Here is a 51,691-nt window from a genome sequence, read left to right on the forward strand (position 1 = left end):
ACAGGCGGGTGGAAACAAGGGGAGGGACGCTCAGATAGGCGTCACCCTCTCGGCATATGGAGCTTGCGAGACGGCGTCGACAAGCAGAGCAAAGTCACGGAGCAATGGTGGCATCCATGTACGGGAAGCCGACCATTCACAGAACTTTCAGGCCCCTTTCGGGCAACGGGCATCCTCTGGAGAGCCGAATGCGGATATGTCCAGAGTGCAGTCAGTCTCGGTGCTACAGGGAGTGCGGCCAAGGAGCGAGCGACCCGCCTCACAGCGGTAGCGTGACTCAGAGGAAGCAGCCCAGACGTCCAGTGGCGCGTTCTGCGACACTGACAATCACGAAGCTCCAACAGCAAAGGGTAACAAGGTTCCCAACCTCGCTTGTCGAGAGTGTGGAGCAATGTTCTCTTCCCTACGTGGTGTGAGCCTCCATAGACGTAAGAGGCATTTTGACGAGTACAATGCTTCCATCGGGACCAGACGAGTGAAGGCACGATGGTCAGACGAGGAGGAGCACTTATTGGCGTCCTACGAGGCTTCCTTGGCACGAAGCGGAGCCAAGAACCTGAACGCTCGGCTGGCCGAGAAGTTCAAGGACAGGACTCTGGACGCCATAAAGTCCCATCGCAAAAGCGAGAGGTACCGAGCTCTGGTCTCTGAGATTCGTGCCAGACTGGAAGCCGATGCGAATCCTCCATCCACGAGGCCTAAGAGCAGAAGGCAACAGCAGGGAGCCGGAACGTCCCGCCCAGCGGAGGCCCCCGAGCCCGTGGAGTATGCAAGCTACATTCCCGAGCAGCCAGAGGACACACGGGCGGCTATAGTTAAGGAGCTGAGAAGCTTGGTCAGAAAGCCCCCTCCGCAAGGGTACGAAGCCCCCAGGCTATGGGAAATTGTAAAACGGCAACTGGAGGGACAAAACGTCGACATGGAGCTCAATAACTACATAAGGGAAGTGCTACAGAAGGGTCATAGGAGAAAGAAACGTCAATCCAGGGGTGGAAGCAGGGTCTAGCTTTTTAGAGCAGGCACGGGAGCAGCAGAAGTCTTATTTTGGAGCAGCTTTGGAGCAGCAGAAATCTAATTTTGGAGCAGGTTTGGAGCAATTTAGGGGCTATTTCGGAGCACTTTTGGAGCACACCGACGGCCTTAAATATTGCGGCTGAGTACACTTTTAATAGCAACTTATCCAAAAACTGCATGAAAAATAGAATTGGCCAGAATTATTTAAAAGGAACGCAATAAATCAAAAATTTTTTTGCTCAACTTCATGAAATAAAAGTTCAATGGCAGATCCTGGAAACAGTAGTTGCCTTGGATAGGCTATAATTTCATTTGAAAACAGATGGAAAGGACAACATAATGGGGGAAAAGCATTATGTGTACAGAACCAAGCACTTCACTGCAACACCACTTACATAGATCACTAACAATGTACAAGAGTAAACACCAGTGCCAAAAGAACCACAGGTGGCAATTGGCTTGCAGCACCTTGCCGCTAACACAAAAACACAACACAGCCACGTAATGAGATCTGCACACAAACACCACTTTAACAAGGATTCAGTTCGCCTTCATAGACTGAAGAGCCAAGTCAACTGTTTTGATTTGTTCAAGTACAGAGGGCAGTTTAAAGTTCACATCCCCCAGCAAAACATTGCCACTCTCCACTTTGTCCATGTCTTTGGCAGCCCGACCCTTGCTTTTAAGCTCTTGTGCACGTGCAAGTAGAGCTTTGAGAGACAACAGTCGGTTTTGGAGGGTCGACTTCTAGTTGATCAGCTTCTTTCGCTCAGTGTTCAGTTGGCTCCTCCTCCTCATGCTTTCGCTTCTGGGACATTGCAGTGTTTTCTCGTTCGATTCGCTCCCGGTACACCTTGTGGGACGTTTCAACACTTCTTTTGATGTCCCTGGTGAGAGGCACCTTTGTAGCATCTCCACTGTACATCTTCATGAAGGCCTTGGTTTGCCGAAGGCTAGAATTGCTTGCTATAGATAATGTGCTTCGATGGTGCACCGTCTGTTTGTTTTCACTAAACCCCCGTTCACAGTCTGCGTTACCGTGAGGTAGCGACAACACTGCTTTCACAAGCTTGGTGACCTTCGGGTACTTAGCCTGCCCAGCAGGCGTCTGTAGTGAGAACACACTCGCCCAATGGGTGACTACATTAGGTGACGATTCCCAGTCACTGGTTTCGCAGATCAGGGAGTTCCACTCGTCGGTGAGTGATGCCACATCGCAGGGTGGGATGACTTGGGGCAGTGTGTTAGCCACATAGCGCAGCGAAGGTGGCGAACTCCCTTCTACGGCTGGGTTTAAAAACCTTAAATGAAACAACAGCTTGTTGTCGAGTGGAAGTCTCGAGATCAAGTACTTGGCACAGGCGATGTAAAAGGTTCTTGCACCGATGTACAATGCCTTCTTCTCTGTAGGACTCCATTGTTCCATTGACTACTCCGTGTCCAGGCCAATTTCAGGTTTTGCCTTCCAGTTTACAGCGGACTGTACATCAAGTTCTTTCAGTTACGACCCAGTAGCAGCTGCAAATGACTCTTGGCGTACGAACCTTGCAAGGACCTTGCTTCACGAGAGCCAACATCTCATCATAGAAAACATGCACGAGAGGCTCCTTGCTTTGGAACAGTGTTTGGAACCTGTCAAATGTCTGAGCAGCGTTTTGAAGGAAAAGCAGCTTTGCTCGCAGTGTTTTCTCAGAAAACGCGGAAGACTTTCGACCGTGCCTCGCAGACAATGAAGACCTTTGCTGTCCAGCCTTGGAGAAGAATGCCGTGAGGGCATCATACGACTTAAGCCCTCGCTCAACACTAGGAAGCAATGTCAGTGATCTGCTGCTCACGTGTCGCAAAAACTCTAGTTGAGGCACTCCAAGATCCCTCTGCAGCTCCTTCATGTCTGCATGCCTCGTGGCAAACTCTAAGTAGTAGTGGACGTCAATTACAAGAGACTCCACTTCCGCACAGAAGCTATCTAGCGCAGCAGCAAAAGCATTGTGGACTTTGTGGAGGCCGCATTCACCAATGTCGACCATGTTGGGGCTCCCTTCTGTCTTTCACCTTCGCTTGAGGCTCTTCATTACATTCGGGCCATCACTGTAAAAACATATCATGTTGTTCTTACGAACATCACTGAGGGCATCCTGAATGCAGGAAAAGAGCTCATCAGCGGCCGCATGGCCCAAATGAAACGACTGGAGATGCTCCACTACAACATTTTCGGTGTCAGCGCTATAGTACCGAACAAGCACGTCCAGCTGCTGCACCTTGGCCTCGGGGATTGGGCTCTCATCAATCATGATGGTGTAAAATGTGTCGGGAATGTCAAGCTCTTTAATAACTTTGCCTTGAAATACGGCCCAAGCCCATCAGAAATGACGTATGAAAGTTTCTTGCGTCCACACTGGAAGCCTTTCGCAGTCTCGGAATCTGGAAACATGTGGGGTTACGTTGTCGTTGCTACATCTCCAAATGTGTAGGGAAGGTTGTTCGCAACCACAGAAAGCGCAAAAAGAGTTTCTGCCTTCGTGAACTTTTCTTGAAGTGACACCGCTGTTGCACTGTGTAGATCCAGTGTGCTTTGAATTATTGCACTTTTGGTAAGGGCACCTTCTGCATTGCGGTTTCTCTTTGTTTGTGCGATGTGCTTCTCAGAGCTTGCGTAGCGGTATATCGCTGCAGTGCCATGTTGCCCACAATGTACAGTGGTGCAGCAAAGCGTGCAAAAGGCATCGCTGTCCTTGGAAGTTGGCTTACACCAGAGTGATATCAAATCTCCATTGGCATCCGTTTTCGTGAACACATCAATGTTCAGCTTGGTGCACCGCTCTAGACAAAAGAAAAAAGCCAGACATCAAAAACTGTCTTCAAACAAAACCGGCAACAAGTGTCAGTTTGTTCACCACAAAACAGGGATTCAAGTAGGGGCAGTGTCCCCTATTTGTATTCCTATTTCTGTTATTTAGGGGCTATTTCGGAGCACTTTTGGAGCACACTGACGGCTTTAAATAATGCGGCTGAGCGCACTTTTAAGAGCTACTAATCCAAAAACTGCATGAAAAATAGAATTGGCCAGAATTATTTAGCAGGAGCGCAATAAATCAGACAGGAGCTGGCACCTTGATATTACCCTTTACTCGGGACTGAAACCTGCTTTTTGCCAATTCCTTTAAATGTAGTGACTTTTTGGCATTTATTTGTGTTGTAGTCAACACTGTGTTACAAACGGTGGCTGCTTTTTTTATTATTTTTTTGGTAAAGTAGTTTCGAGCTAAAACAATCGCGTGCAGTGCGCCACCCCGCTGCCGTACTCGTTCGTGCGCCGGCGAGGCCCGACACGAACGCTGCCGCCGTCGCCTCAACCGTGAAATCAGGCGTCGTGAACGTGCTCTACCCGCGCGGCGCTTGCGGAGCGCGCATCGTCTCGCATCGATAGGCCCGAACACGAATACGGGCGCCGTACAATATGATGCCGTATTCGCAGCAAGCTGCCACCGGCGCGTCGACCGAGAAGGCAGGCATGACAGGCAGGCAAAGGCAGGCAGCGAACGAAAATGGCGATTTCACAACGCCTCATTTCGTGATAGACGCGAAGGCGAAAACGGGCACAGCATCCCATCAAGACGCCCGCTTTCGCGGTCGAGTCGGGCCTCGTCGGCGCGCGAACGAGTACGGCGGCTGTGTGGCGCGCTGCAGGCAATTGTTTTAGCTCCACACCACTTCTTTCATTAAAGCAGCGCGAAAAATTCGGCTTCAAATGAACTTCGGATGCAAAAGCGCCGTTATTAACAGCGGAGCTGTCTATCCGCACAGAACAGGGCGGATAGTTCGCACGGCCGAGGAAGTGGCCGCGTTCCGAGCACAGCGTGCTACTGAAAATAACTATGTGTCCGTCAATACTCGCCTGCAACAGCTTCGAGATTCATGTCTTGCGCACAAGTGCAAACTTCCCTACACTTTTGTTTTTAAAAAAGTTCGTGCAGGCCCCGAAAAATTAGGCATCAATCACCACACTAACTGCGTACTCGCGCAATAATAATAAAAAAACTACAGATGCGAAGGATGTGCGAAGGGGTCGTTCGTCTTCGAGCAGCTGCAAATTCCAGAGGCCATGCCTCAAGTTATATGATAACTGTTCAAAGTACTTACTTTTACTCATGCTGGTGAAAGTTTTCCGGGAAAGCACGAGGGAACCATGAGTGCCCCGAACTGCTGTCCTATGGATGCGGCGTGGATGCGGCTGCGTCTATTGTGTAGCCAGCGCTCAGTGTTGCCCGGACGACGACATGACTCGGCTAAATTTGGCGCTGTATGCTCTCAGTGGACAATAATCGCGCAAATTGCCGTTTCTGCGCAGCTTGGCGCAGCAGGGCAAATTGGCGCACAATGGCGCAATTGGCGCAGCAGTTCCACCTCTGCCTCCCTCAAAGACCAACAGGCGCAGAGAAAAGAAGCGCCTGTATGCAGAGACTCAGGAACGTTTTAAGAAGCGCCAAAGTGAGTGCGCAAGGGAGGTGTTGGACGGCAAAGTCGTCGCCGACGTTTCAGACCCGAAGCGACTGCTGGATGAGTGGAAGTCGATTATGGAAACTGCTCCCTCGGAGACTGTGTCACCGGAGGCTGAGATAGAGGATGAGTCACGCGGATATGATCCATACGCTGTAATTACAGCGCAAGACATCAAGGCAGCAATGCTGCCTCTAAGCTCCGCAGCTGGCCCAGACGGCCTAACACCCGAAGAGCTGCGGAAGATACCCTCAGTAGTGCTCAGGGTGTTGCTCAACACACTGCAACTCCTGAAATGTTTCCCGGTGTGTCTTCGGAATGCCAGAACCATCTTTCTCCCCAAGAAGGGGGGCGCTGCGCACGCCGCGGACTTCAGGCCGATCACCGCGTCTCGGTCCTTGTAAGGCTGATGCACAAGGTGTACGCCCGCCGGATACAAGCGGCGGTAACTTTAGATTACCGCCAGCGAGCTTTCATCCCGGCCAATGGGTGTGCCGAGAATGTGGTAATCCTGGCGAAAAGGAAGGCAAAGCCCCTCTGCATGGCCTCCGTGGATATAGCTAAGGCATTCGACAGGGTAAACTTTCAGGCAATAGTGAGGGGTCTCCGGAGAAAAGGGATCAGCGCTGACTTCCTGAAGTACATTCGGCACTTCTATACAACAGCCACAACGGTACTACAGTATGGAAACAAAAGTCTCCTAGTACATCCGACGATTGGGGTACGACAGGGCGATCCGCTCTCCCCTCTGCTGTTCAATCTAGTGATTGACGAATGGTTAGTGACATGTGACCCTAACATCAGGTTCAAAGGGGAGACTATTGATGCGAACTGCATGGCGTTCGCGGACGACATCGTTTTGTTGGCCGCAACACCGGAAGGGCTGCAACACCAGCTGAGCGTCCTCGAGCAGTTTCTAGCAGGGCGGGGACTCCAAGTGAACCCCGCAAAGTCTCTGTCACTCACTCTCTAACCGTCGGGCAAAGACAAAGTGTCCAACATAGACACAAAACGCACCTACAACATCAATGGAGAGCCTATTCCATCAGCCGACACAACAACTGTCTGGCGATACTTGGGTATTCGCTTCAATGCCGTGGGCAAGGAGCGGGAACGGCCAGGAAAAGAGGTCACAGGTCTGCTGGAAAGGGTGGCCAAAGCGCCACTCAAGCCGCAGCAAAGATTGGTAATTTTGAAGTACATATTACCTGCTACCTCGCCTATACCATAGACTGGTGCTGGGCCCAACGACGGCAAAGACCTTGCTAAAACTCGACTGTCAGGTGCGCTCCTATGTCCGGAGATGGCTTGCACTCCCGCAGGACACTCCGCTTGGATTCTAATATGCGCCTACACCACAAGGCGGCCTAGGCATTCCCTGAATGCGCACACTGATCCCTGGTCTACGGGTCAGGAGGCTAAAGAGTCTGAGGGACTCCTACAGCCAGCTCTGTCGCACAGCTGCTACAAGTGTGCATGTAAGGAGGTGTCTGGCCCAATCCGAACGGCTCTGCACCTTTCAGGGTGTCAAGTTAGACGGGAGGATGGACAGCCAGAGGTACTAGATCAAATGCCTACACGAGAGCGCAGATGGGCGAGCGCTTAAAGACAGCAGCAATGCCCCGGGCAGCACCGGGTGGATCTCTGAAGGCACAACCTTGTTGAGGGGCCGAGAATACATTGACGTAGTCAAGATGCATATTACCTTCATGCCCACACTCAGGAGGTTAAAGAGAGGACGCCAGGAGAACACCAGGTGCCGAGCCAGATGTCCGGTCCCTGAAACATTGGGACACGTCCTGCAGAGATGCCACAGAGCCCACCATGAGCGCATTCGTCGTCACGATGTGATGGTGCGGTACGTGGCCAAAAGACTGCGAGAGAAGGGATGGACGCTCATGGAGGAACAGCGATTCGAGACGGCAGTGGGCACCAGGATCCCGGACTTGGTCCGTCAAAGAGACCAGCAGCGGGCCATCTTGGATGTCCAAGTCGTCAGTACTCGCATCTCACTCTCGGACGCGCACTTGGCGAAAACCGTCAAGTACATGGAGCCCTCACTTCTTGAGCAAGTGGGAGGGGACCTCGTACCTCTAGTCTCGAGCATAACGCTGTCGTACCGCGGGGGATGGGCCTCGGAAAGTGCCAAAACACTGACCGACCTCGGCCTTGGGCGGAACGACTGCCAAGTGCTCAGTGTCAGGTGTCTGCAAGGGGGTGTGCGTGGCTTCCGGGTCCACCAGAAGTCTACGCGCGTATGAGTGCGCCGCGGACGCACTATGATGTGCACAAATGAAGGTGTGGCGATCCCACGCTGGAGGAAGCCCAAAGGGCCTGTACTCCCTGTTCCCAAGCTGCAGAACGCAGCACGCCTATGCTGAGTACCCCTGCCCCAAAACAGGATGGAAGACTGTGTGAGCCTATTTTTGCATCGGGTAGTAGGCTCACATTACGAAAAAAAAATCCAAATGCCTCGTCATCTAATTAGTGACGCGCATGAATGGATTAACGAGATTCCCACTGTCCCTATCTACTGATACTTAGTGGTGCGGGCAGAGACCGTTAATTTACGTTATTTTACATCGCCTCAACCTATATTTCTGTCCCTATCTACTGTGGGAATCTCGTTAATCCATTCATGCGCGTCACTACTTAGATGACGAGGCATTTGGCTTTTTTTTTCGTAGTGTGAGCCTACTACCCGATGCAAAAATAGGCTCACACAGTCTTCCACCCTGTTTTGGGGCAGGGGCACCCAGCATAAGCGTGCTGCGTTCTGCAACTTGGGAACAGGGAGTACAGCTCCTAGATCAGCCGACGACAACAAGCTATTATTTTTTACAATCGGATCATTAGTTTTTAATTAATAATTAAAAGTTTGAAAAAAAAAATTTCACAGAAAACTCGCTTTTAATCATGTGCCGCTAAAATCTAAGAACGCTAAAGTGACCGCAATGCGCTAGCGATTACATAGATACCATTTTTGTGTACATCGGCCCAAAAATAACCAACGTAGAGCAGTTTTTCTGAAAACTCACCCTCGCCACCGATACCCAGATTGAACTTTCACGCGTAACTCAGAAACCAGACAAGTTATAACAAAATAATTGGCACGACTATGAATCGCTTGTAAACGCGATCGTTTTGACACTAACCGTGGCTCGATTGGTCCATTTTTCACCGTGTTAGACATCATGTAAGTCTTTGACATTCCTTGCAAACAAAGCAGCCGCCCACGTGGTCGGCTAAGTCGGAAACTAGAATAGATACGTAAATAGGAGTAGCGCCAGCTTGTCCGGCGTCGCGTCGCGGAAAAAAAGACACCTCCCATAACAAAATCGGGCCGAAAATGAGTTACGTAGCGAATTTTAACCGGAATTTGAAAAAACTGACCACCTCCCCTCGCGGGAACCCCTGTGTAGATGCGACGCATAGGCGGGGCGGCGAAGGGACCGCGTTTTATAGCGCGCATAACGTTGAGGGGAGTGCGTAAGCCGGTCCCAGTCGATGACGACGTTGGCGTACTTGTAAAGCGGCGTGGACTCTAGGTGTTTGAGCCAAGCGTGGATGTTGCTTCGCCGGAGAACGCCACACCGGTTATATGCGGAGCGCGCCCGAAGGAGAGGAAACCGCGGAAGAGAGAGTACTGCACATGCGCCGGCCCCAGCGCGTCTGCCGCGGCTATGACGCAACACAATCCACTTTAATCCAGTCTAACCCAAATTCAATCCAAGCCAATCCAATCGAATTCAATCCAATGCCCCTCGCGAGAGAGTGTGCTCTATCGGAGAGGAGGGGGGGTGAGCGGCGGAGAGCGCAGCTATCGCGGCGAGGAGAATGGGGGAGGGTTGGACAACGCCGACGACGACGACGACGCCGGAGGGACAGGGCGAGTGAATCAGACGCTCTGCATCTAAAATCTGCCAGCCAGGCACAACATATAAAAAACCTCCTTCGAAGGCTGTAACTCAGCACAGCTTTAGGTTAGGACATCGAAATTTGTACCGAGTGGTCCTTAAGATCACGCGACGCGAACACCACCTTTTTTGTTAATTGCAGGTAATTAGTTTTTAATTAGTAGCTAAAATTTAGGTAAACAAAGCCACCACGCACGTGGTGACGTACATCCCGAACTATACGAGCTAGCTGAATAAGAGTACCAACATCGTGTTCGGCGCGATGTAGCGAAAAAAAAGGCACATCCCATATCAAAATCGGGCCAAAAATGAGTTAGGTAGCGAATTTTAACCTGAATTTGAAAAATCTCTCACCCAAGCACAACATGTCTGTAACTCAACACAGATTTAGGTCAGTACAACCAAATTTGTACCGAGTGGTCCTTAGAACCACCCGACGCGAAAACCACCTTTTTGTTAATTTCGGGTAATTAGTTTTTAATTGGCAGCTAAAAACTTAGAAAAAAAGGGGAAAAAAAAGTCTTCTACAAACCACCAGCTGTAGACAGACCGAAGTAGCAGTACCGTATTAGAAGTAAAGTAATTGAGAAAAAGACACCTCAATTGGCAAAATCGAGCGAAAAATGTGATAATTAGAGATTTTTCACCGAAAGTTCACCTTTCCTGGACAGAAAATATCAGTCAAGCCAAAGAATGTCTTCTCTGCCAGCAAGTGGAAATTAGTGGTGATTGTTGGCGGGTGCCAACAAGGTTGCGAACCGGGGCCGTCCAGTGCTTGCGGCCCCTTGCCGCCCCCCCCCCCCCCCTCTTTTTTTTAAGCTGATTTTATTGAGGGGGGGCTGCCGCTTGGCCGCACGACAGCTAACGAATGGCAGGAAAGAAAAGGGGTGAGGTAGGGCGACTTAAGCCAGTAGAGCAAGCGGCAGGGGTGTCAGGCACACCGAAACGAGGTGGCACAAGCGAAGGGAAGCAGTGGCACAAGTCGGAGGAGTTCGTGGCTACCTCCGAGAGCGAAAGTGACCATGACGGGTCAGTGGCTAGCACGGTTGGCTCGGCCCGCTCGGACGGCTCAGGCAGCAGGAGCAAGGGAGAGGAGAGCAGCTCAGAAGACCGCAGCGGGGAAAACGGCCCACGCGGGCCACTGGCCAGAGACTTTCCCTCCCTCCCTGAGGCGGCAGAGGAGGAGGAGTTGAGCTCGGCGGAGGGACATTTCCTCCTCCGACAGCTGATGAGGGCCCACGCAAAGGGCCTGAAAGAACAAATAGCAGCGGAACTGCTAAGCGCGTTCCAGACAATGAAAGAAACAGCACAGAGGAGGGCAATCAAGGTGGCAGGACTCGAGGGCGAAGTGCGCGGCCTGTCACACCAGCTGGACCGGAGGCCCGCAGGGAAGCCCTCTTTCTCCCACACCGCCCAGGACGCAGCAGAGCAGATCAGTGTAGAAAACAGCAAGGACGCAAAGCAGAAGCCGGAGAGGAAGGAGACAAAAGCTACCATAATAGAATCAACTGATCACCAGGCCATCGCACCAACAAAAGTAATGGAGATGGTGCAGAGAACCTTCAACCCCCAGAAACTCGGTTTCAAGGAGGTCCTCTTGAGACCCACCAGCAAGGGGGTGGCGGTCGTCTCCTCAGATGCAGAGGGGCTGGACAGGCTTGCCTCCGCCATACAAGAGAGCAGCGCGTCACAGGCCCTGAGGGTGAGGGAAGGGGAGGAGAGCCGCCACACCTACAAGATGGTAGGAATAGACCCCGCCGTTGGCCCGGAGACGCTGGTCCCACAGCTGCTCGAGCAAAATGAGTTGGATGGGGAGTGCCCGGAAATCCGCATCACTGGGGATGGGGAGGGACGACCCGGACTCCGCACAACAATTCTGTCGGTGACCAGGCGGGTTAGTCGGCAGCTGTTCCATCAGAAAAAATTGCAAGTGGGGTGCCCCATTTATAAACAACCGCGAGTGGTGAGATGTGGGTACTGCGCCCAATACGGGCACTATGGTGCACAATGCCGGGAACAGCATGCAACATGCATGCACTGCTCAAAGGGGCACAACACCTGACAGTGCCCTAGGGCGGTGTTCGAGTGCCCGGCGTGCCGTAGAGAGGGCATTGCTGAGCGGGAGCATTCCATGCTGGCCCACTGGTGCCCAGTATTCAGGGAGCGAGCCGAAGTGGCTATTAGGGCTTGGGGCTTTTAAATGAGCGACCTGCGCATAGTCCAAGCTAACCTGTCAGGAGCCTTCCGCGCAAACGAAAATTTGAACATTTATCAATTCGCACCAAATTTCAGCAATTCAAGAGCCCTATCTGCACCAGGGCAAACTAACTGGATTTCCTCTAACGCACCGAGTAATAGCAGCATCTGGTAATGCAAAGGTAGCAACGGTGGTGCACGATTCAGAGATCAAACTCCTACCGATTAAAATTTGTCAGAAATTAGTTGCAACGAGTGTCACATGGCAACACAGTGAGCTACTCATCGTCAATTGCTATGCAGGTTGGGTGGGGCCTTCTCCCCAGCACCACATCTGGATAGTCGGGACCATTCGGACTCTCCAAATTCAAACTCCTGCTTGGATGTTGGATACATGCACAGGTTGGACACCCCATCAATACCAGGCAAGGTGCCACTGATCTCTCTTAGGGAAGCGGTGGCACTTGAGACGGGACCTCCGCACGAGGGGCTAACCTAGCTGTTAGGAAGACATCAGGCTAGCTGCGAGGGCGCTCGACAGTACAGGCCCACCTCTTCGCTCGGAATGAGGCTTAGAAGTACGCCACGCCGCATCACGTAGAAGAAATCATCCCATCCTTCATAGCATATCATCCTTAACAGAGTGGGAGGCTGCCATCTCTAGCCCAGCTCCCCACGTGCAAGAAGCCCTCGCCCAGTTGGCTGAAGACACCGAGCTCCCAAAACACCAGGAGCCCCGCTGTCTAGACGACTGAGCGAACAGCTCAGTGGTGCAATCACCACAACTTTTGGGGAGAATAAAGTTACTACTACTACTACTACGTCGGCCCACAGTGGGGGTGGCAGCTCGGACCATCCCAGGCTGCCTGCCGTCACGGCGCTGCTCGCCCAGCAGCAATGGTGGCCTGCAAAACGCACCAGTCCCCACCGAATACGACGTGGTTGAGGCCGCCCTCCCAGGGCGAGAAGGCACACGGGCTGGTACGGAGACCTCAGCGGCACCTGGTCTCAGCTGGTACTACTGCGGGTTTCACTTATGCAGTCACCTTTCGGGGGCTAGTCACTCTATGTTGTTTCATTACCATCATACTCTAGTATTATACCCCTGTCACACGCGCCAACCTAATGTCATTTTAGACGAATGAGATTCGTTTCAAATGACATTCGTCTGCTGTCACACGGGCTCAGTCTAATGACATTCGCTGCGAATGACATTCGGTACCGAATGAGTCCAGAGAACTCATTCGACTGTGAATTCGGACCAACTGGGTACTCTCAACAGCAGAAGACCAGAAAAAAATATCTTTAAAGAAATAAGAAACTTATTGTTTGCCACTTTTTATTTGATCTTGCCTATTTTAAAAGCTTTCGCTTGCTTTATTGAGCACTCTGAATGAATTACTTCCATTTTCAGTGTGACCGCATGGGTTCCCGGCTTTTCCAACTTTCAACCATTTCAACATGGCTGCCGTCGGCATGGGGACGGAAAATGCGCGCGCCCGCAATGCCGCGGGTAACCCAAACGAACGCACGCAATGGTCCGAGAGCGAGACGTTCGCATTGATACGGATATGGCAGGACCATCTGTCCGACCTCCGCCGTGTTAAGCACAATAGAAAAGTGTACGAAGCGATTACAGAGGACCTTAGCGCCTTAGGTATCAAGAAGACCATTCGGGAGGTGAAAACAAAAATTGAAAACCTGGGGAACCAGTACAGGTAAGCAGACGTGTGCGCAGTCTTACCACTCGCCGCGGCATTTTCCATTCTCCTTTTATGTTGCCCTGATTACCCGCTTGTTTTTTTTGTATTGTGTAGTTATGCATGGAAACGTCTCAACCCATAACCGGCCAAGCTGGATATTTATGAACTTCACATGCCATCGCTTAACTGCAAGCCCTTTGAATAGTGACGCCTTTCTCACGCGACTGGCTACTAAGCGCGCGCTGGGAATGGGGAATGTTGTAGATCACGTTGCTAGCGCATGTGGAGTGGAGTGCATGGAGGATGTCGCTGGGGGTCTATTCGCCATAGTAAGGCACATTTTAGCTAGCATGGGGCGTAAAATGCAGTGCGCTCATAGTATGTGTATGGTCCCTAGTATGTGGCTGCGAGGGTCTTGTATGTGCCGTGAGTTTTCATTTTCTTTTTACTTTTGCTCCGGCACATTATTTTGGTCAGGTCAGCACGCAGTTAACAATTTTGGAATTTGCTGTCAAAAATGAAAATACACAGGTTGATTTTACTGGAAGAAATAATTTGAAGAAATGAATATATTCTTGTAGCATCATAATTCTTCTCTTTTCAGGTTCCTAAACAGGACAAAGGGGACAGGCAGTGCAGCCATAAAGTGGAAATTCTACTGGGCTCTGCACGAGTTTCTGCGTTCGCTGCCTGCGAATGACAGAAGCTTAACAGAGGAGTCTGGCTGCCCTGAGGCTTCTGTGGAGGAGGTGAGGAGGCAATGGGTGAACACCTGGTGAAGGTCTTATAGTGCTTGCTTTGATTTCCTGTTATTTTTTGTTTTGAGGCGCACAATGTTGTAATGAAGAATGCAAGGGGCTTATCAAGTACATTTTCATGCCCATGTAGTGGTGTATGATTGTGAATACCAAATGAGCGTTTCGACAAGCATTGCTACACATGGTACAATGCGTCGGCAATAACCGCAATGCTAGCGTAAGTGGATACACGCACTAAAACAAAAAGGTTTTCATCTGGACACCTTGTGGGTGACGTGTAACATAGCCCCCCCCCCCCCAAGTTCTTTGTAGAACGTGAACATAAACATCAGTGAGTATTGCATTTGAACGTGCGAACTGTTTCAGATCATCTTTGAGATGCAGCATGGCAGCCCTGACGACGAGTGCGAGGATGAGGAGCCTCCTCTACAGACCTCCGAACCGCCGCCAGATGACCCGACAACTGCTGGCGGTTCAAGCCCCAGTGCAGCGGAGCTAGACAGCCCAGCCAGCAGCTCCTCAGGCTCGGTGTGTTCAGCATCTGGGTGCCCGCGTTCCTCTGGCACCAAAAAGAAATCTCAGAGGAATTTGCTGTCTCACCTGCTGGAAGAGCAGCGCCAGCTGCGCCTTGCCATTGAAAAATCGCGGCTGAATGAATTTTTACAGCGTCGAAAAGAAATTGAGCAACGAGAAAAAGAAATCGAGCAGCGTGAACGGCTGGTCGCACTGCAAGAAAAAGCTGCTGAGAGAGAGGAGCGCTTCATTGCTGCGCTTGAAAAGTTTTGCAAATAAACGCTTTGCGAAGGCTAAACGTGTCCAACTGTGCTTACAACTGCTTGTCTTGCTTTCCGATGATCAGGTCAGTGACTGCACGTTTTTCGCATCCTGTGTGCCAGTGTATGCAGCCTGAAGACAAAATATTTAACACTATATAATAGGGATTCAAAATATGCCACATGACAGCCTGGTATAAAGACACATTTACACACTTTATTATAGCACCATGCATTGTCTTGTGCACTGCAATAGGGTTAAACTGTACATCCGTGACGTAGCCTTTAAAGAAGATTCAACTTTCGCCCAAGGGCCATACACACAGTGCATGTCTACAAACCTACAGGGGTAGGGCGGACATGTTGCGTTCCTGCCTTATGAAGCCCTGTGGGCTCTTTTCCAAAAGTAATCTGCTAGTGCAGCACGAACTTCTGGGCCTCGCTGTCTGCACGCGCCAGTGCTGTGTGTCGGTTGGCAGAGTGTGTCGATGGCACGTGCCTCTTGCTCCCACTGCTGTTCCACGGTGTCGCCCAAGTCCTCGCAGATGTGCAAAATACACGCAGCCTTGATTGCTCGTTTTGCATTTGGGAGCTTGCACTCCATTCTCTTCATAACAAATCTGAAGCGTGCCTTCAGCCGTCCGAAGGCGTTCTCCACCACTCGTCTGGTCCGCGACAAGTTGTAGTTGAAAACTCCCTCCCGTGTTCCACTTGTGGCTCTTGCAAACGGCTTCATCAGGTTTGGCATCAAGGGGAACGCTTGGTCGCACAGTATGATGGGCGGAACGTGGGTTCCCTCAATCAGGGCGAGTGGACGCTGGAAGCCATCGCTTTCGACTGTTTCACAGAACTTCGAACGTCCGTACACATGGGCGTCGTGACACCTCCCTGGGCTACCGACATTTATGTACCGGAAACGGTACTTGTGGTCGACCACTTCCAGCAGTATCATGCTGAACCTGCATGAGAAAAGAAAATGGGCTGGTAAATTATCATGTCACACACGAATCACAATTTGAAATGAAACCGTCCTCTTTGAGAACACATATACACTAGTAATTAATGTTCATAGAAAAAAAACTTTAGCAGCAACACAACACACCACACTTTTTCAGTGCTTTGTTTGGCGAGAGCTGCTACATGTTAAGAAAAGGTATATCAATTGGAAAAAAGTTAACATAAACGAGCTTAGTAAGTACATGTTAGTGGAGACCAATATTTTGCTGCAGGTGAGCACAGCTAACATTATGGTACAAAGCTAGGCAATTGGAAATTCTCTGCTTGCGTCCTGCTGATTAGTACTGCATAGCCTGCGAAAACATGTAGAGCAACCTACCATCCCTTATAGTTGTGGTAGTCAGTTGCGTGTTCTTTAGGCGGCGAAATCGGGAAATGGCAGCCGTCCATGGCGCCGAGTGTGTGAGGGAAGCCGGTGACAGCAAAGAACTCCCGCAAGTGTGCAGCCATGTCCTTGCGGGAAACCATGCGGATCCATTCTGCCTCGAGCATTTCAATCACGGCACGAACAAACTGCCGAAAAATGGTGTTCACAGTTTATTTATTTATTTATTTAAAATTCCTTACAGGCCCCTTTACAGGGCATTGAGTAAGGGGGGTAATTGGTGAAGTGTTACAGATCATACAAAGTTGATTAATGCGTTACAAAGCATAGCAGCACAAAGAATTGCGACGAGGTTTGCAATAAGTTGAAGTTAGCAGGCGATAACAAGAAGAAGAAGAAAAGACGTTTTCATAGTGCACACGCGACAAAGTGAACCGATACAATCATTATGGTATATGAAGGCGACATCAACCAAAGATAGCTAGCTGGCTTTACCGACCCAAAGGGCACTAATTAGAGTTTATAATTTGCAGAACACACAATAGAAAAATCACCAGAAAAAAAGCATAACCTATGCCCATACGCCGAAAACATTTCCAGTATGCAACAATCATAATCGGGCACAAAATGCGACACTGCAAAGAGAAAAGAAAAGGATAAGAAAGCACTAGCTGTGCAACAGAGACGACAGGTTCTGTGGTCTTCAGGTCCCCGCACGGGGCACCTTGAGTATTGATGGTGACGGTGTTGGCGACACCGCGGACCCCGAGCCCCCAACATAAACTGTAACCTACCGTGGTGATGTGTTTAAAGGTGAAGGGTAGAAGCCTCAAACGGTGGCCGTCGGAGCCCAGGTCAAGCTCCGGCGGATGGGCTCCCTGTCTGTTTACCAGGCAGGGAGCTCCGGGACCTCTCAGGCTATCAGGGTAAGGTTTGAGAAGAAAGTACCCCCGTCCCCTGCTTTTTTCTATGCTGTATGGAAAATTCAAAACCCCCCTCCAAACGTGATCGGTCCCTGAAAAGGGGCCGCACCGAAGTATCTTTCCCTCCACTTTCAAGTATGAGCTTCCCAAAGCCAGACAAATACTCTCGTTTCCTTGTTGTCGAATCTCTTGATTCAGCTCGCCCTCTTGCTTCACAATCAGTATTTTTAATTACAAAATACCTTGATGGAATAATTGGGAAAACCTACAATGCCAAAAAACAACGCACAGGGGAAGTCCTTGTTGAAGTAAAAAACCAACAGCAGGCAACCACACTTCTTGGTCAGAAGAAAATGGTCGATCTGGACATCAGGGTCACACCCCACCGCAGCCTGAATAGCTCGCAGGGTGTGATCTCTGAGGCAGATCTTCTTAATGAGACAGATGCCGACATTCTTGAAGGTCTAAAGGATCAGGGTGTCACAGCCGTGCGCCGCATCACGATGCGTAGAGATGATAAGGTAATCCCCACGAAACACATTATCCTGACCTTCAACTGCTCCTCACTTCCTGACCATATCAACGCAGGGTTCATCCGATGCTCCATTCGTCCTTACATTCCAAACCCGCGCCGCTGCTTTAAGTGCCAGCGGTTCGGGCACGGAACCAACTCCTGCCGTGGTCGTCTGACCTGCGCAAAGTGCGCTCAGCATGATAATCCTTCCGATAATTGTCCATCGTCAACCCTCACCTGCGCCAACTGCCAGGGACCCCATGCCGCCTACTCTCGAACGTGCGAGAAGTTTAAGGGCACAGGGTAAGCCCTATACTTCCCATGCATTTTTGGCCATTTTGAGGTACATTTTTCTCGGCATCTAATAAAGGTATCTACAAACCGGATATATCATTTTCTTTCAAATTTTGTGCACGTTTAACTGTACTAGAATTATAAACATTGCTAAAAAATTCAGTTTTTTATAATTTTTTATCCGTTAGTACCTAAATTTTGGTATTATTTTAGTATTAAAACTTGTGTACCAAAAAAAACTCTTACGTGCATATTTTCAATTCTAGTACAGCAAGTGTGACAAGTTATGTAGATGACAGGGAAAAAAATGAGCTCGTTGTCTTTAAAGATATAGGAAATAATGGTACCTATGTAAGAAAAAACATTGTTTTGAGATAATTGAGTTTAAAGTAAAAAAAGAGTTGAAAAACAATACTTTTTTGCCAGAAACAGCAATGGAGCCATTTATTTAAAAAGCACCAGCTTCATAATCACTGTCAAAGTCATTTTTTTGCTTTTCCCCAGGTCGTCTGCCCTTCCTTGACTATTTTGTGCACCATCGTACAGATTTGTTCACACAGTATTTTGCTTGTGGTCAACCTCCTCAAGCCACTTGATGGTGGTGTTGCGCCCAGGTTTTGGTCTGAATGATTTTAAAATGCTGGCTCATGCGTTGCTTCATCATTTGGTTGAAGAACAGCACCCAATGTCGCAATCATTAGAGTGTGAAGCCCAAAAAAGATGTTTTTTATGCGCAGCTTCAAAGGGCAATTGTGAAAAAAAAACGTGCAACAGGGTCTTTGGATTGCCCTCGCTGAAAAATCAGCTATGCAATTGTTGCTAAGCAATTTCTTACTAAAGCTTGTTCCAGAAAAGTATTTTGATCTGAAACTGGAAGTTTTTTGAGGAAAAAAATGACAATAAACCCTGAAAACATTCTTAAGAGGATGTGGGCACTTACTACTTGCCTCCGGGAAAACTGCTTTTTAGCGAGAAATAAGACTTTTTAAGGCAAGTGTGAATATGGAAAATGTGCACAAGGAATTGAACTTCCCTAATTGCGAAGAAAAACAAAAAGTCATTTTTTCAAAATTTCGCCTTACCCTGTGACCTTAAGCAGGAGAAGGCGATCATTAATGTGAAGGTAACTGAGAACATCACCTTCCCAGAGGCGCGAAAGAGGTTCGCCTCTTTCCCCCTGGGGAGGTACGCCGACGCGGCTCGCCGGGGGGCGGAGCGGCGTCTGGTGTCCACAGGGACCCAGTTCAGCGAGTCTGACCTGGTCCCTCCTCCGCCCCCCCCTGGGGTGCCTCAGGCAGCCCAATCCGTTGCCACGCCGCTTGCTGAGGCAGCAGCGGTTGTGGTGACAACCTCTTCTGTGGGAACCGGTGCGGCTCCCGCCTCTGCCTCCCCGTCCTCCAGTGCGTTGGAGGTTGCCGACCGGATGGACACCGGGGGCCCCGCATCGGCTCCCGCCGCCACCGCCCCTCCCGTGCCACCTCTGGTGCCCCGGACGCCCTCGGCGGTGGCAGCTCAAACAAAGGGCTCCCGAAAGGGGGCCAAGTCCGGGGGGCCTGGTCCGCCGGGCACCCTTCTGGCATCCGACGAGGAGATGGATGTCACGCCGTTCCTGCCTGCTACGCAGCGCAAGGAGCGGCCTCCGATGTCCAAGCAGACAGAAAAGCCTAAAAATCCTAGAATAACAGCCCCGAAAGACGACACATGAACAAACACACACACACACACACTCCAGTTATTCTTAAACTTAAATAATGGGAACAGAAAACATCATCCAATGGAACTGCAGAGGCCTCCTTAAAAATCTTGACGATGTGTATGAAATTCTGCATGCCAGTCAGCCAAGTGTCATGTGTCTCCAGGAAACCCACCTCAATTCTAAACAAACAAATTTCTTAAATAGGTACATGGTTTTCAGAAAGGACAGGGTTGGCTGCACACACTCTTCAGGAGGTGTGGCAATTGTCGCCCGGAAATCCTTAGCCTGCCACCCTGTCACTCTGAACACTGTCCTTGAGGCTGTAGCAATCCGTACGATAATATTTAATAGGTTAATAACGGTATGCTCCATTTACATTCGTCCTGATTTTGCACTTCTGAGCTCTGATTTCGAGGCGCTGGTTGACCAGCTGCCCGAACCATACATACTAACAGGCGACCTTAATGCTCACAACTCTCTTTGGGGCTCCTCCAGAACGGATGCCCGAGGTCGCCTGATAGAGAAGTTTCTTACATCTTCCGGAGCATGCCTTTTCAACAAAAAACAGCCCACATACCATAACTTAGGACACAATACATACTCTCATCTTGACTTGGCTATTGGTTCCGCAGTTCTCTTTCCATGTCTTGAGTGGGGTGTGGGCACGGACCCATATGGTAGTGACCATTTCCCCACTTCATTAACGTATATAGGTATAGGCCCGAGCAGTCCATCTTCCCATAACAGGTTTAATGAATCCAAAGCAAACTGGAGTACATTCACAGAAACATCTAAACTACACCACACAACCATAAAACACCTACACGTGGAGGAAGCCGCCCAACTCGTCACGGCGCACATCCTCGACGCCGCCGAAAAGTCCATTCCCCAGGCCTCCAGTGGGTTCCGCAGCCCAAGGAGGCCCTGGTGGAACGAGGACTGCAGGCGGGCGCGAGAGGCCCAGAACAAGGCGTGGGGTGTCCTTCGCCGGTACCCCACGTCAGATAACATCATTTCTTTTAAACGGGCAAAGGCTTTTGGAAAGCGAGTGCGTCGTGAGGCGAAAAGGGAGAGTTGGCGCACCTTCCTCACTTCCATCAACTCGTACACTGACACACATAAAGTCTGGACACGAATACGAAAACTAAAAGGACAACAGACACACAGCCTGCCCTTGGTTAGTACAACAGGGGACACACTGGAAGACCAGGCTAACACACTTGCACAACACTTCGAACACGTGTCCAGTTCAGCACACTACACAAACACTTTCATGAAACACAAAACATCTGTAGAAAAGAAGTCCCTGCGTGATAACAACAAGTCGCACACTTCTTACAATTCTCCTTTTTCAATTCATGAGCTGAAGGTTGCTCTGAGCACATGTAAGCCTTCAGCTCCAGGTGCAGACAAAATCACATACACCATGATACAACACCTACACCCAGACACTCTTGAAACACTCCTACATCTATACAACAACATATGGCTTTCGGGGCACATTCCACGCTCTTGGAGGGAGGCCATAGTAGTGGCTGTCCTAAAGGAAGGGAAGGACCCTTCCTCTCCTGCCAGTTACCGCCCCATTGCCCTGACAAGCTGCCTGTGTAAGCTCTTCGAGAAGATGATAAACAGGAGACTTGTGTACTTCTTAGAGTACAATGGTCTTCTCGAGAGCTGCCAGGCGGGCTTCAGGGCGGGGCGATCTACCAACGATCAACTCGTTGCATTAGAGGCGTATATAAAAGATGCTTTTCTCCATAAGCAGTACTGTATGACAGTATTCTTTGATCTAGAAAAAGCGTACGATACCGCGTGGCGGTATGGCATCCTAAGCGACCTCAAGTCCTTTGGAATGTCGGGTAACATAATGAACACGCTTGCCAGTTACCTGTCTGAAAGAACGTTTCGCGTGCGAGTTGGAACTGCACTTTCTAGGGTTCATGTGCAGGAAAACGGCGTGCCGCAAGGTGGAGTGTTGAGTTGCACTTTGTTTATTGTAAAAATGAATTCTCTTCGGAAGGCGCTACCACCATCGATTTCCTGCTCCATTTACGTAGACGACGTTCAATTATCCTTTAAGTCTTGTAACCTGTCTGTCTGCGAGCGCCAAGTCCAGCTTGGTGTTAACAAGCTAGCTGGTTGGGCAGACAGCAACGGTTTTAAATTTAATCCAGGGAAGTGCACTTGTGTCTTCTTTTCCAAGAGGCGTGGCATGCGTCCGGATCCAGACATTCGACTCCACGGTGCCTCTATTCCTGTCCAAAAGGAACACAAGTTTTTAGGTATAATCTTTGACGAAAAGCTCACATTCATCCCACACATAAAACAACTAAAACATAAATGCTTAAAAACAATGAATATCCTGAAGGTTCTCTCCCACATCTCTTTTGGTGCTGACAAACAACTTCTTTTGCGTGTTTTTACCAGCTTGATAGGTTCACGATTGGACTATGGCAGCATTGTCTATGGGTCAGCCACTAAAACATCCCTCAGAATGCTGGACCCTGTGCTTCATCTAGGGCTCCGCTTGTCGTGTGGCGCCTTTCGGACTAGTCCAGTCGAAAGCCTGTATGTAGAGTGCAACAAATGGAACCTACAACGTCAGCGAGAATACACAGACCTCCTTTATGCTTTTAAAATTTCATCCATGCCTCACCATCCTTTTAAATCAGTTTTTCATGATACCTCCATGACTGAACTCCTTTTAAATCGACCATCGTTCTCTGCGCCCTTCTCTTACAGAGTTAGAGAGGAAGCGTCAGAGCTTGCTGTCTCCTTTTTAAATACCATCCAAAGTTCTGTTACAGATTTCATAGCACCATGGCATCTCCGCCCTGTCTCATGCGACACATCATTCACACATGTAGATAAAAACCGAGCTCCCACATGTACAATTATGCAGCACTTCTTGTGTTTGCAGCAGAAGTACCAATGTTCTGAATTTTATACGGACGCCTCTAAAACTTCCACCTCGGTGTCCTGCGCGGCGCATGGGACCGGCCTTAGTGTCACTAGAACTCTTAACAGTAATACAAGTATCTTTACGGCAGAGGCTTATGGTGTACTTCTTGTTGTTAATCATATCCTTCAAAGTCGCATCCCACAATCCATTATATATACAGATTCTCTCAGTGTTGTGCAGGCGTTGTCTTCAACAAAGTATTCCAAAAATCACGTTATAAATTTAATAGTCAAGGGTATTATGTCTGTGTATGTCCACAAATTTGAACTAGTCCTTTGCTGGGTCCCTGGCCACTGTGGTATAGCCGGGAACGAAGCAGCGGATCGAATGGCCGCTGCTGCTACACTCTCGAATACAGTAGACATAACCCCATTACCCTACACCGACGTGAAACCACACATCAGACAACAACTTCGCAAAACATGGCAAACACACTGGAGTGAACAGACAGACAACAAGTTACACGTAATAAAACCACACTTGGGACCATACACCACCGACACACGCAATAGATACACTGAAGTCGCCTTGGCCAGATTACGGATGGGGCATACTCATGCAACACACTCGCACCTTCTCACAGGGTCTCCAAGACCTCTGTGCAGTAGGTGCGGAGAGGCCCTATCCGTGATGCACATCCTCATACAATGTAAGGCACTCGACACTACACGCCGCAAACACTTCCCTCAACTACACACACGACATATTCCACCACACCCGTCACACTTCTTAGGAGACGAAGCCCTGTTTCCAATCAAACGCGTTTTCGAGTTTCTCACCGACGTAAAATTTTTACATCTCATTTCTTATCATGCATGTTGACAACCTGGCCCTTTACATCAGTCATCTTCATTACGTTGTGTTTTACTTTGTTTATTTTTACTAAAGTGTTCTTTTACTTCCATGTCACTTTCATGTAATCACTTTTGTTTGGCGCTCTTTGCCCTTAGTCGGCCTTGCGCCATTAAACTCTAAACATCATCATCATCTGTGGTCTTCAGGTACATTTTTGGGGGGGTACACAGGGGGGAATACAGGGCATGACAGGAAAAAAAAATGAAAAAAAAAAAGAATGAGCAGAACAGTGGTAAGACCTTATTGCGAAAAGAGAGTAAGCAGCAACTGACGGAAAGAATTATTGTCCGATACAGATGCGATGTTATCTGGAAGACCATTCCACAAACGTATGGCGCGAGGAAGGGCAGATGAGTTGAACGCATCAGTTGCCCCGTATAATCGCGTGAAACTGAAGTGATTATGCAACCTACGTGAAGTAATGGAAGGAACATCGAGGTGAAGTGGGAAGGGTCTGTTGGTGTACACGTATTTGTGAAAGAGGCAAAGAAGGGAAATGTCGCGACGAGTGCTCAGGGGTTGAAGAGAAAGGTTGTTTTTAATTTGCGTTATGCTGCTGTGATAGTCATGATTGCGTGAAATGAAACGGGCCGCCCTATTCTGAATCGCTTCAAGCATGTTAATTAAGTAGTTGTGATAAGGGGACCAGATAGGAGCGGCAAATTCAAGCTGTGGGCGGACAAAGGTTTGATAGGCTAATTGACGGACGTGAGTGGGACAGCTATGTAAATTACGGCGTAGATATCCTAAAGACTTGGAAGCTTTCGCGCAAATGGTGGTGATGTGGTGAGACCAGGAGAGATTGGGTGTGAAATGGACACCAAGGTACTTATAGGAAGATGCCTGTGACAGTGCGGAATTATTGATAGTGTAGCGGAAGGTGTAAACGTTTTGCTTTCGCGTAAAGGAGATTATTTTACATTTTTCCGTGTTCAGGGACATTAGCCATTTGTTACACCAGTCATTAATGCGGTGAAGGTCGCTTTGTAGAGTTAATTGGTCGTCGGGGGAAGATATAGGACGATATATTATGCAATCATCTGCGAAAATTCGCATGCAGGATGATATGTTATTTGGCAAATCATTTATATAGATTAGGAACAATAGGGGACCGAGGACGCACCCTTGTGGTACGCCAGAGGTTACATGGGAAAGAGGTTCATGGGAAAGAGGCTCATCTCTTCGGACCCCTGTCCGAAGAGATGAGCGACGGTACGGTCTTATGCGGTCGAACACAGTTTGTACAGACCGATCGCCACTCTCTTTTCTGCCGAAATTGCCTTCCTCATGGTCGTGTCTTGGCGCTGCAGCACTGGCCGTCAAGACTCCACTATGTAGCGGAACGTTGTCTGTGATACGCGGAACGCCTGCTTGAAGTTTGCTTTTCCCAAGTTCGGCAGAGTATCCTCGAACCAATTTTCATTTCTCGGGTAGGACCACCGTTCCCGGAAAATGGCATTTGACGTTTCACAAACGGCTGCAGCAAGTGCTGAGGAAGTCGCCGCTAGTTGATCTTCGTGACTTTTCTTGCGCCTTCGTGAAGAGTCGAACTTTGCGGTCGTGCTAGATCTCGTTGCAACTCTATCTGGCCGCTGATACGCTTAGCTCGCATGCACAAAGCTGTGGCGACAGCCTTTTTCACGTCGCTCATCGCGGCGTCGTCTCCGCGCGCCGCCATGTTTGTGGACAAATTGCGGTATGGATCATGGCGGATCTGCTTGTTATTTGTCTTGGCTTCGTATGACTTACTGCAACAAATTACGGCCTAAAAAGAGTGCGCATAACGCATGCTAAAACATTTTAAATACTTTTTCTCAAAGTATAAACGCTTATCTGGATTACATCATCATTCCATGCAATTTGGAGTGCGCCAAGTATACTACCGACTGCCATTGACATCACACGTGAATGACATTTGGTTTGTTCGTGTAGCACCTATGCAGAAAACGAATATCATTTGAAACGAATCTCATTCGTCTAAAATGACATTAGGTTGGCGCGTGTGACAGGGGTATTAGCTCTTGTTTTTATTTTAGTAGATATATGCGTGTGTGTTTTCTTCTCTTTAGAGGTGTATCTTATTATTAACCACGATATCTCAATATCAGTATTTTATTTTCCTTAACTTTTTTAACGTATTTTTCTCTTTCTGTTTCGCTATTTTTGTTTGGTCTAGTTTTTGTTTTTTGGTTTCTGTGGGTGTTGGGTGTGCAAAAGCCTTTGGGGTAACACTGTCAACCACGTAAGGATCCAAGAATCGGCTCTACATTGGAGAACTTAAGCACTGGGATGGAAGGGGGGTGTTTAAAAGGGTTCTCCTTAGAGGCAATGCGCAGGTGCAGGATCAGCAGCCAACTAACAACTCTGCAACAAGGAACTCGAAGCCTACAACAAACAACCCAACGGCCTGAACACAGAACAAGAACAAGACCGGGAGGAGCCCTCTGCCACATCAGGACGTCAAAACAAGACCTCAAAGTATTCGGCCCCTTAATTAAACTGGTCAGAAGAGGTCGAGACCAGTCCCATCACCCTGGGAGGTTTTGTAACCCAGCCAGGAGTGATAGGCACGGTTTTTCCTCCCAGGGGTTGCGATAGTTTTCCCAACATCTGAAAAGTGCAATAATGTTATTATAATTGGCTTAATTCGGACCTTCACTTGCGGTGCACACTTAACACTCTTTTTATGATTCTAATAAATGCCGCTGTTTTTCCTTGCCCCGCCCTGGGGTTGTGCGTTTCCGCAGAAGTAGATTGTATCTTTCTGTTCTCTTTCGATTTTTTTTCCCCTGTTTAATTTTTATTTCCAATTATTTTCTCCGCTTTTTTCTCTTTCTCTTTTTTATTTTTTAAACCGGTTGTACTTCGTGTGGTACCGGTCGAGGCAGCTTTGCCTTATTTACTCACTGTCCCAACTTCTATCTAGCGAAACCACAGCCAAGGGAACAGGCTTGGAAAAATCAGCGGGGAAAGAAGACTCTGTTGAGCTTGACTCGTCTGACTCTAGTCTAGTTCCTGCAAAAACGCAGGAACTTTTTTTTATTTTTTTCACCGACTCCAAAAACACGAAGCGAAGCTGAAACTGTTAGACAAAGAGCTTGAGCCGTACGTAGCCCCCGAATGTCTCGAGGAAGAATATACCACACCCTTTGAATGGGAAGAAATTATAATCGATACCAAAACCAGACTACAATGCGCTGTAAACCAAGGAATCAAACCAGAATCGCAGCCTACTGTAGATGTATTACCCTGCATCGCCGACTCTTCCGTCGTAAAGAGCCCGAACCCAATTGTCAGCAGCAGCTTTCAGAGAAAACTCCAAACGTCACTAAACAACCCGAATGTGAGCCACCTTCACTAGTCCTCGGACTTAAGCAGCTCCTAAGGGACACAAACTGCAACGTGTTTCTGCCCGCACATGCTACAAGCAAGGCAACCGCAAATAGAGGCTTGAACAAGCAATCTCAATACATTTGTCCTCAAAAGAAACGTGCATCAACCAGAGCTTTTCACAGGCGCTCGGCTAGTTCGACTATTCAACCAAGGAAGCGCATCGACCATTTTAAAATGTACGAAGAGAAAAAACTTAGAAGACAACCAAAGTCCTGTATTAAGCGCACCAAAAAGACGCACTCTCGGAAGCGACGAAAAACTCATCGGTTTCGCAAACACACCAGACCAGAAAAAAACACTGAACCAGCCAGGTACAATACACGCAAGCGTCATTATTGTTTCAAGTGATTCCCAAGAAAATTGTCGACCCGCATGTGAAACGTACTTTCATCAAACAAGCTGTGGTTTCTATCTACAAGTCCGTATCCATACACAAGTCTGCCCACCGGAAGGGCCAACGACGCTACAAGCATCGTTGGAAGATTAAGCTGTCCCCTAATGGAACTAGACGAACTTAGAAAGTGACCATGCCAGTGAAGCGGACTACAGGGATAGGACAACTAGTTTACTCACTCTGTAGGGGTGGGGAGGATGTTGAGAAAGAAGAAGTTCCCCGATTCCCGTGCATGCTGACATTATCATAAGTATGTAAATAGAATTGATGGTTCCCTCTGCACGTCCCGGCCCTTTGTCTCCTGGTTTTCTACAACAGGAGGTTTGGGAATTCCCAAGTCATGGCCACCGCACTCCACATTCGCTGGACGCAGATGGCCATCAACTGCGATGTCGCCCTCACCAAGCTTTTCACGACTTTCTTCCTCAGTACCCGACTCAAAGCTTTTTCTCAAAGCACCTTATCCAATAGTATTGCCAGGGCAGGGTCACCAATGCCGTTCTATGGGGATGCCGCACGGACTCTGGAGGCTTTGCTCCGCGTGCAGCCAGGGTTTGACCTGCTTGGCACTCCCCTGAAGGACCTGGTGGAAGCCCTGACCCCCAGCCTTCCCAGTATGAACTCTCTTCCGCTAAACCATCCTGGTCCACGATAACCGCTGCTTTTCTCGATAGCCGCCGCGCCTCGTTTATGTACCTGTTTGCGCGAGGGCTCTCCCCTTTCGCAGCCGGGCATTCAGGCGCAATGCTTGCGGCCGCCGGGTGTGTCGACTGTGCAACATCTTGGAGGACACCCCACATACCTTCCACTCCTGCCGCTTCCCTCGAACCCTGCTTTCCCGCTTAGCCGACCTCTTCGGCTTGCGGGAAATTGAATATAGATCAGTACGCTACCTGAACCCCCTACCTAGAGAGGCTACTAACCAGTTCGTGCTCTGCCTGGTTGAGATTTCTTACCAGGTATGGCGAGCCCGGTGCCTCGCAGCCCACGGAGGTGAAACTCCAGCGGTGGAGGCCCTGAGGGAGCGAGTATGCCCGGAGCTGTGGCTGCACCTGCGGAGGGAGCAGCAGACATTGAACAAGTTTGAATTTACCCGCAAGTGGTGCAGCCCTAATACCATCTTTTCCGTTGCAGACTCACATCTCACTGTCCTCTACTAGGCACAAGAAGAAGACGACGGGGCGTGTGGCGAGCAGAACTCCCCCGGGATTCTGATTAGCTCATCGCCCCCCCCCTTGCCCGGGTAGGGCCGGCACACCAAAACAAAAAGCACTCGGGAGGCTTCGGGCTCTTGGAGGAAGTTGCCTGGGGTTGCCGTTACTGACATGATGATGGACACATAGTGAAGGCTATTGAGACACCAGTCCAATCTGACAAGGCAACAAGCGGGGCCACTGTAGTGCCACTTTTAAAAGAAAAGTTGTTTTAGGCGCGGAGTTGTCGTCGAACGTTCAAGCCGGGCGGGACTTCGGCGTGGATGAAAAAAATGTCCGCTGTTGGAGGACGCAACAGGAGGGGATATTTGCGTGCGCCGCAACAAGGATGACATTCACCGGTCCACGAGAAGGCCGTCACCACGAAATGGAGATGGCATTAGCTGACTTCGTTCGGACGCAGCGAGCAGCTGCCCTTCCAGTGACGACGGCAGGCAAAAGCAAGGGAGCTTTCAAGGGAACGAGGCTTATCGCGGGCACACTTCAAAGCCAGTCGGGGCTGGCTACAGAAATTCATGAAGCGCTTCGGCTTTAGCGTCCGTCGTGGCCCCTCAATCGCCCAGAAGTTGCCCGGTGATTTTGAAGAGAAACTGATTGAGTTCCAGAACCGCATCTTCATGTTCAATAAACGTATTTTCTTTTTGTGAACGCTGAGCTCGCCTTTATGTTCGGCGTACATTCGAGGTAAGTTTTTTTTTCTTCGTGGCTTCGGACTTTCGGGGGTCAGCTTAGACTGGGAAACAGCGCTTTAAACGAGGACAGCGAAGACGAAGACACAGACACTAGCGCTGTGAAACATGAACCAGCTGTTAAACTAGCTGTTAAACCATAAACAGCTGTTAAACCATGAACTAGGGCTGTTAAATATGAACCAACTAGCCCAAAGCCAAACTTTAGTTAGGAGGGCTTAGAATCGGGGCCGGCCTAGATTCGAATAAATACGGTACGTTAAAGGTCAGAATTTCACCCACACTTATGTAATTATTGAAAATGCAAATGCTTAGTTCGTTTTCATTTTGCAGCTGCCGGCCATGGAGGACACTCCGGAAAAGGCATTTTCGAGAAGCGAAGTTAGGCGCTACGCAAATTTGCAGACAGCGAGCAAAAAGAAGGATAAAAACTCTGCAGCAGTCTCGACGTCGTCTTGCTCAGAAGGTAGCACATCTTCAGGACGTTATGAAGGATTTGTCGGAAAATCGAATCCTGCCAGATGAAGATGTAGCAACCTTGCAGAGTCTTGGCGGGTCGAGGAAGGACCTTCTAATGCGGCAGTTGGCCAGAAAGTCGGGTGTCCCACACCAAACAACATATCCACCAGAACTCAGGGCATTTGCCTTGACGTTGCATTTCTATTCGCCGCGGGCATATAGATATGTGCGAGCTGCCTTCCACACGTGCCTACCCCATCCAAAGACACTAAGCAAGTGGTACCAATCAGTCGATGGCGCTGCTGGCTTTGCAAAAGAGGCGTTGACAGCATTGGAAATGAAAGTACAGAAAAATTCGAGGATGGGCTACTCTACACTTTTCAATTTGGTGGTAGACGGAATGGCAATAAGGGACGTAGAATGGGATGGGAAAAATTCCATGGGTATGCAGACGTGGGGACAAAGGCAAGTGACGACAGTTTCCCGATTGCCAAAGATGCATTTTTCTTGATGCTCGTCGCAATCAATGGCAGATGGAAGCTGCCGATTGGTTACTTTTTTGTTGATGGAATCGGTGGGGAACAAAGATGCACTTTGGTGCTGCAAGCTGTCAGCCTTGCCCATGAAAAAGGCGCACACATTGTTGGTATCACTTGCGACGGTGCAGCCTCAAATCTCTCTATGTTGCGCAGCCTCGGCTGCAAGCTAGACTTGGCCGAGCTGGATGCCTCTTTTCCACACCCAGTCACAAAGAAACCCATCTTCGCCCTTTTGGACCCTTGTCACATGCTAAAGCTCCTCAGGAACACCTTGTGTGACAAAAAGACTATTGTAAATTCGGCAGGCGAACTAATGGTGTGGAAACATATTCAAGAGCTCCACGAGGTGCAATACTCCGAGGGATTGCACTTGGCAAATAAGTTGAGGCAGGCACGTGTTAACCGGAAAAACCAACCTATGAAGCTCTTACTGGCAGCTCAAACGTTCAGGCAGTCAGTAGCCGATGCCATTGGCGAGTGCAGAGCACGAAAACTTTGGAAATTTTGAAATTCTGCACCCACAGAAGAATTCATCAGGCATGTAAATGATGTATTCGACATACTAAATTCTAGAAACATGGGTCAAAAAGAGTGGAAGAAACCGCTCTGTGCAGTAAATGAGGCTCGTGCCACCACACATCTTGAAGAGCTGAAGTCCTACTTTTGCTCTCTGAGAGAGTCTCCAGAAGGTAGGCTGACGACTGAAACCAATAGGAAAACAGGCTTCCTTGGCTTTGTTGCGTGCATGGACACCATTGTTCGCATGTACAATTACCTGGTAAGAGACAACCAGCTCCTTGTGTATCTACAAACATCAAAACCGTGCCAGGACCACTTGGAGCTGTTTTTCGGTGCAATTCGATCGTTTGGTTGCTGCAACGACAATCCAACAGCAAAACAATTTGAAGCGGACTTCAGGCACCTCATCATCCACAATGAAGTAAAAGATGTTGATCGTGGCAACTGCTTGCCTTTGGAGCATATACAGATAATTTTTGCGAGTAGCTCTGGCAAAAGCCCTGCCTCAATTATGTTACTAATTTGACGACAGCACAGAGATCCCGATGAGGGTGACCCACTTGTCGAAGACGGCCCTGATATCGTTCTAGACCATGCGTACAATGAAGAACCAGGCAAAATTTCCGACCTTGGCGTTTCAATCATAGCACATATATCTGGATTTGTAGCTCGAAGCCTGTTGCTGCGCCTGAAGTGCAGTGAATGCTCTTCCGCACTGAAGGTATCCACCGCTCCTCCTATGCCTGCACACTCACTGATTCGGCGCAAAACACGTGGCAGGCTCATTTGTGCCTCGAGTGACGTGCTTACCATTTGCAAACAGACTGAAGCAGAGCTTCGCGGGGCTTTGGTGTGCTACTCTTTCCCATCTAAGGGGTTTGTAGCCAAAGTTGTTGCTAACACTTTGACAGCGTTTGTCGGCAAGGACTTTTTCAAAGCACTGGATCAGCACATGCTTGAAAATCATCCATTGGAGAGCCATTCATCTCATCTCGTAAGAGCAATCGTGGAGAAGTATTTGGATGTGAGGCTGCGTCATCTTGCCAAAACAAATACAGAGCGCCTTCACCGGGAAAGGATTTGGCAAAAACACACAAAGTTGACGCAGTTTAAACGTCAATAAATTTACCAACCACAGCCAGCTTCAAACGAGTACTGACACCAAATTTGGTTTTTTTGCTCAAATGAGACTAATTATGAACTGACAGTGCCATTCATGGCATCGGTTTTGCTTTTGGCAGCTGAAAGTGCAAGAGCAGGAAGGAGTGAGTCTTCTGTGGCTTAATTGACACCACATGTTCCTGCCAAGAAGCCAGTCTTGGCATTGTTATAGGCTTCAAAACCATCTAATGCATTTTTACTTGGCCACCTACACTACGCTGCCCCAGAGTTCAATTAAAGATTAGTCCAGCTGCATTCGTCACGTCTAAAATGGGGAAGTGGGGGCATTACAGTATATGACCTGCAGTACCGTATATGACCTGTTGGCATCTTTTTACCTCACGCACCTCCCTAGGCATAGTTGACCTCCCGAGGCATAGTTGACGTCACACAGTAGGTGAGCCTCTACTTCGCAGTCTCTTTAAAATGCAGCAAAACTTCTAATTGAAACTTTGTTACAACCATTGCTTGGTGCCTATAATTTGGAGTACAGCATTCTGGCACCTCCATGAAGCAAACCATATTAAAAATTGACCTTTGGTGTCAGTACGCGTTTAACTGTGGAATAGGATGTACCTATCGGATTAAAGCACTCCAAATTCTTCCCCTCATAATAAAACCACCAACTTTAACCTGCACCACCAGAGAGGGAACACCCCTTTAGAGTCAGGTTCTGTGCTAGAAGTATGTGTAATGAAAGGTTACAACGTTTCATCGTGCTCACTGGGCAGCGTGTGCAGTATCGTGGTATGCGTTCGATATCATTGGTATATCTCTCTGTTGCAGTATTATTGGAGAACATTGTTGGGCACCCGCCTTACTGCATTCCCATACAAATCCGGTGTACATGTCCATACCACATTTTCCATAACAATGTTGTCGCACTAATAATTGACTCAGCAAGCCTCACAGAGTGTGCATGCAAGTTAAATGTCCTAGACTACTATTATGAGAGTATCTAGATGCGATTTTGTTTAGCATTCATTATTTGCATTAATTTTCGTAGTACTAATGCTGTCCTAAGTGTACAGTGACATGCTGACAGAGTACAATATATTTGCTGTTATGAGTATTTTTGGCTCGAGTCTATTGTTTGTACTCTTGTTTGTTTTTCATACAAAAATTTCTTGTATAATATTTTGAAATTCATGGCATCTGAATTCACTACAAATTGGAAAACTGGCAGTGAGTACATGACTTGTGAAGGGTTCCAGGCGCCAGCGACGCAGGATGTGTCGAACGCAAAGGGAGCGGTGGTTTCGGGAATTGGGAATGAATGACTTTATGGCAGCTAGCTTGTTAAGAGCAAACAGCCTCTGGGTCACGCCGCTCGCGTGAGGACACATCGTCTCGGGCCGCAGCCGCGTCGTCGCGCTGTTTTGGTCAGTGCGCAGGGTGCAGCTGTGGGAAAACGTTCGCAGTCCGGCGGCTTGAAGGGAATTCCGCGAGCTTGGTGGCAGCTGGCTCTGGGCCCACTGCGTTTTCGTTTAGCCGGTTGCAAAACCATTCGGTCCCTCGCGCTGCCGGAGACAGGGGAGCTTAGAGCTGTCAACGGGGTTTGGACGGCGGTCAATTTATGGGAAAGTGCTCCCTTTGTTGGCCCGTGCGCGTGCGGAGTGAAGGTGTGCGAGGGTGCTCGTGTAGCGGCCCGGGATGGGCGCAGGAAATGCGACGCCTGCGCCGGTCGCCGTGTCCTGTTGCCCCTAAGCGCTGATTCTGGCGCACGGTCCAATAGACCTTTCCGGAAAGTTGCGCGCGCCCCCAAACGGCGGCCGCAAAGCAGGCTGGGAACTGTGAGCGCCGCAGCAGCCGCCGCCGCTGCCGCACGGGCCGCTCTTCATGTAGGTCTGCCGCGCCAAACCGTGCCGTGCGCGACAGCGCCTGTGGAGGCAGCATTTTTTGACGGTGCAGCTTCGGCGTTTAACAGTGTGTGATGCATGCAGAACATCTGCTATCCTGGACAGCTGTTTTATTAACTGGCTTCTTTTTCAAACTTCAGCATTCTTACCACATCCCGCATTTCTTCAACAAACTGCTGCATTTTGGGGAGTTGCAGTGTGTATCCCATGGATTCATGCTACACTATGTCTGTATTTGATTCAAGTACTGTTGCCTAAGAGGTGGCAAGTCTTATCGTGCAATCCGGAGCTCTTTTTCTGTTTTCGGCCGTGTGTAAATATGAAAATAGAAATGATTATTTCAGTCGAAAAAAAGACGAGGCGGCTGGTATGGTATCATTGCAATAAAAGACACGTACACTTTTATTCCGTTAGCAAAACTAACCAATACCGACTAAAAGGTAAAACTTTTCAGAGGGCGCTAATACAAAACACGCATACTTGACATTTTGCTTACTTATCGATTGAGAAGTGGTTTATATAGGAAGTTGTTCACGTAGTAACAAATTTTCCATATCTGGTTTGCCTTGTCAGCCATCGCATTTGGTAAATCATACCACATGTAGTATTCCCAAGTTCTTCACTTCTCGAATAACTCGCTCAACGTGTCTCCTCAGGTTGCCGATCTGCCGTGTGCGTGTTTGCTCCGCTACTGTCAGTTGACGCCGACCATTTTACATGGGGGGTATTTAACGCTGCAGGTTCACGGAGCTCATCTTCCATCAAGAATCCTGGGTCAGCTATGTCGACCTGCCTCCTTTGTTTTCACACAGGAAGCACACCACACCTTAATAGTGGGAAATAATTCCACAATGAGCGACCGAAAAGAAATAGTCGAAATGCTGAACTCACAACAGCAGATACCCCGTTCCTCCAATGCCGCAGGAAATGGGCTGCAGGCAACTAGTCGCTGTCGTTAGAGAAACCTCATCGTTGTCTGCTGGAGCGAAAGCATTGCTTTATCGCTTTGTTGCGCCATTTGTGCTAAAATTTATTACAAAACGGGCGTTGATTACTCTGAGCTGACAGGAGTATCTCGACAGTGCTGCATATCACTAGTTCGTCTTGGATGCCTGGAAGCAGTACGGGCACTTAGTAGGGCGGCGTTTCGTTCACTTCGCGGCAGCTAGGAAACAAAACATAAAAAGCATAATTTACGTTATAATGCTGGGCTTAGCTGTCTTTACCGAAAGACACCTCTCGGTGAAGACCCGGTGTGGAAAAATGGTCGCACACGGTCCATGTAACATTTGCGTCTGCTCGCGTTGAAATGGGCTCCACATATCCTGTGATGCTCGGACGCCTCCCACAAAGCGAATTGGCCATCACGACCGTGACGATTTATCCGGCGAACACATTAATCCTATTTAATTTTCTTGTCCTTCGGAAACTTGTGCAACGAAACTTGCCGGTCTCGTAGCGTATTGTTGTCCCAACCGAGCACACAGCACGTTTGTCCGCCTCCTGCAGCTTCTTTGGCGCCATATCGTCAGTATAGCCAGAGTCTCTACAATCGCCAAGGCAGGTCGTAAACGCGTGTAGCTTTATACACGCGGAGATGCATCACGAATAACGTGTGCACACGATATGGGCTTCTTCGTTTTCCCACTCGTCTCCCCCCCCCCCTCCTAGGGCTGCCGGAAGCAAGAGCTGGTTATTCGTATTTTTCTCGGGGAGCTCAAGTGTCACATTTGTTTTCTATGTCCTCGCGTTGAGGAATGTCTCTTTTTCCGCGGGCCGCCAGGAGCGGGAAGACGCTTTTCAGCTGTCAGCAGCTGGTTCCACTTTGCAAGCTAGCAGACGACAAAAGGTTCTCATGCGGTGCAGGCAGTTTCAGAAGGATGCGGAGTTTATTTCTTATTCTGGGTTCTCTGGTTTAAAGATGTTTTCTTTGATGCGGAACATAACTTTTAGCATCCTCGATTAACCGCACCGGTGCACACCGGGGCACACCGGTGCGCCTTTTCATCCTCGATAAATCGCACCGGTGTGCACCGTCCGTCCTCGATAAACCGGGGTGCACCGTCGCGGGGCAATTTTTGGTTGCACAGCCGCGCACCGAGAGAGTCGACGGTGCGCCGGCGTGCAGTCCCGAGATGCATCGCGGACGATGCCGGCGAAGGAGCTTCCTCCGCCGTCTGCTGCAGCGACGGCGCCATCGCCGCACTCGTGTCAAGGCGGACGGAGCTGTGTATTGTTGCTGACAAGGATGGCGTGCTTGTGAATTCATCGGGCAACGATGCGACAGTCTCCTAACGGGCGGTAACAACGGCCAGTGATTGTAAATGAGGACGCGAACTTTGTGTACTTCAAAGGCGGCTGCATGCATTGCCAGAAAGTTGGGGATTGACATTCGTTTAGTTCGATCGAATTATCATGAACTGTTACCGGAGTGCCTAGACGATGAAGACCTACTTGTTTTGCTGTAACGGAAGGGCGGAACAAAACAGGCACTCGCATTACGGCTCAAACGAAGATTAGAAGCAGCTTGTATGTAGCTGTTTAGTGGAAGCGGTGGCGGTACGTTGTTCCGCATGTGTGACAGATTTAAGTTGTGCGTACATATAATCATTGGCCTTCAATAAATACCACTTTCAAATATAGCTGTGTCTCATTACAGTGCTGTATTGTTACTTGTGAACGTTTTTATGAGTTGATTTCTTAGGTTAAGAGATGGCGCCTGGGTAGAACCGCGCCGTTTGTCCTCGATCAACGCTCCGTGCCGGTACGCACCGTCGTGGGGCACTGTGCACCGCGCCGGTTTTGGGGGCAACACCGGTGCGTGTTTATCGAGGACGCTATTTGAAAGCACAGCCCTTTGACGGGCTCGCTCCGCGCACGCGGCGCGCGGCGCGACCACCCCGTCGCCGCTCGCACCGCGCGCGCACGCAGTTCCCATGGCGCCTTGCGCGGGCCCGCCAGGGGAAGGAGCGGCGCTGCAGTTTCTGGAAAGGTCTATTAACTGGGCATCGCCTGTCAACGGCGGACACTCTCGTGGAGGCACGCCGCCTTTCCTTAAGATGGACGGTTATGGATCCCAGTTGGTGTGGAGTGGCTGTCCGGTCTTGGACGAGAATCGGGGGAACAGGAGACACGGGCCGCGTGCGTAGAAGCTTAATTGTCCCTGGCGCTTGCAGGTATTTCCGCGGGTTTCTGAATGCTGGCTGTAGTTGTTTTATTTCCTTTTGATATTTTCTTTCTTTCTGTTGTGAGAGAGGGTGACCGATGTTTCAGGGTTACGGGGGGCGTTGCCCACCGCAGTTTAAACCCGGATGTGGTAACCCGACCGGTCAGATCGCCAGGGGATGTGATTGGCCTGTGTATCGGGGGAGGAGACTAAGTGACCCATTAAAACCACGAGACACGAGGTCTCGGGGTCGAATCCTCAAGGCTTTAATGTGCTAAGCACGGCCGGCGTATTGCCGGGCTAGCCAGGTCAGGCTAAGGAGGATCTCGCCACTTGGGCAGTCTTAGGTCAGGGTCCGTCGCTGACGGGGGTGCCGCGTGCACAAAGTCTTAGCTGACCAAGAACCCTACTTTATTTCTTACTCTGTCGACTTCAGCGTGTAAATATCCTGTAGATGTCTTTCACTCAAATATACAGTTTAAAAACCCTCAACAACTCTCATTGTCGTGTCATCAGTGCCGCAACCGTCAGGCACCAACGCAGACCATCGCAAGACTTCTACACGCCACAACATCAACGCATCAAACCAAGAAACAACGAACGAAACCTTTACTACTTGATTGTACAGAATGTTTTTGCAAGTGTTTTATCTGCTAAATGTTTACTCGTGCTTGTACATACACATACAATACGTGCAGAGAATTATTTTGATAAAATTACAGGTATCAAAGTAAAGTGGAGCTCTACAGACAACCACAACCAACTATATATACATCAAAATTGCCGAGGTCACAGTAAGCTAGCCTAGATGGACAAAATTTAGAAAATGAGAATGATTCTGCTTAGAGTTATAGGGCCTTGTAATAAATGCCCTTTGATGATTGAAGATGGCTTTATTTTGCCCTCACTCTTGTGCCTCCCTCGCCTACTGCTAACATTTCCATTGTAGCCCTTCTGTTTGTGATCGAAGTTTGTAACTTTATAATCATTTTCATGCTGTTTTCTTGCTTCAGAAGTGTTGCTCACAATGTTTTTTTTTGTATACTTTGTATACCCAGGCTGTTGGTGTACGGATAAGGAGCCCTTTTAATTCACACGTTCGTTCGGGATCAATGCCCTTTGCGACAGCTGGACGCTATTGGACTGTATTGTGTTGAATATTTTGCTATACAGGTGACGGGTCTGTTTGTTCTTTTGTGTGCAATGAAAAATTTACGCTAATCTGGAAAAAGCAACTATTCTCTTGAACTCAGCAAACTTTAGGCAAAATTTAGGCCCCGAACACAGAAAAAAATAAGGATCGTGATCGTGATTTTCGTGGTCGCGCTTTATTTGTTCATCACTGTACGTACTAAACTTAAAAAATTTACCGCAATCGATTCTGTGCAGTGTATTTATCGTTACACCGAATAAAGAACGAAACATGGCCTTGAGAAGCACAATAAGCTATTGCTATTTAATGTTTACCGGATCCACTAGCGATCCTTTTTAGCTGCAATGCAGGCTCTTTTCTAGGCAATGAACCTTTTCTTTTTTTTCAATATCACAGGCTGTCTGGTACTCGCCATGGCCGGTCCGACTCAAACCGCCGCCCGGCTGGTCCTATCGCCTTACTAAAGGTACCACTCGCAATAACTTTATTAGCGCACGCACTTTTAAAATCACTGTTTCAGTGATTTTTTTTTTTGTGCAATGCATTGAATGAGATAAAAACGCACCACAATGTTCCACAACCGCGCACAGCACGCGTACCACGCGTATGCGAGCTCCCAGCACAGGTAAGCCAAGCTATGCCAGAATGCACGCTGGCGAAACCAAATCTTTTCGCGCTTCCAGACAACTGTCAGCTGATGGGGCACTATCGTTGCGCAGCTGTGATGTGAAGGGATAATGGCACATAACTCCCAACTAAACCAGAATCGCAATCGTCGCAGCAAATGTAGACCAATGCAAACCATGAATGCGAACTCCATAGGCAGCCATGACAAGCAGCCAGCTGGAACAATAACTGCTACCGCGGGCCTGAGAGTGGTGGATCTTCAATGATGCATTGCGCGGGAGGATCCCGAGGAGAGGAGAAAGCGGCATCAGAGGAGGTTGGCTTGCGAAAGCTGGGCCGCCTGACGTCATGCTCCCTCCTAATATTTCTTTCTTCCATGACAAAAAGTGACTGCCCCTGTATGCCCCCTCTCTTGTATGGTGGTGGCCATGCAAGCACAATGTGGCAGAAGTTTATGCGCTTTGAGTCCGAAAAAAATGCATTTGAGCCCTTTTCGGACACTGCTAGCCTCAAATGGGTAGATAAAATGCCGACCAGACCTTAGCGAATTATAACCCAGGATCGCTTTCTAAAAACATTTTCTTGCCGCGAGATATGAAATACATGGGCTTCTATGGAACATTCGCCAGGGATCTGAAAATATTTCGTTGCTGCGGGAATTTTGTACTGGCGGGATTTCGTTATCGCGGGGTTCAACTGTGCAGTACAATTAAATTTCTTTTTTTATGTCGCAAGTTACAAACCCCCACCTTCTACTTCCCCTTCCCCCACTTGACGTAGAGTCTTCCTGCCACAATAAAGGCTACCTCCTCCTCCTGTTAACAGACTTACCGGTGCCTCGGGCCTGTTATTATTTGTGGCTTGAATATATACTTGTACACTTACATTTTTTTTCTTAGCAAACTGACTGGTCTCGTGCTTGATATGATACTGGGGACTTGTAATTACGTGGGTTCATTGCATGTATTCTTGCATAACACACGTTACACAAATACAATAAATTTGCTTTACTGGTGCATTTTGTGTTGTATCAAAGCCTATTCGGACTCCCCCGCATGTGTGCATGCACACTTGCAGGCATGTACACGAAAGCGGCTGTAAAAGTGGCATAAAACAGTTCCGTGGCAATTAATATAATGCCCGCCTTCTGAACTCTGAAAAAGGTATACACAAAGCCTATGTAAGTAAATCGATGACGGTTGCACGTGAGAACTTATTTGCATGTTTTTAGTTTTGGCGTGCGAAGGTGCAGAATTGAAGGAACAGTTGGAATACCCGTGACCCCGTTGGTCTGACACATTACTCTCCATGTCCTGGACTGAGGGTCATGATAAAATCTTGCAGTTTCTCAGTGATGTGTACAGGTTTTGAATTAAATGCTAGTCATTGAAAGCATTTGGACGTGGTGTAACGCCACTCTTACTATAGTTACTGCAGTTTCCCCATTCTCTCCTCTTGGGAGGCTGCTCTCTCCAGCACTGCCCCGCAAGACCAGCAACGGCTGATCGAGCGGGTCCGCCGGATAGCGTCCGCCATTGGAGTCCTGGACTGAGGACCCCACTCATCGAAACCGCTCTTCGACCAACAAATGAGTTCAATAAATATTTTCACCGCCACCTTACAAATGCACTATTTAAGAGTTCGCACGAACACAGTACATCATAATGTTTTATAATACCGTTTATAACAACCTGTTAAAAATTATTTGTGGATGTTGCTGCCGAATTACTTTCCGACATCTAGTACAGTTTTTATGCAAGCTACAAAAGATTGCCGTGAGTGCTGTTTCAAAAGCTGGACTTAATTCAAACAGAAAACGTATAATCGCCTATTTTCTGTCCAGGAGAACCAAAGCAACTCATAATGTAAACTTAAACACAGCGCTTCTAACACAGCCGAGTGGCAGAAGTGTTATCACATCCGGAACCATTCACTGCAACAAAGTAACTTACTACCGAGTGTGATATCTGGGAAAAACTAGCAATTTCTGAGACCACCCCATACCCGGACACAATTCAATTTACGAAAGCGCTAATGAACAACACCGAACTAACGCAAACTAAGCGAAAGTAAACACAGCTCCACAGTTGGCGAGCACCGTCAATGCTCATCAAATTTGGTGACAATTTCAAACGGAGACATGGCGACACTGCAAGCCAGAAACAAATGGGCTCCCAGGCTTTTAAAGGGGCCCTGAAAGGCATTTTAAGCACACTAAATGAACTAGCGCAATCGCTAGATTGGGTCGCCAACGTCACCTGTGCCAAGTATTACTCTTTTACGCGCAGCGGAAAGCTCACACTTTTGTTGCAAAGTTTGTCGCTTTTTTCTCACCCTTTCCTTCGTGTTTTTGGACGCCGCCATCTTCACATGTCTACATCATCGATTCCCAGATGTTCGTCATGAGCTAGACATCCTGCTATTGGGCGGCTTTTTCACGCACTTCCGGCAAAGAGATGAGTCGTCTGCTCAGCGTCGGCTCGCCGGCTGATCTGCCAGCGGAGTGCCGGAGTGCTTTGACATTTTACGACAAACGAAACAAGTGTAAACAAACGCTTAACCGTTTGTATTGAATGCAACACGGCCATAACACGACGTGGATTTTATCTTACGTGAGTACGTACCATAAAGAAAGTCCCGTGGCACTTCTTTGGTGCAATCGCAGAGAACGCCCTGAGCCGAATGGCCGGGTTTGACGCGTACATTTTATTCAACTTCAAAACAATCCAGAGATGCGTTTCGAACGAACGCAACGTCACAACATGCGTTGCAAGTCTGAACCGCGATTGACAGACGATGAGTTGCCTCCTCCTGCCCGTCGTAAATACGGCACTCACCTCACACCCGGTTTGCGGGGACGAGCAGCAAGTCACAACTCTGGCGCGCAAGCGAGAAGGCTTTTAGCCAGGCACACTGCACATACCCCATGCGAGGTTGAGTGGTACGTCGTTCGAGAAAGATAATCCAGACCATGGGAAGCACTATCCACCCGCAGAAGTACAATGTCGCATTTCATCGCGAAACGAACGCGTCCACAACACACAGGAGGCGATGCACACACACACACACAGCTTCGGTCGCTGCATTGGCTTAGCTGCAAGCTTCGTTCGGACAATCAGCGATGCTACGACGATACAGAGCTGCGTGAGGACGACGTGCTAACCACTTCACGTATTTAAAAACACAGGGGCAAAGAACTAGGTTCATCGGAAGCAAAAAATGTTTCCTCCATTATAGTGCCTGAAATATACTGGCTAGTGTGCCGAGGGCGGGCTCCAGGCGGGCGCCGGGAGCGATGTACGCGGCCGTCTGCCGCTTGGGGCGCTGCCGTGCGGGAGTGTGCGCGTTCATCCGGCCCGAGCAGATCGCGCGGTTACCTCCGAGCTGCGTAGCAGACGGCAGCGCGGCAGAACTTTCCATTCCCGCTTGCGACGAAAGCGAGCGAAAGCGACGGGAATTCTGTCGCGCAACCAAAATTTGTCCCGACCATTCGACAAAAACGATCGTCGCGCGACAAAGTGACGGAATTCCTGCCGCTCTCACTCGCTTTCGTCGCAAGTGCGAACGGGCCTTTATGCGCAATCTCCGCCCCACATAAAACAAGCTCTTGCTTGTCGCCTGAGCATACGGTTGATATCTGACTACGTTACACTGTGCTTGCCAGTGTATTTAAACGAAGTCACTAGGTTTGAAACGTACGCGCTCGGCGTGCAGCTTTGTAAACGCAAGCGGTTTCACATACGCACGCTATTTTGCTGCTAATAGAGTTTTAGTACAGCGTTTGTGGCCTTTGCATACGCTAAACGCTAAATTTTTGCGTCCCGCTACGTGACACCGCGATGGGAGTTTTAGTAGAGCGTCTCATCAGTTTTGCGTAGCGACACACTAATGCATACGGCGCCATCTGTCAAATGTTTTCCGAAATGTCTCGCCGGCTGATCTGCTAGCGGAGTGCCGGAGTGTTTGGACATTTTACGACTATCCAAACAAGGGCAAACAAACGCTTTCCCGTCAGTGTTGAATGCAACACATGGGTGCAGCTTGTCAGAACACGGGTTCTCGCTGATCGAGTGCAGCGTTGGTTTGCTCTTCGCCTTCACGTTCATCGCCGCTGATAAAGCGATCCGATCCGGCGCGTTTTGTGCACGGGTTCTGTGTCGGTTGAAAATGTCTTTTTTCACATGCCGCCGGTAGTAGGAATTACAACCACCGCAAAATAACACCCGGCACCAGCGGGGCCACATCTGAGACCGCGCTTTTTGGATAAACAGTGCGCGGTGCACCAAAGGGAACGAGCGCACGATTCTCCCCACGCGGCTAGCGAGTTCGCCGCCGATACCAACTGCAGCCCTGCAGCTACGTACACCGCGAAAGGGCAAGGCCAGGCCGCACACATGCGGCCAGGTCATTCGTTCGCTTTTCCAGCCTGTGTCCATGGTGTCTACAGAGATGAAAAAGCCGAAAGAGCTGGCCCGTAGCAGACGGCAGTCTGTGGGAGCGCAATAGCGGAAGTACGTCACCGCTGAGGAGCGGAGCATCATGGGAGGGGAGGCCAACAGCGAAGAAACAGTTGAAAGGAGGAGGAAATACGGCGCGACGATAATTCGCGGTTTTTGATTTACGATTTCTCAGCTAATACTCATCGCTTTAACAAAATTCTTGCAGGAGGAGATTGCTAATACATTGCTTTATTTGGTTACATGTACATCCATGCATCGGCGGAAGGCATTTCAGGACCCTTTTAAACCGGGTGCATGAAGTGTCGGTAGTCTTAAGCGCAGTTTATTTAGTGGTTCTAGCTTGGCCAAAGCTGCAGAAAGCAACACACTTGTCTATAACCCAGCTTTCGTACTTACAGCCTTATCCTGCCTCGCCCAAGTGGGATTTGATTATTCGATTGATTCATTGCTAGTGGTATCCCCTTTGAAACGGGGTGATGATGTGTCATCTTACCAAGAAAAAACTAATGTATCTAAGTTTTACACTCTTTGTTTTACACTTTTAAGTTTAAGTTTTACACTTTAAGTTTTACACTCTTAGGGGCACAACACCGCTGCAAACATGCGCTAACAACTGCTGTTGTTTCAGGCCACACTGCTATGGGCCGCCCATTCCTGGTTTCCTGGATTTCTTCTGCACTACCAAGACCAACCGCCGCTTAGTCCGGTCCTGCTGCGATACCCGCCGTGTTTGGAAGCAACTGCTCCGAACGCTTGGCAACCCGGATTCGGCACGTGTACGGACGACGCATGCGGAGCAAAGCATAAATTGGATCCAGCCGCCAGCATCGTCGGGCACAACACCGCTGCAAACATGCGCTCACAACTGCTGTTGTTTCAGGCCACACTGCTATGGGCCGCCCATTCCTGGTTTCCTGGATTTCTTCTGCACTACCAAGACCAACCGCCGCTTAGTCCGCCCAGCCGAAAAAAACCATTGGCCGACCAATTGGTCCAATTGGAAACCCAATGGGTCCAAATGGTCACCTAATGGGTCCAATTGGAAGGCCAATGGGTCCAACTTGACCTATTGGAGTGATTCCCATTGGGCCCATGCTCCAATAGGTTGGCCAAATGGCAAACCTATTGGCAAACCAATTGGGTGGCTGCTTCATGTTGGCCCAATTGGACCCATTGGCTTGACCTATTGGAGTGATTCCCATTGGGCCCATGCTCCAATAGTTGGCCAAATGGCAAACCAATTGGGTGGCTGCTTCCTGTTGGCCCAATTGGACCCATTGGCTGCAAAAAGATGACCCAATGGGAAAGTTCAGTCAAGTTGTATCTAATTAATTTAACTCATTTTATCTGATATGTATATGTTAGTTTACCGGCCCAGAGAAGTTCTGCGGTGGTAGCAGTCTGTAACTGCTTTCACTACATAAATTGTATGGGCAAATGAAAGCTAGAGCTGCAATTGGGCAATACCAATTAAAAGACCAAAGAAATGCACTGTGACCTCATCTGGAAAATCAATTGTTGTTTATTGTTGTTTATTGGGTGGTGCCCACCAACAGCACTAGGCCTTCTTGGGTGGTGCACACAAAAAGGATAGGGCGACACACAGATAAACAAACGGTAAAACATGGAGACTGGTTATGAAGTGCAGGGATCACAAAGTACATAGTACCACCGCACACGCGCGTGCTCGCAGGCACGCACACGCACTCACACACACGTAAGCACGCACGCATGCGCGCACACACACACACACACACACACACACACACACACACACACACACACACACACACACACACACACACACACTCAATGTATACATTTAAGGAATTGAGATTACAGTCAGGTACATTAGCACGCGCTGAGACAGGGCTTGTGACAAGGTATACTACAAAGTACATTGGCATACACGCAAATTCAGTACAATCCACCGTCGTAACTTACTGGGGAACATGGATACTGGTAATAAGTACATATAAAGCAAAATTTATATGTATGCACGGCACATACTCTCGTCAGTGCAAACAAAACATACATACACGTATGCCCACGCGGGTGCATGTGAAGGTGAACAAGTGCAGGCAAGTGCGCACGTGCATGCATGCACACACACCTGCGGACACACATACATAGGTGCACGGGAGTATGTGTACGGCAAACGGTGCAAGTGTAGAAAATGGAAAGGGAACGGAAAACACGAACACGAGATAACTTCTATACCATACTGAATGGGCAACAGCGGCTTCAAATGCAAGCATTTTTCAGGGCGCGTTTAAAAGAGTTAACATTGCCGGAAAAGACGTCCAAAGATGCACGAAAGTCATCATTGTACACACGTTGCACACGGCACACTGGAGACAGCATCTCTGAGGTGATCACATCAAAGCAAAGGTGGGGGCGGAGAGCTCGAATTGGTGCCCTTAGCCGAACAGAGCTCACTAATTTCGGGCTGTCGAATCGGGAGTGGATACACTTGAACAAAAACACTAAATCGCGGTTTGTGCGTCTAGATTGCAGTTCTTCGAGCTTCAGCCGCTTGATGACATCCTTGTAAGCGTATTTCTCGTGTAGGGTGTAGCGGCGAGAGAAGATGCGCGTGAACCTTTTCTGAACCCTTTCCAAGCGCAAAGACGACGACGCACTCATGCAGTTCCAGACTGCCGATGCAAACTCCAGCTTTGGGAGTACAAGGGCTTTGTACAGAGCAAGGAAACACGAACCTCCTGAGAAGTCCCTTGTTGCACGAGAGATAGCGCCCAAAGTCCGAAGAGATGAGCGTGCGAGGTAGTTTACATGCGGTGTGAATCGTAGTTTCGAATCCATCAGAACGCCCAAATCACGTGTTTCGCTTACTCTTCTTATCGTCAGAGAGTCGAGGTGGTATGGGAAGGTTAAAGGAGAGGTTTTTCGAGTGTATGTAATTGTAACGGTCTTCAATGGATTCAAATCTAAGTAGTTAGTTTTGCACCAGAGCGAGATTGCTTGTACGTCGCGTTGAAGCTGGGCGCAGTCCGCCTGTGATCCCACTGCGCGATAGAGTTTCATGTCGTCTGCAAACTGCAATAGAGATGAATGCTTTATAATTAACTGCACATCATTCACAAATAAGTTAAACAATAAAGGACCGAGAATAGAGCCCTGGGGAACCCCGGACGGTACAGTGAAGCTGCGAGACTTAGCACCAGCGTACTGAACAAAGTTTGTTCTCTGTTTGAGGTAGGTTGCAAACCACTCGCAGAAAGCAGGAGCCAAGCCATAAGAAGACAGTTTGCGAAGGAGCAAATCATGGTTTACGCGGTCGAAGGCCTTGCTGCAGTCGAAGTAGATGGCATCCATTTGTTGACGTGAAAGTATGTACTTGCTGGCGTCACTCAGAAAGCAGGCAAGGTTTGATTCGACGGACCGGGCAGGTATAAAACCGTGCTGATTACTATGAATGAGGGGCCGGATTTTGGACAAGAGATAACGGTGTACTACTTTTTCGAAAACTTTTGAGAAAGAACAAAGGAGAGATATTGGTCGGTAGTTCCCAGGCACCGACGCATTTCCGGACTTATGGAGAGGAAAAACAACGCCGGGTTTCCAATTTGTCGGAAAGTGCCGCTCTTCAAGCGAGAGACAAAAAGTGTGGCAGAGCAACGGCGCGAAAATGGCAAAGCAGCCTTTTACAATGAAGCATGGGATGTTATCATGGCCTGAGGATTTCTTCGAAGGTAGGCTGCGAATAGCAGCCGTGACATCCTCAACGGTGATGTTGGGCGTGTGTATGACATCACCTATCTGCGCGAGCCGAAGCGGGAAGCCGCTGTCGCGTGACGAGGAGTACGCGAACGAGAAGTGTTTTGTGAATATTTCAACAATGCTGGCTGGGTCGGAAACGATGGTGTCGCCATCCTGCAGAGTAATCCGCTCAGGGGCCTTTCTTGTGCGCGTGCTAAAGATCCGCCAGAAGTCGCTCGGGGATCGGGTGAGCGAAGATTCTGTGAAGTCCGAAAAATGTTTTTTGTCGCGAGCGAGCAGCACTTTCACAAGTGAGCGCTGTTCTTTGAAGTTAGTGTCGGCGGACGCGTCGTTTTTAGCTTTCCTTAGTTTGTGGAATCGACGCTTACTGCGCAGCGCGCTGCGGAGTTCTTTGCTGAACCAGAAAGGGAATTGATGAGGGCGCTTGGACTTTTTTGGTATGTGCTCCTCCATTGCTTTTTGGACAATTTTTGTGAGCAGCTGCACCGCTGCGTCTGCATTATGCGATGTGTAGACTGGCTCCCAATTCGTCTCCTGGAGCGTTATGTAGAGGGCATTGTAATCGCCACGGGGAAAATCAAAGAATGGGGTCTCCATGCGCCGCTCATAGGCAACCGGTAGTAAAGCCGTGACAGTGAATGGTTCATGCCACGGGTCGACCGGAACAAGGGCTTCTCGAGCGTGTTTAAGGTCTAAGGAGGTCAAGTTGGAGAAGACGATGTCAAGGACATTTCCTGCGGGGTTAGGAGGAAGTGCAGCATATGCCAATCCAGCGAATGAGAAAAAGTTAAACAAGTGAGCGGCTTTGGTAGAATTGCCAACATTTTCCCCGGGATTCCACCACCGGCCGGGCACGTTGAAATCACCGAATAAAAGAATGCTGTACTTTCCAGGGTCTATACTTTCTGAGAGGTGCTGAAAAACGGACGCGAATGCGGGGAAGTCTAGAGTTGGATGCATATAATACACGCCAATGAGCAGGTTTTTTCCGCGGTTTGTCTTTGTTTCGACCCAAACGCATTCATTTCCCAATTCGAGATCAGCTCGGCGAAACGCAACCATGGACTTTCGCAGGGCGATTAAAGCTCCTCCACCGTACTTTTGACCGGTGCGTTCGTAGTCTCTATCATTGCGAAAGACAGCGTACTCGTCCGGGAAGTAATCTGTAGAAGCAATTTGGTCTGAGAGCCACGTCTCAGTAATGCAGTATACGTCATGATCGAAAAGAACCACATTATCAAAGAACTGTTGCGCTTTTGTCCGTAGGCCTCGTGTGTTTTGGTAGTAAAAAGAAATACTCATGGGGCGTTTACTTCGGAGGGCTTCAGCGCACGGTCTTCCCTGCGGGAAGACCGTGCGCTGAATATCGGTGACTGCACTGCACACATGTGCTCCCTGATCAAAACCCATTAAATATCAGTTCTAGTATTGCGATCCCATTGGAACCATATCTTGTATTGAGCCATTCAGTGGTGAGCTTCTTGAATTGAAGACACTCAACTATCAAAACTAAAGCTTATTTCCTAGGATATTTTGTGATAACCTCTCGGTTACTGTCAGGGATGCGTGCAAGAAATTTATAAAATCAAAAAAGCTTATTAATAATCAGTTTATTCATTTTTACATCAATTATTTACATATGATTACAATACAGAACTATTTACAAATGCATGATTATTTACAAATGTTCCCAATGAACCACACACAACATTGCAATTAGTGCACAAATATGTTTGAACTACTCCTGCAACAAAATTCAGAAAGAAGGAAAAGCTCTAGGGCACTGTACATACACTTTAAATGATACAACCTCATGTAAACCATATCACTATAGACCCAGGGTACACTTTCTACATAGCCAATGCAAAACAAACAGGATAAGTTGGTGTAAGAATTGCACATACCCACAATGAAACAGAGTATATAAACCATCTATAGATTCCTTGATTAAAACACAATTTAAAATTACATATGAAAAAAGAAACCATTTCACAAGCTCTCTACAATGACCACAGCAAATATAAGTGGTGGAAGAGAACCACAACGTTTTGTAGTGAACTAATGACCTGTGTAATGCAATGTGCATTGTATGAAATTACAGCAACATAGTGAAAAAAACAAATGTTTTCTACATAGTATGAAATTACAGCAACACACTGTGGGGGTTCACTAAATGACTAGAAAGGAAACATATCAGCCCAACGGACTATGGAAAGAAGAATGCTAGGAGTCACGCTGAGGGACAAGGAAACTGCTGTGTGGATAAAAGGGACATTAAAGGGTAAACGCAAGTTTGCCTGCTTCGATAAATTACCGTGCAGAGAATCTAAAAATACCATTCTCACAACCGGCAGATGTTAAATAAGGCTGAAAATGCCAAAAACGTGAAAACAGGCGACGAAGCCCCGCACACTTTTGGGTACTACGGTTCGTGACGTCACAAAAGTTGAGAACGGCGAGAGCTTGCTGGAGGAGCATCTATAAAAGTGTTTTTCTTCGAATAAACTCTTGTGAAGTTTTTGAGCACGTGAAATAAACGCACCTTAAATGAGCTCAACGTATCTAAAAAATGCATACTACAGCTTTTATATGCTTCTCTTTGCAACGCAACAGATACGTCACGAAAACATGAAAGGAAAGCGGGGGAGGGAAAATGCCAGATTTGTTGGCTTATTTCTCAGCAAGTAACACATCGTTGCTCATCGAACAAAAGCCAAGAGAGCTACGTAACGTATGATCTTTCAGTAAAAACAAAACTTCATTTAGCCTTTAGTGTCCCTTCAAACACACTTATGTGGAAGACGTTCTAGCTGAAATTAAGTAAGGAAAATGGACATGGGCAGGTCATGTCATGCGCATGGACAACCCGTTTGACAGAGTAGTGGCTCCCAATAGATTGTAAATGCAAGAGAGGCCTGCCAAGGATTCAATGGAGGGATGCACTACGGAAATTTCACAAAAAATGGATTCGGCCAGCACTTCAGAGATGTGGCCGAAGACTTTTGGGAGAGGGTTTCATCCTGAAGTGGACACAACCACACGCATGATAACAGCAGAAGACCCCTCGATTGCCTACTGCTTTAGTTCAATGACACCTTAGCACACTACTTTTATAGAAGGATGGCAGCATGTAAATCAAAATTATGAGTCGCACCACTACCCACTGTGGTGGCTCAGTGGCTATGGCGTTGCGCTGCTGAGCACAAGGTCACAAGATCGATTCCCGGCCGCGGCGGCCACTTTTCTGATGAAGGCGAAGAGCAAAAACACTCTCGTGCTCCAAGATTTCTGCGCACGTTAAAGGTCCCCAGGTGGTTGAAATTAATCCGGAGCCCTCCACTACGGTGTGCCTCTTAGCCCATGTGTAGCTTTGGCATGTTCAACACCAAAATTTTAATTGAACTGTGCCAGTTAAAGGGTGTAAGAACTAGGAATTGGACACACGAACTTGCTGTTCAATTCCATGAAAATGCCAAGAGTGTGAACAGAAGACAATAGCACTACCTCCATGTAATTACAAATGTAAACTACTTGCAGCACGTGCTTCATTTCAACAGAAGGAAACCTCAGCTTTCTACATTTCAGTCGATGTACAAGCAAAAAACCGGAGCCATTGTTTAGGACAACATTTTCGACAACAGCAAATGTGCCATCGACAAGCTGCACAACAGAGCTGTTGTTTCTCTTGCCCTGGGCATAGACTCTCTTGGTGATTATGCTACCATTAAAGCAGATACGGTTGAATTCAGTACAACTTTCCGACACAAGCTCCACATTTCTGACAGTACAGTCAGGAGCCATGAACGGGCTGCCCCTGCCCAAGAAATGCACCCCCTCAGAAGTGGAAATGGCCTTTTTGGTTAACGTCTTAGTTAGTGATGCACAGTACTCGAGGGCATTTTGGTTCGTGCTAAGCTCAGCACACTGTTCCACAACAGTGTCTATTTGCAGCATCCGGCCTATCTGACTAGCAATGCCATTGGAAGCTTTCACGGCTGCCTTCAGGGTGCCATTACCCGCCTCGAAAGGAAATGCTGAGTGCGCCCACAGTGGACCCCAATGGCGCACGCTTTTGCCGAGATGGAGCAGCTGGTGCATGTTGTACGTCATGCACTCAGGTCCATACAGCACTTCAGCATTGCCATGGAAGTCCAAAAGGAGGCCCTCTGCAACAGCAAGGTCAGTGAATGACACCCTGGGCTCCAGCATAATATGCAGAGCCTCCACCAGACAGGCCCAGTGCTGCAAATACTGCCGATCCAAAATGCCATCCAGTACTGGCAAGCTATAAAAAAGCAGCCAATTTTCACACTCTTTTGCTTTCCAAAAGCGCTTCTCCTTGGTGGGCCTTGGGGCTCTCCTTACATCTTTTGGTGGTGAAACAGCCATTAACCTGCTATCAATGGCCTGCTGGCTACGCCCGACATAGAACGTCTTTCCGGCTGATTCAAGCCACAACTCTAAAAACTGGCGCACCACTCCCAACAGCACACAATGCATATAGTCCGGAACAAAGCTCCACACTATATGAAATTGTGGCATGTTGATCAGTGGAGAGACGGTAATTACACCATTAAACGGCTTAGGCTTATCTTGCATGGCTGCCTTCTCCATGTCTTCTACCATCTGCTTCTCGCTCCTCTCAACAGCATTTTGTTCAACGGGGTACTTTACCACCTTACCCCCTAGTGTGTCACCTGGGTGCAAGCACCAGTTACACCCATAATACGCGTTAAACTGTTTCATGCCCTGCATGGGTGTTTCATGCCCTGCATGGGTGTTTCATGCCCTGCATGCAAAATCCCCTGAAGAGTTTCTCTTTCCCCTTGTGGTGAAGCAGAAATCCCTCGTCTGCCAGAGAATGCATCGT

The 51,691-nt window shown here is 48.6% G+C and overlaps 2 pseudogenes; both read right to left on the minus strand.

Annotated features, from left to right (window-relative positions):
• Positions 1–1,554: 1,554 nt before the first annotated feature.
• LOC144167175 (uncharacterized) lies at positions 1,555–5,164 on the minus strand (annotated as a pseudogene).
• Positions 5,165–15,148: 9,984 nt separating this feature from the next.
• On the minus strand, positions 15,149–30,357 carry LOC144168045 (uncharacterized; annotated as a pseudogene).
• Between the last annotated feature and the right edge of the window lie 21,334 nt (positions 30,358–51,691).

Source organism: Haemaphysalis longicornis, unplaced genomic scaffold (genome assembly GCF_048455015.1).
Source record: "Haemaphysalis longicornis isolate Haplotype H1 unplaced genomic scaffold, Haemaphysalis longicornis Haplotype H1 scaffold_2, whole genome shotgun sequence".
Classification (NCBI taxonomy): Eukaryota; Metazoa; Arthropoda; class Arachnida; order Ixodida; family Ixodidae; genus Haemaphysalis; species Haemaphysalis longicornis.